The sequence below is a fragment of the Bombina bombina genome, chromosome 8 (assembly GCF_027579735.1).
Source record: "Bombina bombina isolate aBomBom1 chromosome 8, aBomBom1.pri, whole genome shotgun sequence".
Classification (NCBI taxonomy): domain Eukaryota; kingdom Metazoa; phylum Chordata; class Amphibia; order Anura; family Bombinatoridae; genus Bombina; species Bombina bombina.
In genome coordinates, this window is record NC_069506.1 from 210,172,764 (window position 1) to 210,244,852 (window position 72,089).

Sequence of the window (72,089 nt, forward strand, 5' to 3'; positions counted from 1 at the left end):
AAGTTAGCCCTATCCCTATGAGTATGAAAGTAGTGCCTAACCTGCGCCTCTCTAAACCAAGACGAGAAAAGAACACTATCCCATTCAATTAGTTCCGACTGGGTTTTCAATTTGTCATGCTGTAGGACATTAAGCATTGCTGCGTCCATAAGGCTATAGCCTTTATTTGGGAAGTATGGTCCCGTCTCAATTCCCACATCAGGGTTCTCCTTTATGGGAGTGATTGGAGAATTAGAGGTAGATAGGCTGGGGTCTTTGGTAATTAGTCTATCCCACCCTGAGAACACTTCCTCAAGTAGTGGGTATTGTTTAAGTGCTGTTGGCCTGTTACCAGCAGATATCCACGCCAAGGCGCCCACATGACCCCTCCTTAAGATTGCGCTGTCAACCTGGACCCATGCTTTATGGGACGAGTTATGACACCACTCCACTATTCTTTGGAGAAATATTGCCATTTGATAAATCTGCATATCAGGGATTCTATTCCTCCCAAATCTCTGGGCATATATATAGTTTTTTTGCTTATCCTGGGTTTGCGTCCGTTCCATATATACTGTGTGATATTTTTTTAACTGTAGATAACAGTCCCTTTTTAGGCTACACATGTACATTCATATACAATTCTGCAATGGGAGTTATGTGTACCCCAGGGCTAGTGAGCAGGGCTGCATGGAAATATGGAAGCATATTATCTTTTAAAAGCATTTTGTGTTAGTGTTAATTTAGATAAGCTGTGCCTGTGCTGTTTTTTCCCCCCTAAGTTATTTCTTTCTTGGTTTCTAGGAGGAATTAGCTAATAACAGGCTTCCTGAAGCATTTGTATTAAAGGAACATGAAACCCATCATTTTACTTTCATGGTTCAGATAGAGCACATAATTTTAAACAACTTTCCAATTTACTTTTATTATCTAATTTGCTTAGTTCTCTTGGTATCCTTTGCTGAAAAAGATACCTAGATAAGCTTAGGATCTGGGAGCTAGCTGTTTATTGGTGGCTGCACATATATATATCTAATAGATATGACAATATATGACAATAGATATTATCTATTGTCATTGGCTTAACAATGTGTTCAGCTAGCTCCTGTTAGCTCCTGTTAGTACATTGCTGCTCCTTCAATATTGGCTGTTCCGATCAGCCAATAGAATGCGAGCTCAATCTGATTGGCTGATTCAATATCAGCCAATCGGAATTCGAGGGACGCCATCTTGGATGACGTCATTTAAAGGAACCTTCATTCAGCGAGTAGGCGTCGGGGAAGAAGGATGGATCCGCGTCGGCTGGAAGAAGATGGTTCCACTCCGCTCCGGATGGATGAAGATACAAGATGCCGCTTGGATGAAGATGTCTGCCGGTCCGGATGTCCTCTTCTGCCCGGATAGGATGAAGACTTCTGCCGCTCTGGATGTCCTCTTTTGATCCATCGGTGCCCGGCTGGGTGAACACGACTCAAGGTAGGGAGATCTTCAGGGGGGTAGTGTTAGGTTTATTTAAGGGGGGTTTGGGTTAGAGTAGGGGTATGTGGGTGGTGGGTTGTAATGTTGGGGGTGGTATTGTGTTTTTTTTACAGGCAAAAGAGCTGATTTCTTTGGGGCATTCCCCCGCAAAAAGCCCTTTTAAGGGCTGGTAATAGAGCTGTTAACTTTTTTAATTTAGATTAGGGTAGGGGATTTTTTTATTTTGGGGGGCTTTGTTATTTTATTAGGGGGCTTAGAGTAGGTGTAATTAGCTTAAAATTCTTGTAATCTTTTTTTATTTTTTGTAATTTAGTGTTTGCTTTTTTTTGTAATTTAGTTTAGTTTATTTAATTGTAGGTACTTGTAGTTAATTTATTTAATTTATTTATTGATAGTGTAGTGTTAGGTTTAATTGTAACTTAGGTTAGGATTTATTTTACAGGTAATTTGGTAATTATTTTAACTAGGTAGCTATTAAATAGCAAATAAATATTTAATAGCTATTGTACCTAGTTAAAATAAATACAAAGTTGCCTGTAAAATAAATATAAACCCTAAAATAGATACAATATAATTATTTGTTATATTGTAGCTATATTAGGGTTTATTTTACAGGTAAGTATTTAGCTTTAAATAGGAATACTTTAGTTAATAAGATTTAATTTATTTCGTTAGATTAAAATTATATTTAATTTAGGGGGGTGTTAGGGTTAGATTTAGCTTTAGGGGTTAATACATTTATTATAGTAGCGGCGAGGTCCGGTTGGCAGATTAGGGTTAATACTTGAAGTTAGGAGGCGGCGATGTTGGGGGGGGGGGCAGATTAGGGGTTAATAATATTTATTATAGTGTTTGTGAGGCGGGAGTGCGGCGGTATAGGGGTTAATACATTTATTAGAGTAGCGGCGAGGTCCGGTCGGCAGATTAGGGGTTAATAAGAGTAGGTAAGGTAGCTGCGACGTTGGGGGGGCAGATTAGGAGTTAATAAATATTATGTAGGTGTCTGCGATGTTAGGGACAGCAGATTAGGGGTACATAGGGATAATGTAGGTTGCGGCGGTGTACGGAGCGGCAGATTAGGGGTTAATTGTGTAATGCAGGTGTCAGCGATAGCGGGGTGGCAGATAAGGGGTTAATAAGTGTAAGGTTAGGGGTGTTTAGACTCGGGGTTCATGTTAGCGTGTTAAGTGTTTCCCCATAGGAAACAATGGGGCTGCGTTAGGAGCTGAACGCTGCTTTTTTGCAGGTGTTAGGTTTTTTCCAGCCCAAACTGTCCCATTGTTTCCTATGGGGGAATCGTGCACGAGCACGTTTTTCCAGCTAGCCGCTACCGTAAGCAACGCTGGTATTGAGGGTTGAAGTGGCGGTAAATTTGGCTCAACGCTCCCTTTTTGGAGCCTAACGCAGCCCTTCAGAGAACTCTCAATACCAGCATTGTTTAGAAGCAGCGCTAGAAAGAAAAGACGCGTAGCTAACGCACCCCTTTGGCCGCAAAACTCTAAATCTAGGTGTTTGAAATTGCAATACAACATTTTAAATAAAGTCTAGTAAAACGCCCTTGCAATAAACTTTCATTATTTTGCACCCTTTTCTGCAATTAGACTTTGAAAAAAAACGCCTAGATTTAGAGTTTTGTCGGTAAAGACCCGCGGTGCTAACACTGCTTTTTTTTCCAGCGCACCCTTAAGACAACGCTGGTATTTAATGTTGTCTGAGTGGTTGCGTTAGCCTCAGAAAAGGGAGCGTTGAGAATAATTTAGCTCCACTTCAACCCTCGATACCAGCGTTGCCTACGGTAGCGGTAAGCTGGAAAAACGTGCTCGTGCACGATATCCCCATAGGAAACAATGGAGCTGAGCTGGCTGAAAAAAACAAAAAAGCAGCGTTCAGCTCCTAACGCAACCCCATTGTTTCCTATGGGGAAACACTCTCTACGTCTACACCTAACACCCTAACATGAACCCCGAGTCTAAACATCCCTAATCTTACACTTATTAACCCCTAATCTGCCACCTCCACTATCGCTGACACCTATATTATAAATAATATTAACCCCTAATCTGCCGCTCCGGACACCGCCGCAACCTACATTATAGCTATGAACCCCTAATCTACTGCCCCTAACATCGCCAACACCTATACTATATTTATTACCCCCTAATCTGCCCCCCCAAAGTCACCGCCACCTACCTACACTTATTAACCCCTAATCTGCCGACCGGACCTCGCTGCCACTATAATAAATGTATTAACCCCTAAACCGCTGCACTGCCGCCTCGCAAACACTATAATAAATTGTATTAACCCCTAATCTGCCCTCCCTAACATCGCCGCCACCTACCTACAATTATTAACCCCTAATCTCCTGCCCGCAACGTTGCCGCTACTATAATAAAGTTATTAACCCCTAAACCTAAGTCTAACCCTAACCCTAACACCCCCCTAAGTTTAATATAATTTTAATTAAACAAAATAAATTTACTATTATTAAATAAATTATTCCTATTTAAAACTATATACTTACCTAGAAAATAAACCCTAATATAGCTACAATATAACTAATAGTTACATTGTAGCTATTTTAGGATTTATATTTATTTTACAGGCAACTTTGTATTTATATTAACTAGGTACAATGGCTATTAAATAGTTAATAACTATTTAATAGCTACCTAGTTAAAATAAGTACAAATTACCTGTGAAATAAATCCTAACCAAAGTTACAAATACACCTAACACTACACTATCATTAAATTAATTAAATAAATTACCTACAATTAGCTAAACTAAAATACAATTAAATAAACTAATCTATAATACAAAAGCAAACAAACACTAAATCACAGAAAATAAAAAAATATTACAAGAGGTTAAACTAATTACACCTAATCTAAGCCCCCTAATAAAATAAAAAAGCCCCCCAAAATAATAAAATGCCGTACCCTATTCTAAATTACAAAAGTAATCAGATCTTTTACCAGCCCTTAAAAGGGCTTTTTGCGGGGCATTGCCCCAAAGTAATCAGCTCTTTTACTTGTAAAAAAAATACAACCCCCCAACATTAAAACCCACCACCCACATACCCCTACTCTAACCCACCCAAACCCCCCCTTAAAAAAACCTAACGCTAATCCCCTGAAGATCTCCCTACCTTGAGTCGTCTTCACCCAACCGGGCTGAAATCTTCTTCCAAGGTGCGCAGAGGAGGTCCTTCATCTGGTAGAAGTCTTCATCCAGGCGGTGTCTTCAATCTTCATCCATCCGGAGCAGAACGGAGCCATCTTCCAAGGAGCCGACGCGGAGCCATCCTCTTCATCCGGAGTCTTCTAACACAATGACGGTACCTTTAAGTGACGTCATCCAAGATGGCGTCCCTTCAATTCCGATTGGCTGATAGGATTCTATCAGCCAATCGGAATTAAGGTAGGAAAAATCTGATTGGCTGATTCAATCAGCCAATCAGATTGAAGTTCAATCTGATTGGCTGATCCATTCAGCCAATCGTATTGAGCTTGCATTCTATTGGCTGATTGGAACAGCCAATAGAATGCAAGCTCAATACGATTGGCTGATTGAATCAGACAATCAGATTTTTCATACCTTAATTCCGATTGGCTGATAGAATCCTATCAGCCAATCGGAATTGAAGGGACGCCATCTTGGATGATGTCACTTAAAGGTACTGTCATTGTGTTAGAAGACTCCGGATGAAGAGGATGGCTCCGCGTCGGCTCCTTAGAAGATGGCTCCACTCCGGATGGATGAAGATTGAAGACGCCGCCTGGAAGAAGACTTCTACCAGATGAAGGACCTCCTCTGCGCACCTTGGATGAAGATTTCGGCCCGGTTGGGTGAAGACGACTCAAGGTAGGGAGATCGTCAGGGGGTTAGCTTTAGGTTTTTTTAAGGGGGGTTTGGGTGGGTTAGAGTAGGGGTATGTGGGTGGTGGGTTTTAATGTTGGGGGGGGGTTGTATTTTTTTTTTACAGGTAAAAGAGCTGATTACTTTGGGGCAATGTCCCACAAGAAGCCCTTTTAAGGGCTGGTAAAAGAGCTGATTACTTTTGTAATTTAGAATAGGGTAGGGCATTTTATTATTTTGGGGGGCTTTTTTATTTTATTAGGGGGCTTAGATTAGGTGTAATTAGTTTAAACTTATTGTAATATTTTTTTATTTTCTCTAATTTAGTGTTTTTTTTGTATTATAGATTAGTTTATTTAATTGTATTTTAGTTTAGCTAATTGTAGGTAATTTATTTAATTAATTTAATGATAGTGTAGTGTTAGGTGTATTTGTAACTTATGAATAAATATGAATCCTAAAATAGCTACAATGTAACTATTAGTTATATTGTAGCTATATTAGGGTTTATTTTCTAGGTAAGTATTTAGTTTTAAATAGGAATAATTTATTTAATAATAGTAAAAGTATTTAGTTTAATAAAAATTATATTTAACTTAGGGGGGTGTTAGGGTTAGACTTAGGTTTAGGGGTTAATAACTTTATTACAGTAGCGGCGACGTTGCGGGCAGGAGATTAGGGGTTAATAATTGTAGGTAGGTGGCGGCGATGTTAGGGAGGGCAGATTAGGGGTTAATACAATTTATTATAGTGTTTGCGAGGAGGAAGTGTGGCGGTTTAGGGGTTAATACATTTATTATAGTGGCAGCGAGGTCCGGTCGGCAGATTAGGGGGTAATAAGTGTAGGTAGGTGGCGGCGGCATTGGGGGGGGGGGCAGATTAGGGGGTAATAAATATAATATAGGTGTCTGCGATGTTAGGGGCAGCAGATTAGGGGTTCATAGCTATAATGTAGGTGGCGGCGGTGTCCGGTCGGCAGAGTAGGGGTTACATTTTTTTATTAGAGGCTTTGCGATGTGGGGGGGCCTCGGTTTAGGGGTACATAGGTAGCTTATGGGTGTTAGTGTACTTTGTAGCACAGTAGTTAAGAGCTTTATGTTCCTTGTCGGTAGAGGGTCTACCGCTCACTTCTCCCAAGACTCCAAATACCAGCATTAGGCAAATCCCATTGAAAAGATAGGATACGCAATTGACGTAAGGGGATGTGTGGTAGCCTGGAGTCGCGGAAAGAAAGTGAGCGGTAGACCGTTTCCTGGCTGACTTTAAATACCAGCAGGCGGTAAAAAGCAGCTTTAGGACCCCTTAACGCTGCTTTTGACGGCTAACGCCAAACTCTAAATCTAGGCCATAGTTTTTTTCTAATTCCAAGATTTGAAAATGAACCTGCACTATCTGTTCCCAGTTGGCTTCAGTAAAGGTTATTCCTGCTGGCTATGGGTCCTGCAGTGGGTCATGCTGTGGCCTGTGGTGGGTCCTTTTGGCTGTGGGTCCTGCTGGCTGTGGCCTACGGTTTGTTCTGCTGGCTGTGGGTCTTGTGGCTGTGAGCTGATTTGTTGGTGCAATGGGCCACTGGACTGGATTTGCCCCCTAAGGCTGCCAGCCCTGCTCACTCTTCCTCAGTCAGCAGGGGGCGGTGTTGCACCAGAAGCTCTTGTGAGCTGCTGGTGCAATGTTAAATGCGGAGAGCGTATTGCTCTCCGCATTTAGCGAGGTCTTGCGGACCTGATCCGCACTGTCGGATCAGGTCCGCAAGACCTTTGATAAATAGAGGCCCATGTATCTGTATGAACAACTATTTATATTTTTTTTTCAGAATTTCAAATTTCTTTTACACATTTAATTATGACAGATCTTGGTTGATTCCAATCTTTTATATTTTTTATTTCGACATAATAAACCAAAACAGACTTTATACCAAAGTGATCACAATCTTACCAAGTAAAAAAAAGTTGAGTTTGATAACTGCCACAAGATTTGATCTCCATTTCCCCACAACGTCTCCCCGTTTACCTTAAAGGGACAGTAAAAACAAAATTAAACTTTCATTATGCAGATAGAGCATGGAGTTTTGCACAACTTTCTAATTTGTTTCTATAGTCTAATTTGTTTTGTTCTTTTGATATCATTTGTTGAAAGGTTTGAAAAGGATAACTAGGCAGGCTCAGGAGCAGAATGCACTACTAGGAACTAGCTGTTGATTGGTGTCTGCCCTTTGTTATTGCACTGCTGCTCCCTTAACAAAGGATACCAAGAGAATGAAACATTTGAAAAATGAAGTAAATTAGAATGTTGTTAAAAAATGCATACTTTATCTGAATCATGAAAGAACATTTTTGGGGTCATGTCCTTTTAAAACACATCCTTATTGCCCACACAGTCAATCATTAAAGGAATACGAAACCCACATTTTTTTCTTTCATGATTCAGATGGAGCATGCAATTTGAAGCACCTTTTATCAATTTTTCTTTGTTCTCTTGATATCTTTATTAGAAAAGCATGAATGTAAATTTTAGGAGCTAGTCCATTTTAGGTTCAGCATCTGGGTAGCACTTGCTGATTGGTGGATAAATGTAGCTACCAATCAGCAAGCGCTACCCAGGGTGCTTAACAAAGAAAATAGGCCAGCTGCTAAGCTTATATTCTGCTTTTTCAAATAAAGATACCAAGAGAACAAAGAAAAATTGACAATAGGAGTAAATTAGAAATTTTCTTAAAATTGTATGCTCTATTCGAATCATGAAATATAAAATTTGGGTTTCATATCACTTTAACCCCTTAACGACCAACGACGTATGGGGTACGTCCTGCAAAAAAATGCAGTTAACAACCAAGGACCTACCCCGTACGTCGTTGGTCTTTGAAAGCAGTGGAAGCGATCCTGATCACTTTCAGCAGCTTTCATGTTATTGCAGTGATGCCTCGATATTGAGGCATCCTGCAATAACTGTTTTTAGCCATCCGATGCAGAGAGAGCCACTCTGTGGCCCTCTCTGCATCGGCTATCGATGGCCGTTATCGTTGGTGGGTGGGAGCTCATCCAGGGAGGCGGGTGGCAGTCATTGGTGGAGGAGGGGGGAGGGATCTTGTGCGGGTGCGTGCGTGCGTGTGCATGGGGCTTTGAAAACAGCATCAATATTCTGTAGATCTGAGGGTGGGAGAGAGGACTGGGGAGGGTGGGATTTTAAAATGAAGGCATCTGGGAGAGGGTGGGGGGTTGGATGTTGAGGGGGGGGGCAGCTACACTACAGAAATAAAGAAAATATTTAATAAAATAAAAAAATTAAAATTAAAATACATTATTATTTTTCAATCTGGGCTGCCAGTACCCATTATGGCGCACAATAAAGGCAGAGGGGGGTGGGGGGTTAAAGAGCTGTTTGGGGGGGGGGGGGGGGAATCAGGGAGGTTGGGGGCTAAGGGGGGTCCTACACAGCAGAAGAATTATTATTTTTTTTTAAAAAAAAACAACCTAAAAAACCCCAAAAAACTTTTATTTTAGTACTGGCAGACTTTCTGCCAGTACTTAAGATGGCAGGGACAATTGTGGGGTGGGGGAGAAAAGGGAGCTGTTTGGGAGGGATCAGTGGGTGGCTGATCTCTACACTAAAGCTAAAATTAACTCTGCAAGCTCCCTACAAGCTCCCTAATTAACTCCTTCACTGCTAGACATAATATACGTGTGATGCGCAGCGGCATTTATCGACCTTCTAACTACCAAAAAGCAACACCAAAGCCATATATGTCTGCTATTTCTGAACAAAGGGGATCCCAGATAAGTATTTACAACAATTTGTGCCATAATTGCACAAACTGTTTGTAAATAATTTCAGTGAGAAACCTAAAATTGTGAAATATTTTAAGTTTTTTTTAATTTGATCGCATTTGGCGGTGAAATGGTGGCATGAAATATACCAAAATGGGCCTAGATCAATACTTGGGGTTGTTTACTACACTACACTAAAGCTAAAATTAACCCTACAAGCTCCCTACATGCTCCCTAATTAACCCCTTCACTGCTGCGCATAATGCACGTGTGGTGCGCAGTGGCATTTAGCGGCCTTCTAATTACCAAAAAGCGACGTCAAAGCCATATATGTCTGCTATTTCTGAACAAAGGGGATCCCAGAAAAGCATTTAAAACCATTTGTGCAATAATTGCAAAAGCGGTTTGTAAATAATTTCAGTGAGAAACCTAAAGTTTGTGAAAAAAATATGTGAAAAAGTGAACAATTTTTTTTATTTGATCGCATTTGGTGGTGAAATGGTGGCATGAAATATACCAAAATGGGCCTAGATGAATACTTTGGGATGTCTTCTAAATATAAATGTCAAGGGATATTCAGGGATTCCTGACAGATATCAGTGTCCCAATGTAACTAGCGCTAATTTTGAAAAAAAGTGGTTTGGAAATAACAAAGTGCTACTTGTATTTATTGTCATATAACTTGCAAAAAAAGCAAACAACATGTAAACATTGGGTATTTCTAAACTCAGGACAAAATTTAGAAACTATTTAGCATGGGTGTTTTTTGGTGGTTGTAGATGTACAACAGATTTTGGGGGTCAAAGTTTGAAAAAATTGTTTTTTTTCCATTTTTTCCTCATATTTTATATTTTTTTTAATAGTAAATTATAAGATATGATGAAAATAATAGTATCTTTAGAAAGTCAATTTAATGGCGAGAAAAACTGTATTTAATATGTGTGGGTACAGTAAATGAGTAAGAGGAAAATTACAGCTAAACACAAACACCGCAGAAATGTAAAAATATCCTTGGTCCCAAACGGTAAACAAATGGAAAATTGCTCTGGTCACTAAGGGGTTAACCCCATTAACGACGCATGTCGTACAGGGTACGTTGCACACAACCTGGTCTTTAAAGACCAGCGACGTACCCTGTACGACATTAGGGGTTTAAAGCGTCTGGAAGCGATCCTGATCGCTTCCAGCCGCTTTCCGGTTATTGCAGTGATGCCTCGATATCGAGCATCCTGCAATAACACCCCTTGGCCATCCAATGCAGAGAGAGACACTCTGTGGCCCTCTCTGTACCGGACATCGATGGCCGGTATCATTGGTGGGTGGGAGCTTATGTGGGAGGCGAGTGGGCGGCCATCGATGGGCCCTAATGACGTAGAGGGGGCGGGATCATCGGGGGCGCGCACGGAGGCACGCACCTGCATGGGGGCGGGGCAGGGGCGGGCGCGTGCACAGGTGGAAGCGGGTGGGAATGGCTACACTACAGAAAATGTTAAAAAAAAGTAAGAGAGTGGGGCAATATTTTATTTAAAAAAAAAGCATCTAAGGGATCTGGGAGGGAGTGGGGGCTTGATCTTTGGGGGGAGGGGGAAGCTACACTACAGAAAAAATAAATACAATTAAAAAAAAAGCTTTTTTTTAGTAAACTGGGTAGTACCCAAAATGGCTACCAATAAGGTAGAGGGGGAAGGTTAGAGAGTTGATTGGGGGGGGATCAGGGAGGTTTTTTTTTTTAAATACCTTTTATTTTAGTACTGGCAGACTTTCTGCCAGTACTTAAGATGGCGGGACAATTGTGGGGTGGGGGAGGGAAGAGCGCTGTTTGGGAGGGATCAGGGGGTCTGATGTGTCAGGTGGGAGGCTGATCTCTACACTAAAGCTAAAATCAACCCTGCAAGCTCCCTACAAGCTCCCTAATTAACCCCTTCACTGCTGGGCATAATACATGTGTGGTGCGCAGCTGCATTTAGCGGCCTTCTAATTACCAAGAAGCAACGCCAAAGCCATATACGTCTGCTATTTCTGAACAAAGGGGATCACAGAGAAGCTTTTACAACCATTTGTGCCATAATTGCACAAGCTGTTTGTAAATGATTTCAGTGAGAAACCTAAAATTGTGAAAAATTTAAAAAAATTTGGCGGTGAAATGGTGGCATGAAATATACCAAGATGGGCCTAGATCAATACTTGGGGTTGTCTACTACACTACACTAAAGCTAAATTAACCCTAGAAGCTCCCTACATGCTCCCTAATTAACCCCTTCACTGCTGGGCATAATACATGTGTGGTGCACAGCGGTATTTAGCGGCCTTCTAATTACCAAAAAGCAACGCCAGAGCCATATATGTCTGCTATTTCTGAACAAAGGGGATCCCAGAGAAGTGTTTACAACCATTTATGCCATAATTGCACAAGTTGTTTGCAAATAATTTCAGTGAGAAACCTAAAGTTTGTGAAACAATTTGTGAAAAAGTAAACTTTTTTTTATTTGATCTCATTTGGCTGTGAAATGGTGGCATGAAATATACCAAAATGGGCCTAGATCAATACTTTGGGATGTCTTCTAAAAATATATATATATATACATGTCAAGGGATATTCAGGGATTCCTGAAAGATATCAGTGTCCCAATGTAACTAACGCTAATTTTGAAAAAAAAGTGGTTTGGAAATAGCAAAGTGCTACTTGTACTTATTGCCCTATAACTTGCAAAAAAAGCAAAGAACATGTAAACATTGGGTATTTCTAAACTCAGGACAAAATGTAGAAACTATTTAGCATGGGTGTTTTTTGGTGGTTGTAGATTTGTAACTGATTTTGGGGGTCAAATTTAGAAAATTTTTTTTATAGTAAATTATAAGATATGATGAAAATAATGGTATCTTTAGAAAGCCCATTTAATGGCGAGAAAAACGGTATATAATATGTGTGGGTACAGTAAATGAGTAAGAGGAAAATTACAGCTAAACACAAACACCGCAGAAATATAAAAATAGCCTTGTTCTTTAAGGGAAAGAAATTGAAAAATGGCCTTGTCCTTAAGGGGTTAACATAGCCAACATGCAACACTGCACTCATCAGTGAGTGCTTCCTTTTCTACCAGGTAAATGTTGTTGTTTTTTTAATTAAAGGGACACTGAACCCAAATTTTTTCTTTCGTGATTCAGATAGAGCATGCAATTTTTAGCAACTTTCTAATTTACTCCTATTATCACATTTTCTTCATTCTCTTTGTATCTTTATTTGAAATGCAAGAATGTAAGTTTAGATGCAAGCCCATTTTTGGTGAACAACCTGGGTTGTTCTTGCTGATTGGTGGATAAATTCATCCACCAATGAACAAGTTTTTTTCTAGGGTTCTGAACCAAACAAATCGCTTTGATGCCTTCTTTTTCAAATACAGATAGCAAGAGAAAGAAGAAAATTTGATAATAGGAGTAAATTAGAAAAGTGCTTAAAATTGCATGCTCTATTTGAATCACGAAAGAAAAAAATTGGGTTCCGTGTCCCTTTAAGTAGATTTGCATGTGTTTTTGCAATTGGATAGAGTAATATTATTATTTTCTTTAATTCAAATATGTTTTTAATCTAATTTACTAATAGGTACTAATATTGATATCTATATTGTTTTTTGCAACTTGCAAAATCTTGTAGATATGTTTTATTCATGTTTTACACTTACATAGTGATGATGATAAGGATGTATCTAGTATAATTTATTATTTGGCGTAAATCATCTTTGTTGGCATGGGTTGTGTCATTTTGTTTTTCTGATCTGAGCACATTGTTGGCCCATATGTGTTATCTGCCAATCTGTGTTTTTTTAAGTATTTATCAAGTGCCTTTGGCTGTTACACTTAATGGCCTCTAGTTATCAAGCCGTCAACCTCAAATACGCTGGAATTCCGCAGCTTATTTGTGGCGTATTTGTGGTGATTCGCCTAAGTTATCAAGCCCTACACACCGGCAAAAGTAGAATATAGTGACATGTTACAGAAGCATTAGTTATTTTGTTGTGAAGAGCTTATTTCCCAGCAGCAATGCCTGAACCAGCAAGCCAGCGCCTAAGAAGGGCTCCAAGAAAACCGTAACAAGTTTCATTTCATAAAGAGTTAACTCTTTTTTTTCAGCTTTTAGAAACTATTGTCTAATCACCTCTGGAGCCAGACTGCTAATTGATAAGATGAACTTGTAAACTTGTTATCTTAAGTACTGTAATCCTATTGTGGCCTGTCAAAGGACAGTGCTCTCTATCTAAATGTTTGATGGGGGATTTTGTGCTTCCCCCCCTCTCCCCCTGGGAGTGCCCTGTGTGCATGTAACCTTAATAAAAAGCAGGCTGGGCATCCCAGTCCTGAGTTCTTGTTTTGACCCTCAATCGCAGCGGTGACTCGTTTTTGTGGGCAGAAGGGTATCCTAGCTGTACTGCAGCTAAGGGAGATTATTCTATATTTGCGAGACTCATATAGAATACTATGGAAAGCAGCTTCTCCCCTCTTTAGCAATAGGGATCCAGGCTACTAAGCGGTCCATCTCTCAGCGAGACTAAGGGTAACCGTAACATGACGTAAGCTTCGATCCGCCGGACTCAGTCTGACACAGATCAATTCTTACGTCACTCCAGATGTTCCGAACGCAAGTTCGGAACAATCTGACTACTTTTGGGAGTTATCAAAAAACTAGCAGGTACGCTCGGCACTTTTACGGCCCAGCGTACCTGGTTTTCAATCCGCCGCCCTGGAGGTGGCGGATCCCATAGGAATCAGTGGGAGTCTGACCATAGCATAGTTCATGTTCGCTGCTGCCCGACATCCCATTGATTCCTATGGAAAGTGTGTACACCTAACACCCTAACATGTACCCCGAGTCTAAACACCCCTAATCTGCCCCCTACACCGCCGACACCTATATTAAACATGCTAACCCCTAAACCGCCGCTCCCGGACCCCGCCGCAACTATAATAAATATATTAACCCCTAGACCGCCGCTCCCGGACCCCGCCGCAACTATAATAAATATGTTAACCCCTAAACTGCCGCTCCCGGACCCCGCCGCCACCTACATAATACCTATTAACCCCTATCCTGCCCCCCCATACCGCCGCCACCTATAATAAATTTATTAACCCCTATCCTGCGGATCCCGGACCCCGCCGCAACTAAATAAATTGTTTAACCCCTAAACCGCCGCTCCTGGACCCCGCCGCCACTTATATTAAACTTATTAACCCCTAATCTGCCCCCGCTACACCGTCGCCACCTATAATAAATGTATCAACCCCTATCCTGCCCCCCCTACACCGCCGCAACCTATAATAAAATTATTAACCCCTAAACCTAAGTCTAACACTAACCCTAACACCCCCCTATCTTAAATATTAATTAAATAAATCTAAATAAATATTACTCTTATTATAATTAATTATTCCTATTTAAAACTAAATACCTATAAAATAAACCCTAATATAGCTACAATATTACTAATAATTATATTGTAGCTATTTTAGGATTTATTTTTATTTTACAGGCAAATTTAAATTTATTTTAACTAGGTACACTAGCTATTAAATAGTTATTAACTATTTAATAGCTACCTAGATAAAATAAAGTCAAATTTACCTGTAAAATAAAAACTAACCTAAGTTTCAATTACACCTAACACTACACTATCATTAACTAAATTATTCCTATTTAAAACTAAATACTTACCTGTAAAATAAACCCTAAGATAGCTACAATGTAATTAATAATTACATTGTGTCTATCTTAGGATTTATATTTATTTTACAGGTAACTTTGTATTTATTTTAACTAGCTACAATAGTTATTAAAAAGTTATTAACTATTTAATAACGACCTAGCTAAAAGAAATACAAAATTACCTGTAAAATAAATCCTAACCTAAGTTACAATTAAACCTAACACTACACTATCATTAAATTAATTAAATTAATTAACTACAAATACCTACAATTAAATACAATTAAATTAACTAAAGTACAAAAAATAAAAAAAACTAAGTTACAAAAAACCTCAAAAAACAGTTACAAAAAATAAAAAAATATTACAAGATTTTTAAGCTAATTACACCTAATCTAAGCCCCCTAATAAAATAACAAAGCCCCCCAAAATAAAAAAATGCCCTACCCTATTCTAAATTACAAAAGTTAACAGCTCTATAACCAGCCCTTAAAAGGGCCTTTTGCGGGTCATGCCCCAAAGTATTCAGCTCTTTTGCATGTAAAAAAAATACAACCCCCCCAACATTAAAACCCACCACCCACATACCCCTACTCTAACCCACCCAAACCCCCCTTAAAAAAACCTAACACTAACCCCCTGAAGATCTCCCTACCTTGAGTCGTCTTCAGCCAGCCGACCACCGATGGAACAGAAGAGGACATCCGCAGCGGCCGAAGTCATCATCCAAGGGGCGCTGAAGAGGTCTTCCATCCGATAGAAGTCTTCATCCATGTGGCTTCTTCAATCTTCATCCATCCAGAACTGAGCGGAGCCTTCTTCAAACGAGCCGACGCGGAGCCATCCTCTTCCAACGACGCCTACCCGACGAATGGATATTCCTTTAAGTGACGTCATCCAAGATGGTGTCCCTCGAATTCTGATTGGCTGATAGGATTCTATCAGCCAATCGGAATTAAGGTAGGAAAAATCTGATTGGCTGATGCAATCAGCCAATCAGATTCAAGTTCAATCCGATTGGCTGATCCAATCAGCCAATCAGATTGAACTTGCATTCTATTGGCTGTTCCGATTGGCTGATAGAATCCTATCAGCCAATCGGAATTCGAGGGACGCCGTCTTGGATGACGTCACTTAAAGGGACAGTATACACTCATTTTCATATAACTGCATGTAATAGACACTACTATAAAGAATAAGATGCACAGATACTGATATAAAAATCCAGTATAAAACTGTTTAAAAACTTACAAGCTGTCAGTTTAGATCTGTTGAAAAGGTAGCTGGAAAGCCCACTGCAAGTGGGAAATAAGACACTCCCACCTCCCCCTTCGTTTGCATATGAAAAGACCCTTTACACAAACAGGAGCAAACTGGAGAAGGTAGCTGACAGTATTCTCATAAAATTTTGGGGCTTGGTTAGGAGTTTGAAAATCAGAGCAATGTTATTTAAAAATAAGCAAAACTATACATTTTTTTAAAACAAAAACGTTATGGGCTATATTAATAGATCATCTACAAAACATTTATGCAAAGAAAAAATAAGTGTATAATGTCCCTTTAAAGGAATATCCATTCGTCGGGTAGGTGTCGTTGGAAGAGGATGGCTCCGCGTCGGCTCGTTTGAAGAAGGCTCCGCTCCGGATGGATGAAGATTGAAGATGCCGCATGGATGAAGACTTCTATCGGATGGAAGACCTCTTCAGCGCCCCTTGGATGATGACTTTGGCCGCTGCAGATGTCCTCTTCTGCTCCATCGATGGTCGGCTGGCTGAATATGACTCAAGGTAGGGAGATCTTCAGGGGGTTAGTGTTAGAATTTTTTAAGGGGGGTTTGGGTGGGTTAGAGTAGGGGTATGTGGGTGGTGGGTTTTAATGTTGGGGGGGGTTGTATTTTTTTTTACATGCAAAAGAGCTGAATACTTTGGGGCATGCCCCGCAAAAGGCCCTTTTAAGGGCTGGTAATAGAGCTGTTAACTTTTGTAATTTAGAATAGGTTAGGGCATTTTTTTATTTTGGGGGGCTTTGTTATTTTATTAGGGGGCTTAGATTAGGTGTAATTAGCTTAAAAATCTTGTAATATTTTTTTATTTTTTGTAACTTAGTTTTTTTAATTTTTTTTGTACTTTATTTAGTTTATTTAATTGTATTTAATTGTAGCTACTTGTAGTTAATTAATTTAATTTATTTAATGATAGTGTAGTGTTAGGTTTAATTGTAACTTAGGTTAGGATTTATTTTACAGGTAATTTTGTACTTATTTTAACTAGGTAGCTATTAAATAGTTAATAACTATTTAATAGCTATTGTACCTAGTTAAAATAAATACAAAGTTACCTGTAAAATAAATATAAATCCTAAAATAGCTACAATGTAATTATTAATTACATTGTAGCTATATTAGGGTGGTTTATTTTACAGGTATTTAGTTTTAAATAGGAATAATTTATTTAATGATAGTGTAGTGTTAGGTGTAATTGAAACTTAGGTTAGTTTTTATTTAACAGGCAAATTTGACTTTATTTTATCTAGGTAGCTATTAAATAGTTAATAATTATATAATAGCTATTGTACCTAGTTAAAATAAATTTAAATTTGCCTGTAAAATAAAAATAAATCCTAAAATAGCTACAATATAATTATTAGTAATATTGTAGCTATATTAGGGTTTATTTTATAGGTAAGTATTTAATTTTAAATAGGAATAATTAATTTAATAAGAGTAATATTTATTTAGATTTATTTAATTAATATTTAAGATAGGGGGATGTTAGTGTTAGACTTAGGTTTAGGGGTTAATAATTTTATTATAGGTTGCGGCGGTGTAGGGGGGGCAGGATAGGGGTTGATAAATGTATTATAGGTGGCGACGGTGTAGCGGGGGCAGATTAGGGGTTAATAAGTTTAATATAGGTGGCGGCGGGGTCCGGGAGCGGCGGTTTAGGGGTTAAACAATTTATTTTGTTGCGGTGGGGTCCGGGATCCGCAGGATAGGGGTTAATAAATTTATTATAGGTGGCGGCGGTATAGGGGGGGCAGGATAGGGGTTAAAAGGTATTATGTAGGTGGCGGCGGGGTCCGGGAGCGGCGGTTTAGGGGTTAATACATTTATTATAGTTGTGGCGGGGTCTAGGAGCGGCGGTTTAGGGGTTAATAACTTTATTTAGTTGCGGGGGGGGTCCGGGGGCGCCGGTATAGGGGGTATAACAGTGTAGTTTAGTGTGGGTGCTTAGTGACAGCTTATCAATAAAGCTGGGAAAAAGCCGAAGAGCAGCGAGATTGGATGAGTGATAACTATCACAGTCCGCTGCTCATCGCCCCGTACTTGGTGCGCGGCTTTTTGACAGCTTTTTTGATAACTTTGGCGAACGTATTCAGGTCCGCGGCGGCGATGCGAGGCGAGCTTAGGTGGCGTATTGGGGCCGGCAAAGGCAGGTAAATAGACGGCTTGATAACTAGAGGCCATTGTTTACATTTTACGGTCAATGTTTATTCAGTAAATTATGGTCAGATGGATTGGGATTGCTGATGTCTATATTGTCCATGCACGTTTTTACGTGGCAGGGGGGAAATTTTTATTTGTAATTTAGGATTCAATTGATACTGATTCAACTGATACTGAATACTGAGAAGCCAGACACACACTTTTTAGAACACATGAAGGGACGCTTGTATATAGATGATGCTGAATAATTTTAGGAGATGTTACTCCTTGGCTCCCAGGATGTGTAAGGCTCTGTAATGTAAACATCTGATATCATGATCTTGATAAGGTTTGTGTGTGCACTCACTCTGCAGTAAAAAACATAGATAATGTGATTTAAAGGGACAGTCAACACCAGATTTTTTGTTGTTTTAAAAGATAGATAATCCCTTAATTACCAATTCCCCAGTTTTGCATAACCAACACAGTTATAATTATACAGGTTTTACCTCTGTAATTACCTTGTATCTAAGCTTCAGCAGACTGCCCCCTTATTTCAGTTCTTTTGACAGACTTGCAGTTTAGCCAATCAGAACAGTCTCCATGGTAAATTAACGTACATGAGCTCAATGTTATCTATATGAAACACGTGAACTAATGCCCTCTAGTGGTGAAAAACTATAAAAATGCATTTAGATTAGAGGCGGCATTCAAGGTCTAGGAAATTAGCATATGAACCTCCTAGGTTTAGTTTTCAACTAAGAATACCAAGAGAACAAAGCAAAATTGGTGATAAAAGTAAATTGGAAAGTTGTTTAAAATTACATGCCCTATTTGAAACATGAAAGTTTTTTTTGGACTTGACTGTCCCTTTTTAAAGTAAAGTTATGGTCACAAGGCATCTGGGTGTCATTTTCTTTTACTATTATACGTATACCATGTAAATGTGAACCAAGTAACAAAGGCAAAGTGTATGAGGGCGCAGTAATTATGAAAGCAAAACTGGTCACGTTGCACTTTGGGATGAAATTGGTAAGGTTGAATCTGCAGCAAATACATTATCTTGTACAGGTCAGCATTCTGCAGAGAAACTGGCCTTCTCACCATAAATTGATAGTCATACAAACACCAACATAGATAGACTGCACATACTATTGGTGTTTACAATATTTGGGCTTATCCTACCGCAAGATGTTTTGCAAACACCTTTAATTACAATAACTATTTTCCTTTGTGTGTACACTTGTATATCCCTTGCAAACCTCATTCCAGCATACATGACTCATCCCTCCTTGATGAGCACATTTTTTTATTTGGTGAAGCATTGAACTTTTTTTATACCACTTTAAAATAACTAAACTAGACACACATGGATGCATTTTGTTTAATGTCAAGATCCAGGGTGTCCATACTTTGTTTTTAACTCACATGGTGCATAGCCAGCTTAGCTTCAGATCCTAACACCCTGCTTCCTCCCTTCTCCTTCCTTTCCAGGGCGAGCTAAGACCTCTGTGTCTGACAGCAACTCCAGATTCCTCCTCTGTCACAGAGTCTCACCCACTTAAGGGGCAATAGTCCTATTTCTGTGGAGTGGAGAGGAATAACCCCAGAGCAAGCCACACAGAAATGCAAGCACCATGTGTTCCACACAGTGCAGGGTGATCACACAGCAGGACCACTGACAGACTTTCATTTAGTGTATTGTAGGAAATGTTACTGCCATTACTAGAGGATCTCACTATCCCTCTAACCAGGCTATGCTTCAGCTTCTCCCACCAGTGGCAGCAGTGTTTATTGAAGCGTTTCTGTTCTCTGTCCAGGGGAAACTTAGTTCCACCTGCAAAAATAGTGCCCATGCATTCTTGATGGACTTGACCCCTGGATGTATATGTATGTATCTTAATGTTAAATCCATTAGCATGCCTTTTATTTTCTAACACCTGAGACCTCATATCTTTGAGCCCTTATAACTTTTGTGTGTAATCTTGATGAGTGTAGGAAGGGTTAAAGTTTCCCTTTATAAAGGCTCAATGCACACCTGTTGATTTTATGCATGATTAAGGGAACTGTTCCCGAAACGTTGCATTTGTTTGTACTTACCAGAATAAATTTCTAAGGTTTGTTTATAATATTTGGTGCTGTGGATTATTACAACATTTGAATACTGGAGAGGAAAGCAGTCTCCTCTGTTCCACTGGCAACAAAAAACAGAAAACAAAGGGAAAAAGGTGCTGTTTGTGTATCGTTTGGTGCCGTTTATAACTTTTGTGTGCAATATTTTTTTCTAATAATTTTTAATAGATAGTGTTATTATGAGTGTAACTATACTTTGAAATTTATGTTTGATGTGTTTTGTGCTACTTTTTATTTTCGCAAAACAGTTAAAGGGACACTGAACCCAATTTTTTTCTTTTATGATTCAGCATGACATTTTAAGCAACTTTCTAATTTACTCCTGTTATCAATTTTTCTTCGTTCTCTTGCTATCTTTATTTTAAAAGCAGTAATGTAAATCTTAGCAGCCAGCCCATTTTAGGTTCAGCACCATGGATAGCGATTGCTTAATGGAGGCTGAAATTTACCCACCATTAAGCAAGCATAACCCAGGTTCTCAACCAAAAATGGTCCGGCTCCTATGCATCACATTCCTGCTTTTTAAATAAAGATAGCAAGAGAGCGAAGAAAAAATGATAATAGGAGTAAATTAGAAAGTTGTAAATGTAACAATCTAGATTAATTTATTTTTGCTATAAATTATGTTGTTGCTATGCCGCTGCCTCTTTCCACGTAACTAGTCCATTTTACATATATTCTAAATTTGTTTATAATCACCAATTAGAATGTGATATAGCTTTAAGTAAGCGTAATTTAAATGCGAATGGATGATGTAAAAACATAATTTATGCTTACCTGATAAATTCCTTTCTCCTGTAGTGTGATCAGTCCACGGGTCATCATTACTTCTGGGATATTAACTCCTCCCCAACAGGAAGTGCAAGAGGATCACCCAAGCAGAGCTGCTATATAGCTCCTCCCCTCTACGTCACACCCAGTCATTCGACCAAGAACCAACGAGAAAGGAGAAGCTAAAGGGTGCAGTGGTGACTGGAGTATAATTTAAAAATTTAGACCTGCCATAAAAAACAGGGCGGGCCGTGGACTGATCACACTACAGGAGAAAGGAATTTATCAGGTAAGCATAAATTATGTTTTCTCCTGTTAAGTGTGATCAGTCCACGGGTCATCATTACTTCTGGGATACCAATACCAAAGCAAAAGTACACGGATGACGGGAGGGATAGGCAGGATCTTTATACAGAAGGAACCACTGCCTGAAGAACCTTTCTCCCAAAAATAGCCTCCGAAGAAGCAAAAGTGTCAAATTTGTAAAATTTGGAAAAAGTATGAAGCGAAGACCAAGTTGCAGCCTTGCAAATCTGTTCAACAGAGGCCTCATTCTTAAAGGCCCAAGTGGAAGCCACAGCTCTAGTGGAATGAGCTGTAATTCTTTCAGGAGGCTGCTGTCCAGCAGTCTCATAGGCTAAACGTATTATGCTACGAAGCCAAAAAGAGAGAGAGGTAGCCGAAGCTTTTTGACCTCTCCTCTGACCAGAGTAAACGACAAACAGGGAAGATGTTTGTCGAAAATCTTTAGTTGCCTGTAAATAAAATTTTAGGGCACAAACTACATCTAGATTGTGCAGAAGTCGTTCCTTCTTTGAGGAAGGATTAGGACACAAGGATGGAACAACAATCTCCTGATTGATATTCCTGTTAGTGACTACCTTAGGTAAGAACCCAGGTTTAGTACGCAGAACTACCTTATCCGAGTGAAAAATCAGATAAGGAGAATCACAATGTAAGGCTGATAACTCAGAGACTCTTCGAGCCGAGGAAATAGCCATTAAAAATAGAACTTTCCAAGATAACAATTTTATATCAACGGAATGAAGGGGTTCAAACGGAACGCCCTGTAAAACGTTAAGAACAAGGTTTAAACTCCATGGCGGAGCAACAGTTTTAAACACAGGCTTAATCCTGGCCAAAGCCTGACAAAAAGCCTGAACGTCTGGAACTTCTGACAGACGTTTGTGTAACAAAATGGACAGAGCTGAGATCTGTCCCTTTAAAGAACTAGCGGATAAACCCTTTTCTAAACCCTCTTGTAGAAAAGACAATATTCTAGGAATCCTAACCTTACTCCAAGAGTAACCTTTGGATTCGCACCAATACAGGTATTTACGCCATATTTTATGATAAATCTTTCTGGTAACAGGTTTCCTAGCCTGTATCAGGGTATCAATTACTGACTCAGAGAATCCACGCTTTGATAAAATCAAGCGTTCAATCTCCAGGCAGTCAGCTTCAGAGAAATTAGATTTTGATGTTTGAAAGGACCCTGAATCAGAAGGTCCTGTCTCAGAGGCAGAGACCAAGGTGGACAGGATGACATGTCCACTAGATCTGCATACCAGGTCCTGCGAGGCCACGCAGGCGCTATTAGAATTACTGATGCTCTCTCCTGTTTGATTCTGGCGATCAATCGAGGAAGCATCGGAAAGGGTGGAAACACATAAGCTCTCCCGAAGGTCCAAGGTGCTGTCAAAGCATCTACTAGGGCCGCTCCCGGATCCCTGGATCTGGACCCGTAACGAGGAAGCTTGGCGTTCTGTCGAGACGCCATGAGATCTATCTCTGGTTTGACCCAACGTCGAAGTATTTGGGCAAAGACCTCCGGATGAAGTTCCCACTCCCCCGGATGAAAAGTCTGACGACTTAGGAAATCCGCCTCCCAGTTCTCCACTCCCGGAATGTGGATTGCTGAGAGATGGCAAGAGTGAGACTCTGCCCAACGAATTATCTTTGATACTTCCATAATCGCTAGGGAGCTTCTTGTTCCTCCTTGATGGTTGATGTAAGCTACAGTCGTGATGTTGTCCGACTGAAATCTGATGAACCCCCGAGTTGTTAACTGGGGCCAAGCCAGAAGGGCATTGAGAACTGCTCTCAATTCCAGAATGTTTATTGGCAGGAGACTCTCCTCCTGAGTCCATGATCCCTGAGCCTTCAGGGAATTCCAGACAGCGCCCCAACCTAACAGGCTGTTTTCCAATTTGGCCTGCTGAATGGCATCCCCTTGGACAGATGTGGCCGAGAAAGCCACCACAGAAGAGAATTTCTGGTCTCTTGATCCAGATTCAGAGTGGGGGACAAGTCTGAGTAATCCCCATTCCACTGACTTAGCATGCACAATTGCAGCGGTCTGAGGTGTAGGCGTGCAAAGGGGACTATGTCCATTGCCGCTACCATTAAGCCGATCACCTCCATACATTGAGCCACTGACGGGTGTTGAATGGAATGAAGGACACGGCAGGCGTTTTGAAGTTTTGTTAACCTGTCTTCTGTCAGGTAAATCTTCATTTCTACAGAATCTATAAGAGTCCCCAAGAAGGGAACTGTTGTGAGTGGAACGAGAGGACTCTTCTTTTCGTTTACCTTCCACCCATGCGATCTTAGAAATGCCAGTACAAACTCTGTATGAGACTTGGCAGTTTGAAAGCTTGAAGCTTGAATCAGAATGTCGTCTAGGTATGGAGCTACCGAGATTCCTCGCGGTCTTAGTACCGCCAGAAGAGCCCCCAGAACCTTTGTGAAGATTCTTGGAGCCATAGCCAACCCGAATAGAAGAGCTACAAACTGGTAATGCCTGTCTAGGAAGGCAAACCTTAGATACCGGAAATGATCTCTGTGAATCGGTATGTGAAGGTAAGCATCCTTTAAATCCACTGTGGTCATGTACTGACCCTTTTGGATCATGGGTAGGATTGTCCGAATAGTTTCCATTTTGAACGATGGAACTCTTAGGAATTTGTTTAGGATCTTTAAATCCAAGATTGGTCTGAAGGTTCCTTCTTTCTTGGGAACCACAAACAGATTTGAGTAAAACCCCTGTCCGTGTTCCGACCGCGGAACCGGATGGATCACACCCATTAATAAAAGATCTTGTACACAGCGTAGAAATGCCTCTTTCTTTATTTGGTTTGTTGACAACCTTGACAGATGGAATCTCCCTTTTGGGGGAGAGGATTTGAAGTCCAGAAGATATCCCTGAGATATGATCTCTAACGCCCAGGGATCCTGGACATCTCTTGCCCAAGCCTGGGCGAAGAGAGAAAGTCTGCCCCCCACTAGATCCGGTCCCGGATCGGGGGCCCTCAATTCATGCTGTCTTAGGGGCAGCAGCAGGTTTTCTGGCCTGCTTGCCCTTGTTCCAGGACTGGTTAGGTCTCCAGCCTTGTCTGTAGCGAGCAACAGCTCCTTCCTGTTTTGGTGCAGAGGAAGTTGATGCTGCTCCTGTCTTGAAATTACGAAAGGAACGAAAATTAGACTGTCTAGCCTTCGGCTTGGCTCTGTCTTGAGGCAGGGCGTGGCCTTTACCTCCTGTAATGTCAGCGATAATTTCCTTCAAACCGGGCCCGAATAAGGTCTGCCCTTTGAAAGGTATGTTGAGTAACTTAGATTTAGAAGTAACATCAGCTGACCAGGATTTTAGCCACAGTGCTCTGCGTGCCTGAATGGCGAATCCGGAATTCTTAGCCGTAAGTTTAGTTAAATGTACAACGGCATCTGAAACAAATGAATTAGCTAGCTTAATTGTTTTAAGCTTGTTTGAAATTTCCTCTATAGTTATTGAGTCAAGAGTCTCTTCCAGGGACTCGGACCAAAAGGCTGATGCGGCCGTGACAGACGCAATACATGCAAGAGGTTGTAATATAAAACCTTGTTGAACAAGGGCACACCGGGCCTATCCCACTCCTTAGTAATTATCTCTGTAAGCCTCTTAGGTATAGGAAATACGTCAGTACTCGCCGGTACCGCATAGTATCTATCCAGCCTACATAATTTCTCTGGAATTGCAACGGTGTTACAATCATTCAGAGCCGCTAATACCTCCCCTAACAGTACGCGGAGGTTTTCAAGCTTAAACTTAAAATTAGAAATGTCTGAATCCACTCTAATGGGATCAGAACCGTCACCTGCAGATTGAAGCTCTCCGTCCTCATGTTCCGCATACTGTGACCCAGTATCTGACATGGCCCTAGTATTATCAGCGCACTCTGTTCTCACCCCAGAGTGGTCCCGCTTCCCTCTAAGTTCTGGCAATTTTGACAAAACCTCAGTCATAACATTAGCCATGTCCTGCAATGTGATTTGTAATGGCCGCCCTGAAGTACCCGGCGTTACAATATCACGCACCCCCCGAGTGGGAGATGCAGGTACTGACACGTGAGGGGAGTTAGACGGCATAACTTTCCTCTCGTTGTCTGGTGAAAGCTGTTCAATTTGTACAGATTGACTTTTATTTAAAGTAGCATCAATACAATTAGTACATAAATTTCTATTGGGCTCCACTTTGGCTTTAGCACATATAGCACAGAGATATTCCTCTGAGTCAGACATGTTTAACACACTAGCAAATGACCAGCAAACTTGGGAATACTTTTCAATTCACTTTTATAAATAGTATGCAAAAACGCACTGTGCCTTTAAGAAGCACAGAAGGATATGACAGTTGAGTACAATAAAACAGATAATTTTATGAAAAAACAAACTCTTTTCTCAGTAAAAATACAATTTTAGCAAAGGATTGCTCCCATTAGTAATAGATAACTAGCCCTTTAATAGCAGAAAAAAAGTACAGAATGTAAAGTTTTTTATCACAGTCAAGCACAATCTCACAGGTCTGCTGTGAGTGATTACCTCCCTCAAAATAACTTTTGAAGACCCCTGAGCTCTGTTAGAGACGAACCGGATCATGCAGGGAAGAAGAACAGACTTGTGACTGAATTTCTGATGCGTAGTAAAAGCGCCAAACTGTAAACTGTCATAAATCAAACAAAATGCCCGCCAAGTGGATAAAACTAATGCCCAAATAAGTTTTCACCCAGTACCTCAGAAATATAAACGATTTCACATGCCAGCAAAAAACGTTTAACATCAATAAATGTATTTGTCATAAAAAGCCTGCTGCAAGCCGTTTTAACTGCAAAATAGGCTAAAGTTTTATGTAAACAGTATTATTTCAGTGAAATGCCATTCCCCAGAATACTGAAGTGAAAATATACATACATGACAGCCTGATACCAGTTGCTACTACTGCATTTAAGGCTGAACTTACTTTATATAGGTATTTGCAGTATTTTCTAGTCAATTCCATTCTCAGAAAATAATATGCTGCTACATACCTCTTTGCAGGTGAACCTGCCCGCTGTCCCCTGATCTGAAGTTTACCTCACTCCTCAGATGGCCGAGAACAGCAACATGATCTTAACTACTCCGGTTAAAATCATACAGAAAAAACTCAGGTAGATTCTTCTTCAAATTCTCCCTGAGAAGGAACAACACACTCCGGTGCTGTTTTAAAATAACAAACTTTTGATTGAAGTTATAAAAACTAAGTAAAATCACCACAGTCCTCTCACACATCCTATCTATTAGTTGGGTGCAAGAGAATGACTGGGTGTGACGTAGAGGGGAGGAGCTATATAGCAGCTCTGCTTGGGTGATCCTCTTGCACTTCCTGTTGGGGAGGAGTTAATATCCCAGAAGTAATGATGACCCGTGGACTGATCACACTTAACAGGAGAAAGAGCCGTTTAGGCTCTCTGACAGCTATCTGACGAAGCCCTGGCCAAACCCCAAGTGGGAGGGGCGCCTCATCTGGCATTACACACATGGGGGCATATGTATCAAGATCCGAATGGAGCTTGATGCCCCGTGTTTCTGGCAAGCCTGCAGGCTCTCCAGAAACAGCAGTTATGAAGCAGCGGTCACAAAGACCGCTGCTTCATAACCTGTCCGCCTGCTCTGAGTTTTTGCCACATCCACATATGTAAGTACGGGCCACTGTGTAAATTCTTTACTCCTGAACATGAATAGTGTCCCAGTTACATGTGCACATTTACTGCCACTCACTTGTTCTACGTGTAAACCATTTACATAGCATTTACTATTGTATGTGACAGTCATTGCAAGCTGAAGAAAAGGACAATGGAAAGGGGGATCACACCAAAACTCTTAAAAAAGAATGAAATTGTGATAAACATGTAAAAAAAAGAAAAAGGAATATAGTATCCCTTTAAGAGTTTAAACTTAAAGGGCCTGATGATCAAAGGATAGATATGTCCAATGAGAAACGTTTATTTCCGTCTCACCAGTCTAACAATGTTCTGACAGGTGAAATGTTCTAAAAAAAGTGGGCTTTTCCTTACCGCGTTAGATAAGTATGCAAGGGAGCATACAATAGGGTGCGCTAAATTGGTTATTTGTCAACCCAAATAAAGAAAATTAATACAAAAGTGTTTGGGGACAAACTAGTCCAGTTGGTATTAACGTGCTAGGCAAGTGTGTGCACTATGACAGGTGTAGTAGTGTTGGATAAATAATAAAATACAAAAAAAAATACAAAAAAAGAGGAGATAAAACCTAAAAGTACATATAATAATGTAAGTATGGTAATGTAAAAGTGCACTAGTACTTATTGGTGCTAAATAAAGACAAAATATCTAATAACCGTAGAATATTGTGACCATGAAGTGCTAACTGAACTGTATCCAACCAGTACAGAGGAGTATATAGTACGTTCTCTCTCTAGACAACAACATTTCTAATGCTATGATATTAATACCATGTGTAAATGTGAAAAAACAATACAGTTAGATAAATCCAAGAAAAAATAAGAAAAAACAATTGAATAAAAAGTCTGAAGTCAGAGTGAAACAGGAAAAAGGTTCTGTAAAACTACTGCCAATTAGGTCAATCTTGGAAAGAGTATTAAAAGTTAGTGTAGTCACTGAACCATTCTGCAGGGTTAAGGCTGCTCCTCTCCAAAACCGGTGGTGAGTCGGATGATCTAAAGTATGCAAACAGGAGAGAGAGAGTGCCTAATAGTGTGATATCGTACTGGAAAATCAGGAGCAGAGAAATAGCGGCAACATAAGAAAGGTACTCACAAACGAGTTGGCACTCACAAGTAGTGCATACGAGCAGGCTGACCTTTAACAGTAGTCAGTACGCTGGGGGATCTGTCCTGTATGTTGTACACGTAGGACGGGTGTTCAGGTGTTCGTGAATGCTGCAAATAGAGGGGATTCCTCTGCACACAGCGTGTGTGCGTTGATTAGACGTCTGCAGTCCAATTGTTCAGCTTCGCAAGCAGAGAGACTCTTCAAACACACAGCGTGTGTGAGTCGTTTCCGTGTTTATAACAAACAGTTCGTGTAGCTTCAGAATACTGCCAAAATAATGAACGTAATAGTTTAAAACAGTGACAGCAGGATAAGATGTATTGGGATTAAAAATTAACATTTATTAGGAGCAATACAACGCGTTTCTCGGCCGTTATGCTCTGTGGCCGTTTCATCAGACAATCTGCGATTTGGCTTCTTTAGGAAAGCATAGGCCCCTCGCTAGCTTAGAACTTGTTGAAAACCTTGCTAATGAATGTGAATGTCAACAGCATGCATAATTTGCATAATTGTTTGATTTTCACCCCTGGAACTACTAATGTCTCAAAACTATATTCTCTTTCACAGTACAGGATAGAGGGGCCGAATTATCAAGCTCCGAATGGAGCTTGATGCCCCTGTTTCCGCACGAGCCTTCAGGCTCGCCGGAAACAGCAGTTATGAAGCAGCGGTCTAAAGACTGCTGCTCCATAACTTGTCCGCCTGCTCTGAGGCTGCGAACATCAATCCGCCCGATCCTATACGATCGGGCTGATTGACACCCCCTGCTAGCGGCCAATTGGCTGCAAATCTGCAGGGGGCGGCATTGCACAAGCAGTTCACAAGAACTACATGTGCAATGATAATAATGATTTATCAATGTGAGGCGGACATGATATGTTACATCGTATCATGTCCGCTCGCACTTTCATAAATCGGCCCCTTAGAGTTTACTTCCTGTTCTTTACAGTGAGAACTTACATGTTTGCAACATTGAAGCCGCTCAATAGTTTTTATTACTGGCAAATACACAAATACATGATTTACATTGTGAGGAATTGTTAAAGCCCACTATTGTACAAGTGGAAAGTTGTAGTTACTTTTTATTCAAAATATCAATATTCTCCGTTGTTAATCTTCATTCTCGGGGGAAAATTAAAATGTATACTGTATTTTGGCTAGAAGGGTGGCAAACATTAGAAATAAAATAGTCATTTTATGCATCCCATTAATGAAAACTAGTTAACAAGACCTTGTGGAGATCCAAGTTATTACCTGTGCAAACTGTGCAAAGCAAGGAATCATTTTAGAGAGAGCTACATTTTTTCAGCTGAAAATGGAAACATTTATAAAATATACACGAAGAAGTGAAGGCGTTATCTATTTGGCAAAATGTAGTTGTCCCCCATTTTATTGACAGTAAACTTACATGTGCAGTGAGAGAGGACCATCTATACCTTTCCTCTAACAACTTGCAAGGGGTAAGTTTTTAAAAGGGAAAGGAAATAGTACAATGTGTGTTGAAAAAAATGTTAGCAGGGATAGTAGGAGCTAATTGGCTGAAAGACATTCATTTGATTGGTTATTTTTAGCCATTTAATAGTCAAGTTACTGACCAATCATGAACTGCTGCAGTGGACAGTCTGCTATTGGGCGGCTTACCATCAGGCTGCTAATTGGTTACAATTTATTAATTCTATTTTTTTGGGCCGCAAATTGTACAGTGTCTAAGAAAGGTGAGTTTTTATTGTTCTATCGCACCTTGTGTGAGATAAGAAGCATAATTTATACCTTTGCTGTTCCCTCAATAAAACAGGCTTCCTGGGATACAAGTTTCGGCTGTGTCACTGAGATGAATGGGCTCTTATCGTTTTGTCTGCCTGAGCTAACATCACTGCAGGCTGTGACCCACAGGTCTTCACTAAAGATCCTGTCCACTAGAGTGGTGCAGAAGTCTCCCTGCCAGGAAGGCCACACTGACTGCAGGACTGACTGCTCCACCCTCTAGCAGCCTTTTGCAACACCCTCCCCGTGACATTGGTGATTTGCATTTCTCACATCAGGTGGATTGCGTATTGTAGCTTACAGTTATATACAGTGTATGCCAGTTATGCTAACCCTTGCTGCACATGGCAAGACTGCATTATGGGTCATTCCACAAATAGAAGGGAACCCTCACATCACACAGAAAAGTCTACTAATAAGCCACATATACTTACAAATTATTAAACATAGTTTTACAACATGACTATATTATTACAAGTTTTAGATAATCTGACCCAAAGAAAAGTAATCTTTTCCCTCCTGGGCCTAATTCTGTGTGATGCCCTCATTTGGTGAAGGTTACTATTCCATATACAGAGTAGCAGCCAAGGGCAGTTATAGATACCCTCCACCTTGACAATTTGCCTTGGACTCTGACACAATTAATTACTTAGCTTGAAATGTTGTCTCATTTATTTGTATTTTGACCCATTTTACTTATTATGTGGTTGGAACTATTGCACTTATTGAAATCTGTGAATTAGTGATCCTTCTGTGCCTGTGCTTGGAAATAAGTTCTGTTTCAAAAGTATCTATTGTGAACTTGGTTCTTGCAGCCTGTAATCTAACTTTGGCTGGTTGCTTGGTCTTGCTGCCTTCTCTATCTCTGACCTTGTCTTGCTTGCGTGAGCTTCTAACCTGCAGGAACAGGTGTCTAGAAAAACATCTGTCTGCTGCCTCCTGCTCGTGCTTGCAGCTCCAGTACAAGATATTGTTACATTAACTGGAATATATCTGCTCACCATTACCCTGATAGGACACTTCACAGTTTTGCCATGTGCACCCATAACATAACCCAGTTGCATTTTATGTCAGTAGTAGTCCTATGGGGCTGCTGGGACCATCAGCAATTTTTTTAGCACCCCTACTTCTTAAAGGTGCCAAAAGACTTAGAGGCCCATTTATCAAGCTCCGTATTGAGCTTGTGGGCCCGTGTTTCTGGCGAGTCTTCAGACTTGCCAGAAACAGCAGTTATGGCTGCTCCATAACCCTGTCCGCCTGCTCTAAGCAGGCGGACAGGAATTGCCACAATTCAACCCGATCGAGTATGATCGGGTTGATTGACACCTCCCTGCTGGCGGCCGATTGGCCGCGAGTCTGCAGAGGGCATCGTTGCACCAGCAGCTCTTGTGAGCTGCTGGTGCAATGCTGAATACGTAGAGCGTATTGCTCTCCGCATTCAGCGAGGTCTTGCGGACCTGATCCGCACTGTCGGATCAGGTCTGCAAGACCTTTGATACATAGGCCCCATAGACTTAAAAGGCACTTCCTTTCCTATATGTTTTTTAATCTAGAAGGAGGAGACAGGTAAATGGGAATATAAATAAGAAAAACAGAAATAGGTAGTAGAAAATGAGCTCCCTCTCTCTGTGTGGTTTTAGGCTTCATAATCACTGTGCCCAGGTATAACATTGCACTGTGTACCCATGTATATGAGGGCAATTCTGTGTATTGTATTGCCCATATAAACTATACAATGAGGCACTTATGGCCTTATGCATGTGCGTAGATGAATAGAAGATTTTTTTAAGGTTAAACCAATCACTTTAAATAACTTTTATTTTAATACATTTGTATTTACATATTTACATATACAGTGCATAATGTTATATTTGTAGGACAGCTAAAAAGGTCCAGGAGTCTTCTGATACAAAAGGCCCCTCTCATTGTTGAGCCTGTCCCATTGAAATGTGGTGGAAATGTCAAGTTTAGTAATACAGTTCTCGATCTATCCAAGCTGTAGAAGGAAAAAAAAAAGAGTATTTAGAATTTCTGATAAATAAAAATGTAAATAGATCAGAAGTTGCCATAGTTATCTCTAATCTTTTCTTTGTTCTGCACTGACACTTATCTGTCTATGGTACAAATCACTGTAGGCAGTTCTCTAATCATTTAGTATACAGATTGTGCAGTGTAATGCTGGGTTTCTTTAGAACTGATTTAAAGGGACATGGAAGTTAAAATACAACTTTCATTATTCAGAGAGTGTACACTCCTATGTACTTCTTTATTATTGTACCCTTTGTTGAAATTTCACTCATTTCCAGGAGAGAATATCTACATAGGTTTAGGACTGTGACCATATGGCCACTGTGTTTTCAACAATGTTATACCAATAATTTTCAAGACTAACTAATGCACGCTCCTGAGCCTACCTAGTTATGATCTCATAGAATGGAGCTATGTTTAAACAAAGGATACCAAGTGAAAGAGGTAAATTTGATAACAGTAAATTGGAATAATTATTTTTTTAAATTGTATGCCAAAATTAAAGGGATAGTCTAGTCAAAATTAAACTTCCACAATTCAGATACAGCATACAGTTTAAAGCAACTTTTTAATTTACTCCTATTATCATTTTTTCTTCGTTTTCTTGCTATCGTTAATTTTAAAAGCAGGAATGTAAGCTTAGGAGCTGGCTAAATTTAGCCACCAATCAGAAAGCGCTACCCAGGTGCTGAACCAAAAATAGGCCGACTCCTAAGCTTACATTCTTGCTTTTTCAAATAAAGATACCAAGAGAACGAAGAAAAATTTATAATAGGAGTAAATTAGAAAGTTGCTAAAAATTGCATGCTCTATCTGAATCATGAAAGTTTAATTTTGAGTAGACTATCTCTTTATTCTTAAACGTTTCATTTTGATTCCCATCCCTTTAAATAGCAGACAATCAAATAAAAGTAGTTCTAATACATTTCCTCTTTTGCTAGGCTATTATTGTTTTTAATTATATTTTAGGGTGTTAGAGAGGACCATATTTAAAATGTTTAGTTATGCGCAGTAAAACAACCTTGCAATATACTTTCATTATTTATTTTAACTCCTTTTCACGTAATTTAGGTCCGAAAAGTGTGGATTTTCTAATTCTCAGAGCTGAAAAAACACCCTGCAGCAAACAAGATATTAATTTGTTTTAAAATGTTTAGACTTGGCTGGTATGTTATACTATAGCAAGCCAACTCAAATGTCTTGTAATTACAAGGAGTTTACTGTCCCTTTTAAGCATCAAGAATGATGCAATCCTGTATATTATATTTGCATACATATTGTCATACTAATTATATTGTGTGGTTTCTCCAGTGCAATCTTGATAACATCATGCCTAGTCACTCCCACTGCCATCTGCACACAGGGCAATACTTGTTATTGGCTATATAAGCATTTATGGGAACATATATATGTTTGCAATTGAGGATAAAGGAAGTTTTGTGCTGGATTTAAGATCACATTGGAGAAATTGTGCAAGCGCTGATGTTTCACTGAAATAGAATGTGGTACATTGGAGAGTTTGATAATTATCATGAAGATTACAGTACAGGAAAACAAATCTGAATTCTCTGCCTCTAACCATTCCTTTCCCACCTGGTTGCTAAGATTTATTTATTTTTAACAATTATTTTTTTAACAGACTTACACTGTTGGAAAGGTTAGGTGATTACTTTTCAAATGGTGGGTCTTGGGGGTCTGTAGCTGCTTAGATGCCTGAGCTACAGGCTTCTAAGCAGCATGCCCCCTGCTCTTATACTTAACATTGTTAAGTATAAATAAAGTTGTGCGGCAACGTCATCACGCAAAACGGGAAGCCCCGGCGATGCCTGTCACTCTACAGGCACGATCGCCGGGGTAGGAGCGGGTGGGAGCCCCCAGATCTCCCTCAAAGTGGGAGAGTGCTAGTGACGGCTATGAGCCGTCGTTAGCACTAGGAACATGAAACCCAATTTTGTTGTCTTATAATTCAGATAGAGCATGCAATTTTAAACAACTTTCTTATTTAATTCTATTATCACATTTTCTTTGTTCTCTTGGTATCTTTTTTTTAAAACAGGGATGTAAGCTCAGGACCGTGCATGTGTCTGGATTACTATATGACAGCAGTTTTGGCAAGAATGTTATCCGTTTGCAGGAAATAGTACTGCCATCTAGCATTCTTGCAAAGCAGTGCTCCAGAAACCTACCTAGGTATCTCCTCAACAAATTGTAAACTTTAAAAATTGTTATGCGCTGTCTAAATCACAAAAGAAAAAAATTGAGTTTGATATCCCTTTAATATTTCTCAATTTGAATGTTAGTTATTTTATTGCTCTGAGACAAAAAATGACTCGTATATATAATTGGCTTTATGAAATAATCTTATTTCTGACTATGATCTGTTTTTATGGTTCTGGTTTATGATTAAGAGGTTGTGTTGTGTTTGGACAAATGATGTTGCTATGTCTGTGGATGAGAAATTAAGCATAGTACTAACAGATAAAAATATAAATACATTTTTTTTCTTTTACTATAGGACAATCTCAAAACTTACAGCCAGGAAAAGTTCTGATCAGAAGTTTTCTAAGTTCATCATAAACAAGGACAAAACCAGCATATCCTATGCACACAAACCAGTACTGAACTCTGTGAGGGAAAGAGAACATGTATTATTATATGTAAATGTTTTCCCGCATTTACTATGCATGTGAAGTCATAGTCATGTGTTTATAACTAAGCGTCTGAAACCATGCAAAGTCTTTTTTTCTTTAAGATATTATGGGCACCATTTATCAAGGTGTCAACTTGTGATCCACATGTATTTTTTCATTAAAGTCCGCTTATAGAATTTATTAACATACCAACTTTATTAAAATTAATGAAGTTTGCACCAGCGAACAAGCCTTCAATCACCATTCAAGTCAAATTGATCACAATTAATTCTCATGCAGATTTACCATCATGCGTTATTTATCACAACACTTTTCCAAGTTGCTAATGAATCAATCAATACTTTCATGACTATATTAGCATCAACTTCTGCAATTAATTTTCACCAGCATTTAGGTGGTGAATACAATGAGAATACGCCACCTAAATGCTGGTGAAAATTAATTTTGAAAGTTGACGTAAATATAGTTTGTTTTTTATAGTTAAAGAATCCATGAGTATGTTGTTTTGGTCATGATAGAATTGGACGGTTCTTCCAGATTTTGTTTTCCCATACTGGGTTACATCACTTCCAGAAACCATCTTAACTACCATGACAATTAAGCCGCTACTAACAAATTAATCAATAACATTTTCATACAACTATATCACTTTAAATGCGTTAAATTTGCAGTGACTGTGATGTTTATGACACTTAATGCATCACGCAAGCATTTAGGTACGCTTCTCATTTGGTTCTCAGATTGTTAAATTCAAATATTCATGCGCCAAAGTTATCATTAGTTTGCTTGTTTTTGCGTCGAATATGACGCAATATGGTTTGATTGTTTTAAAAATAAGTATGGTTGCCAGTTCAACTTCTGCATCTAGCGAGTAAAAGCGGATATATTCACTAATAGAGAAGTGAACAGGTTTATAAATGGGGCCCTATATTGTAAAGTGGTTGTCTCTCCTCCCCATCCAGAACCCTAAATAGAGAAATAAACATCTCTCAAGCAAAGATCTGTATTCCTAAAATTATTTGCAGTACTAATGAGACTTCTTAGATAGTTTCGCCAGATCAGAGAGCATTACATCATCAGACTCTAAGGAGCTGATTTAGGAAGCAGCGTATGCTGCTGTTTCCGCATGAGCCTTCAGGCTCACCGGAAACTTAAGAAGCAGCAGTCTTAAAGGGACATTCTAGTATTATTTAAACTTTCATTATTCAGATAGGACTTTTAATTTTAATCAACTTTCCAATTTACTTTTATCATCAAATTTGCTTTTTTCTCTTGGTATTCTTAGTTTAAACTAAACATAGGTAGGCTCATATGCTAATTTCTAAGCCATTGAGGGCTGCCTCTTATCACATGCTTTTTAAATCTCTTTTCAACACAAAGAGACAGAAAGTACACGTGGGCCATATAGATAACACTGTGTTCAGGCACAGGGGGTTATTTAAGATTTAGCACAAAACAATGCTAAATTTAAGACAATAGATAATAAACAGTCACAGTCATGTGATCAGGGGGCTGGAAGAAGGTTGATAGATACAAGGTAATCACAGAAATAAAAAGTGTATTAATATAACTGTGTTGGTTATGCAAAACTGGGGAATGGGTAATAAAGGGATTATCTATCTTTTAAAACAATAATAATTCTATGGTAGACTGTCCCTTTAAGACCGCTGCTCCTTAACTCGTCCGCCCCCTCTGAGGCGGCAGACAAAAATCATCCCGATTGGATATGATCGGGATGATTGACACCCCCTTCTAGCGGCCGATTGGCTGCAAATGTGCAGGGGTCGGCATTGCACAAACAATTCACATGAAATGCTTGTGCACTGTTGGCATTTATCGATGTGGGGCAGACATTAATAAATCGGCCCCTAAGACTCAATAGTTGGTGAGTAAATATGAAATTAAATAATGTGAAATTAATGGAATAAAATGGAATTACAGGGAGAAGTGAAACGGGAGAAAATTACCAGAAATACGAGAAGAAAAGACAGAAAATTAGTAGCAGGAGACCCACATTTTCCCTTCTGTCCTAAGTACTCACCGAAGTGGCATGAAGTGCAAAGCTTCCTCCATACCGGGGCAATAAAAAAAGAAAACTGCAATAGCCACCTGCGATAGTATTCCAATGAAGATAATTTTGTTCCTAAATGGGAGAAATTCAGATTGTATATCACGTCTATGGTTCTAATCACTGATAAAAACATAGCCACATTAGCAATCACACAGAAGTACACTAAGATAAGCAGTTATATAGTCACAAAACCACTATGTACAGACTCTAGTAATACGAGTACATTTTTCTATTATTTTTTGGTTACTTTTAATCAACATTTTAATAATGTCTGATAATCATATTTTATGTTTGAACATAGTTTACAAGTGTAATTTATTCACTACGTTAACGTTTTAATGAAACCAGAAAAAAAAAAGCTTTGTGAAGAGCCACGTTATGCCATTCAATAGGTAAGACTAGGGGGTATATTTATGAAGCAGCGTATGTTGCTGTTTCCACGCAAGCCTTTTGGGTCGCCGGAAACAAAAGTTAAGAAGCAGTGGTCATGTCCACCTGACATTTGATAAATCTACCCATGTGTTTTTAAGGTGTAAAAGGCTTAAATGAGATATTTAAAAAATATTGTAAGAAAACTGGTGGACATATGTTTTCCAATAAATTAAAATACCTCAGATGAGGGTTCTCATTGCAAATGATCTGACAGTTTTACACAACACCAAATCACTTGAAAACCATTAGAAAACTGAGTTTGTTAATAGATTGAAGTGTTTTTGAATAAAACTGTTAAAAGTGCTCTTCTAACAGATTGAACTGGGGCCATAGTAACAAATACCCAATTACACACAGTGATGTTGTACTTCTTAAAACAAGCAATTGTCAATACAAAGTGAAAATTGCCCTTCAATAATTGGTTTATGCAGTTATACTGACTCCAACTGTTACCTGAAGAAATTGCGGGTGAAGATGCTATTCCTCCTAGTTTTACGAATGAGTGTGTTCACCATCTGACAGATCACAATTCCCATAAAGAACGCAGTGTAACAATACCATTCCTGATAGAGCCTCTGTGAGTATGTCTGTGGGTATAGAAATATTAGCATTATATTCTCACTTAAGCATTTATCTTTTCTTGTACTGAAATTGTTCTTTCTTGGGGCTGGGGTTTTTATTTTTTAAGTTTGTAACCTCTCTCTCTGTAGGAGAGCAGATATATTTGCGCACTTGTACATTGTTTATGTGCGGGAGACCTCTACATATGTATCTGTACTTTTAGGAGACCCCACTCTGTATTTTAGATCTCCCAAACATCCTGCATTTTGCAGGATACTTCCAGTTTGAGAGCTCTATTACTCTCTCCATCCTGTCATTCTACCTTCCAAATATGTCCCAGTTTCATAATGGGAGCTCTTGGACCACCTAAATCGAACTAAAACACCAAGCTATTCTCCTAGGTATGCCCATATATTCCCCCAGACAGTCTCAACTCAGCCTATGACACTTGAAACTTTTGAAGACCCATCCTGATTCCACATTTGGACATTGAGACTCTACTCTGGCCTCTTAGATTTGGATACTGTTAGGAAAAGGTTTGGAGGTTCTTTTAGGAAAAATTGTATTTATGCAAAGAATGCTAGTTTCTTACCCACTCTTGTCCATAACTATCCTCCACTTCTTGTTTAGTCTTATCCTCCCAGTCAGCTCGAAGTCCAATAAGAGTTCCTGGGAGAAATCCTTGATCTGCCATCACAGTGAAGTAGTTCAGAAATCCGGAGAATGATTCAATGGCCGCTGAGGGGAGAACAGATGGTGAAATATATTTCTTGTTTTGTTTGTTGGGCCTATGATACAAGGTAAAGGTTTACAGTGGATGTTTTTTTAATGGTTTTTATAGATAATGTATGATTTTGAAAGTTTGATATAGTTAGTAATAGAATGCATTTTCTGATAAAAAGAAATCTTACCTATGTTAAAATAAGAGTAACACAACAAAGGCTGGTTCACCAGGTGGTCTTTTCGAGGGTTGCGAGGCTTTCGTGTCATTATGTCATTTTCTGCTTTTTCATATGCTAAAGCAATGGAGGGGATCTAAAAATATAATGGTAAAGTGAATGAACAGTAAACCATGATGAATATAATTAATAATGTAGATAAGCAAACAGAAATAGAAAAAAAAACCCAAGGAGATAGTCAGTATAGGAACATTCTAAAAAATGTAAAGTTTTCTGTCTAAAATCTATTCTAGTAATGTTGTGAGAAACTGGTGTAACCAGCACAGTCCTGAGTACAGTTTTAGTGAACTAAGTCCTCTATGGCCTGTACAGTTTTTGTGCCCAGTGTAATGAGACAGTCTCATTTGCTTACTTCATTATATGAAGTCTAGATCTCATGAGATTGTGGCGGTAGAGGAGGCACAGGTCCCAGGGTTCCGTTATGTTTAATCAAACTGCTCCAGATCTCAGCTTTATCTTCAGATTTGGAATGGCCTCTGTTTGGCACTGGAAATAGAAGTTCACATGTATGTGCAAGCCGAACTCTGTGTGCAAAAATGCAAAATACTCACTGGGAGTCGTTTCCAAAATCAGGCAATTTTTTTTTTGACCAGATGATCTTTCCAAATAAAATGATACAACTTTTTATTGTTGTTCTGTTGCTCAACGCGTTTTAGCGAACAGTCATTTTTCTCAAGAGCTTTTAAAATCAGTAAGAAAGGTGTTTACTCCCAGTGAGTATTTTGCATTTTTCAACAGAGTTCAGCTTGCACTTACATGTGAACTTCTATTTCCTATGCCAAACAAAGGCCATTCCGAATCTAAAGATAAAACTGAGATCTGGAGCAGTTTGATTGAAAATAACAGAACCCCTGGACCTGTGCCTCCTCTACCGACACAAATATTTAAAAACATTTTTTTGGGGGGAGAGACTGTGGGACAGCAGTGGTTCATCAATAGAAGGGAGTATTGTTCTTACCTATTTTTCACAATTTTTTGTAATAACATCTATACCGCATATTTGTGTATATTTTGGCCTTAATAGATCGTATGAGAACCTCACATAGAAGTGTTGTTTGTGTTCTCCTCCATACTATGAATCTCACGTTATTCAATGTTTTACATAATATTATGAATTCTCATAAATAAAGTTTTACTCATTATACTGATTGCAAAACAACGTGTCCCTTACATTTCATGTGGACCATGTAATTTGTCCATTGTTTCCTGTTTCTTATTATGCTTGTCATTTTTAGCCCATATCTCCTGTTGCATCTTGTGTGCATGTGTGTGTATTGTTAAATGCTTTATGTGTCTATTGTGGATACTTACAATGTCTGTGCCCAGCTCAATGAAAAGGATTGTTATGGTTCCCAGGGGTAATGGGCAACTTATGATCACATAGACCATGAATGGAATCATTTCTGGGATGTTCTTGGTGACTGTGTATGCAATTGACTTCTTAAGATTATCAAATATTAGACGGCCTGCAAGAAAATGTTAATGTTAGTGAATCATAGCAATAGAGAAATGTGGGTACATAAAGGAGACTAAATGTATTTAGGGGACTTGAGGGGCATAAAGAAGGGACATCAAGTTGTTAGGGGTAGATAGGCAAAGAACATTAGATAAGCTATTAACATATATAAAACATGGTAATTAGGTTTTATATTGAAATATTTTTAATTGATTATTCATTACATTGGTATTGACTGTGCCCCTCTAAGTATCTAATGCAGTGTTTCTTTCAGGAAAGCACATTTGATAAGGGATTAGTGTTGATAAGGGAATGTGTTATATGGATTTGCAAAGTATAGTTTTAACCTTTACCGGGTAATTATCTCTTTTTAGATGAATATTGCATTCTCTTAGCTTTCTTACCTTCCTCAACTCCAGTTACAATTGAAGCAAAGTTGTCATCAAGAAGAATCATGTCAGCTGCATGTTTGGCAGCATCTGATCCTGCAATTCCCATTGCAACCCCAATATCAGCTTTCTTTAGAGCTGGGGAATCATTGACTCCATCTCCAGTAACAGCTACAATGAAACCCTATAGGTGAAATGGACATAATGAAATGGAATCAGACTTAAAACACTTCATACTTTACTACCCTGTTATTTTACACTATTTCTGCCTTCTTTTTCTTTGTCTTTCACCAATTACATTTTTTTTCTATTTAATTTCCATATAAATTATTGCCACACCCTCTTTTGTTTCTTTTTGTTTTCTCTCTCCTTATCTCACTCACCAGTCTCTGGCATCCCTCTACGATGAGTAGTTTCTGCTGAGGAGAAGTCCTTGCAAACACAATTTCCTGATAATGTTTTAAAATATTGTCCAATTGCTCGGAGCTCATGTCGTTTATTTCAGTCCCGTTTACCACAATAGCACGAGCCTCTCTGGTTTGGACAGACATTACAATTACATCTCCAAAACTGGCAGTTCCAGAATTACTGTTGATTAATATATATATATAAATAGAATATGACATAGAAATAAGGATATCTAGAGGAATGCTGACCTTGGGTTTACTCTCTCAATGGCAACTCCTCGTTTCTCTGCAATATCTTCCACAGTATCATTTCCACTTGAGATGATCCCTACACTGTGAGCGATAGCCTTTGCTGTAATTGGGTGGTCCCCAGTTACCATGATAACCTGCCGGTGAACCACATATCATTAAAATCTTAGAAACAATTTAAACTTTAATTATTAAGCTACCTAAGACTTGCAAGTAAAACAAATACAACAACAATCCTGAATTTAAGTGCCATATTATTTTTGAACAATTGAAAATATTCTGTATAATGACTCACAGACGGTTAGTTACCAAATGCATTTTGAGACAAGTCCTAATGCTTTGCCAACACTTACTTTAATGCCGGAGCTGCGACATTTCATGACTGCATCTGGAACACTGGAACGAGGAGGGTCAATCATAGAGATCAGTCCCACAAAGCACAAATCAGAGAGTGGAAAATTCACATTATCTGTGTCAAATGGATATCCAGGTGGATAAAGAGACGAAGGGAGTGCAATCTGACAGAACCCTGTATGGAGGAATATAAATTTAAAAACATTGAGGAGATAAATATAAATAGCTTATCTAAATATTTTTTGTGTGATAGAAAGACAGTTTTAAAGTGAAATTGAAATTTAAATTATTTATACATAAGTAGTGAAAATATGGTAATAGAGGCACTAAACTATATCCTCTTACCTAAGACCCTCTCACCAAGACTTCCTAGTGCCATGTATGCCTTCTGGAATTCATCTTTCATCTTTTCATCCAATGGCCATTCTTGACCACCTATCATGATCGTTTTACATTTCTCCAAGATCCGTTCTGGGGCTCCTTTCATCACCAGAATGTAACCATCCTCTGCAGGGTCCTCAGACAGATGAATAGACACCTAATTATGAAAAGCAGGGAGTTAGGTAGACTTGTGGAAGGAAATAGGAGGCATTTGGAGGAAAGTATAAAGGAATTTAGTGAGTACTGGATTATTTTAAAACATGTTCTGGGTGTTGTTTCTAACCTGATACTTGTTGCTTGAGTTGAAAGGGATTTCACACACTTTGTGATTTCTCATCCTAAACGCCATTACTTCTCCAACAACATTTTCTGTGAATTTCAGAATAGCTGCTTCAGATGCATCCCCATTAACCTTTTTCTGTGTAAAGAAAATGTCTAACAATTAGATCCCATTCCCAAATAAAGCTTGCAGTAAAGTTGAAACTAGAAAAACCAATAGATATACCTTGTTAATTGGTTCTTCCTCTTGTCCAGCGCTGAACTCAGCACGGTTACACAGGATGGCAATTCTGGCCAGGGCCTGCCAGGTGGGTGAGCTCTGATCAAACATTTCCCCTGTTGAGAGTCAGTGAACTGGTTACTTGATACTTGTACACCAGCAATGAGAAGCCAGTAAACTATGTGGCCTAGAGACTTTAAAAGGATGTTGGACTCGCAGTAAAACATTTTAGTCCACTGTTAGTCGTTTTTTTTTAATATAGAATATATTGAATATAGAGGTAAAAATTGTACACTCTTTTCTGCTCTGATGGAGAGGATGTAAGCAACAATGAAAGCATGAGTGCTGCATTTTTTCTATGTCCCAGATGCTGGTACTCATTAATTATTGAATTATATCTTGTGCTTAGTAACTTTGAAAAAAGCAAAGGGACAAAGTTATTTACAATGCTTGATATCTTTTGCAGCACCATCTTGTTAAAACTAGAATATTTACATAACGATTACAAATATTAGCTGCTATGAGATGGCAGAGGTGGTGGTACTCAGTAATGGTGAGTAATCCCACAAAAAAGTCCTGTCCCTGTGTATAATGTTATATACTGTTAAAATAAATATTCACATTTGTGCTCAAGTTTTATAGAGAAGGTGAGATTACAAATAATTTCATGTATATGGTGTATAAGTGTTGAAGACTGAATTTAGAGCCTATACAGCAGTCTTCAAGAAGCTGCAAAATCTAACCTTGCTGATTTTCTGATGTGTCTGCATTATGGATCTGCTGGTCAAACCACATGTGTGCCACGGTCATTCGGTTCTGTGTCAGAGTCCCTGTCTTATCAGAGCAAATGACAGAAGTAGATCCAAGAGTCTCCACAGCCTCCAAGTTCTTCACCAGGCAGTTTTTCTTGGCCATACGTTTGGCAGTAAGTGACAGACAGACCTAAGAAATATATATCACATACAACATATGATTGCTTAATGTGGATAAAACAAAAGCTTTTGATTGCTCATGACACATTAGTACTTACGGTGACAGTGGCAAGTAGACCCTCTGGCACATATGCCACAACAATGCCAATGCAGAATATAATGGCATTGAGGGCACTGTAGCCCATGGAGATGGATATGATAAAGAAGACACCCCCGACAAACACAGCAAGGCCGCTAATCATATGGACAAAGTGCTCAATCTCCAGAGCGATTGGCGTCTTCTGATCTCCAACCTGAGAGGCTAATGATGCAATGCGTCCAATCACTGTGCGGTCACCAGTGTTGATCACAATGCCACATGCTGTCCCTGAAAATAAAGTTCAAGTTGTTTTACTTGATCTACATTTTAGAGTGCGTATTTAAGATATCAAATGTGTTAAAATGATGGGGGGTTGTAAGACAGTATTCAGTCAAGTGGATAGTGCCTGCAATTTCATGGCAGTGGTATGTCAGTTTATTACCAGATATTTGTAGCTATAACTGTTAGGTGTGGAGGATAAGAACTTACCTTCAAGACATGTGGTGGAATAAAATGCTAGATTCTTAGTCTCCAGTGGGTTCTCATCTGTGAGATCAACACATCTAGGCTGGGGCTCTGACTCGCCTGTTAGAGAGGAATTATCAACCTAAATGAAGACAATGTTATGTGATGAGATATGATGATAATGTGGTTACAATGGTTGTTATGGCATCTCTCCTATATTTGAAATGATGATTTATCATCTAGTATTATTTGTTTCAAGATACATATATTAAACATAGTAGAGAGAATCTCAATTCAAGCACCATGAAATGATTTCACTTATCCTCACCTTAAAGCCTTGACATTCTAATATACGTATATCAGCAGGAATCTTGTCTCCACCTTTTATAGAAACAATATCTCCAACCACCAGTTCCTCTGCATTTATTTCTATGCGCTTTCCTTCACGAAGGACCATAGCTTGCTGTGAACATTTAGAGTTTAATGAGCATCAAATTACACAAGTTTAATAGCAAACATCTGCCCTTCAAGCCCATTACAACACAGATGCTTACCTGTGGCACCATGTTTTTAAAGCCAGCCATGATGTTTGTACTTTTGGCTTCCTGATAATAGGCAAAAAGTGCTGTCATGACCACAACTGCAATTAGGATGATTGCCAACCATAGCTAGGGAAACAAAAATGTTGTAAGTCAAATAAGCACAAGTAAAAGGTATGGAATTTAATAAAGAGTCATAGTCACAGTAATGAAAACGTGGAATATGGTGATAGTAGTAGCATGGAGGAGAAAGACGTGTACGTGAGGACACAGTCACACCATGAAAGTGATTTCAGTTGTAAATATCTAAATTGACTGACTTAAAGTCAAATGCTTATGTGTGCCTTAATATACCACTGTACATGTATTCCAAATTATTTGGGTAGGATATATGGAGATTCTGGTGAGTGAAATATACAAACATCATACTATAATAAGTTTAGGGAATATATAAATGATAGAGGGTACAATTTAGTCTACTAACATTGTCCTTGGACACAGTAGGATCCTGTGCTACTTGAAGACCATAAGCAATAAAACACAATATGGATCCAATCCAGAAGACAATAGAGAAGCCACCAGCCATCAGCTTCAAAAACTTAATAATTTCTGGAGTTCCCTTTGGAGGAGTCAGCTTGTTGAGTCCATCCCGTGACAGACATTCCTTTGCACTCTCTGAGCACATACCCTATAATAAAAAATAAAAAAATGTTCAAATCACAAGCATTACTCATGTACTTAGGCTGCTATTTTAATGGATGTAGGGTTAAGAAATATATCAATAGGAATTACTATAACATATATAATATCTAGAAGGAGTTTGATGAGTTCTTATTTACTGTGATTACCTTATTAGTGTAAACTGAATATTTTTTTTCCAGCTCTTCAATGGTTAGTTTGTGGGCATCCTGTAAAAGATGCATAGTTAGCGAACATTCATAGTCATTCTAATAATGCTTAATATAATAGTGAGTGATGGCTAAAAAGTCTACTGGTGGAACTTAGCAGATAACTGTATGAACTTAATTTAAAAGCAACAGTGTAAATATTGGCTTCACAACAATATTCTGCATCATAATTTTTATGCCTAATGAAACCGCTGTGTTAACTTAGATACGTGTTGCAATAAACTGGGGCTCTGGATGAATGTTTCAACCCTATATGTTTTTATATACTATTTTAAAAGGTTATTTTTATTAAACTTTCGATGGTGATCACTGTGAGTCTCCAGAACGCGCCCAAAAGCACAATAGAGTGCTGCCACATATTGTGAGTACCTTGTGTTCTTTCTACACCTGACTGATATTACATTATTGATATGCACATGAAACGCTCTCTGTTTTGTACAAATAGCACAAACTCTATTTGCACATGTGCAGACTGGAATAGACTGCCCTCTTGTGTTCCCTTAAAGACGTTTAGCACTGATTCATCTTAGTTACTATTGCAAAGAATGATTTTCCTATAGCGATTGTTGTATTTTACAGCAAAATGCTGCAAAATAAATAATGAATCTATAATGCAATAAAGTTTCACTTATAATAATTAAACATTTTTTGCATTGTAGCAATGTCAAGTTTACTGGTCCATTAATTTTGCCTTTTTCTAAGCCCCTGTGGGTCGCCTCTTACCTCAGTGCTTTTTAATAGCTTTTTAAATCTTGCACAACAGCTAGACAATGCTAGTTCATGTGTGCCATATAGAAAACAATGTGCTCACTCCTGTGGAGAATGATAATGGTTATAAAAGAACCAGCCTTAAATGCAAGTTTGTTAAAAGCGCAGGGGCAGTCTGCAGGGGCTTAGATACAGATAATCATAGCGTTAAAAAGTACAATATATTAATATAACATTGAAGGTTATGCAAAACTGCATAATAAAGGGATTATTTATATTTTTTAACCAATAACAATTTTCATGTAGGTTGTACCTTTAACATTAATATTATGTTCTAGAAATGGTCTCAATAAAAAAAAAACCATACAAATTGAAAGTAATGGCCTAGATTACAAGTGGAGCGAATCGATAGCTGAAAATAATGCACAATTTGATATTAGAAGGGAACGGTTTAACTAAAACATCCTAACATGCACAAAATCTTTTTAGTGCACTCTGTAATTCACTGCTGCAAGGAGCGCTATTAGACCACTCATTATGCTTGTATTACAAATGACGAGTTAAGTGTGGGGCTCAAGTGCAATCCAAAGTACAACTGTAAAAAGTAGTTCTGTTTAAGTAAACAAATCGTATAAATAGTTTAGCAAACAACTACATGAAGAACTCTCCTACTTGGGCACCACCTCTTAGCAAATAGCTGTGCAGGAAATCCAGCACCTCACTGCGCCAAGCTGAATTTCCCGCACGGCTATTGGCTAAGAGGTGAAAACGTCACCTCTCAAGCAAAACATTGTTCTGCCGTGGGCTGCCTGAGCTGCTCAGTGCGGCAAACGCTTGAAACAAATAAAGGAGCTTTCAACATGAAGTATTTTATACTTCATGAATGAAAGTCCCCTTTATTTGTTCCAATGGTCAATCCTAGCATTTCACAAATGCTAGGATTGACAATCACTTTAAATTGAAGCGCTATTAATTGCACTTGAGCGAAGCTAATATTTATTTGCGCAATTTCTTATCTAGGCCAATATATGCTATTCAACCAAGCCTAATATTAATGTCTCTGCACTATGTATACATAATATTTTCTATATAGATAGCCATGATAAACAGTGACATGCAACATATCAGTTCTGTACAGCACCATTATACCAGGTTTTAATTCTCACTGATACTTTTTATTATTTTACACTGCATTGTATTTCTCTTTCTAGGTATTGATATGTATATTTATACAGTAGCTTGCTCTCATTTTCACAACTTACAATCTCCAGCTCCTTTTTCAGGTTTTCAACTTTTTTCTCATTCTTATTTCCTTTTTTCTTAAACAGTGTTCTTTTGTTCTTGGTTTTGACTTCTTCTTCCACAGGAACTGTATAAACCTCTGGGGGTTCCTGCAGGTCAGACTACAAATATAATAAATACCGTATATACTGTAGGTCAGTCACATAAAAAGCACAACATACCAGATGTACAAGTTGGTACAAATGTTTTGTAGCAATACATTTGTAAAATGTTATGTACCCAAAATGAATATATGGTCCTTAATTGACAGTTTACTCCAAAACTTTTATTGTTTAAAAAGATAGATAATCCCTTTTTAACCCATTCCCCAGTTTTGCACAGCCAACATTGTTATATTAATATCATTTTACCTCTGTGATTACCTTGTATCTAAGCCTCTTTTGACAGCCCCCTGATCATATGGCTATTTATTATCTATTGACTTGCATGTTAGCCAATTACTCGTAAATAACTCCACGGGCATGAGCACAATGTTATATATGTTGTGAAAAACAAATAAAAAAGCATGTGATAAGAGGCTGTCTGTAGTGGCTTAGAAACAGGCAGAAATTTAGAGGGTTAAATGTTATAATGTATATTAATATAACAATGTTGGTTGTGCAAAACTGGGGAATGGGTAGTAAAGGCGTTATTTATCTTTTTAAACCATGACAATTCTGGTATATACTGTCCCTTTAAGAAAACTCTGAAATTGCATTGATGAAAATAACAGGTATTAGATTGATTATATGGAAGCAGAGAAGATGTTGGTGCTACACCAATAAAAGTGTCACAAAAAAAGTTTGAAACAAAAACTCACAATCAGGACAAATAAAAAAAGCAAATGGTAAGCAGATATTGCTATATTGGTCTGCCGGTAAAATATGATCTTAGTAGATTGTAATACATTATAGCAGGGGTTAGCCTCTTTGGGCCCCCAGATGTTTTGAAACTACATTTCCCATGATGTTCAGACAGCCTAAAGAGTCTCTCAGCATCATAGGAAATGTAGTTCCAAAACATCTGGGGGCCCAGATTGGTCCTCAATGTGGCTGACCCCTGCATTATAGTACATTCTTTTAGTAAGATACTTGAATACAAAAGCTTTCAGAAACTCACTGACTGCAATCTAATTGTAAATACTTCAATCAGAACAGAGCTCTTATGCACACAGTTATTATTCTTGCTGTTCAATGGATGGAGAGTAAAAATTATAATGTAACACTTAGAGATTTTGCAGACAAAAGAGAGCAAAACTGCACTGAAATAGCAGATACATAACACATGTGAAGAAGAGACCTGTAAGGTCGCAGAAGCTAATGACATGCAGCATCTTAACACATGAATACTATTGTCCTTTATAAGCTACAACACTATGCTAAAACAATAAGCACATCACAGTAACATTGAAGGAACACCCATAATTAATAAATGCAAACTTTAGTATTATAACATAGATGCAAACATGTGTGCAATTATATCTAAATGCTATAATTCATGTGATTATTTCCTTATTGCACTATTTATGTTCATTTAACTATCAAATAGAAAACATAGAAAATATAATGTTATTCCTTACCTGGGGTTCCATATTCAAGCAAAATTCTCAGCAAGCTTTTGATGTGAAGAAAGAAATGGTGTATGTCAGTTACAGATAAACAAAGAGAATGTGAGGGTATGAGGGAGCTGAGCTGGAGAAGGTAAGTCCCAAACTCAAATGATGCCTATATATATATATGTATGGACCAACTCATTAGCCTCCGCCTCTAACATAGGTTAGAAGTACTGATTATTAAAGATCTGGATTTATCAAGTTTCCACAAGATAGACCAGTAATCTACTTTTAACTGCATTCAATCACCTGCTATTAACAGAACTCCTCAGTACACACCTGACATTTTCCTTAGGGCAATACGTAGAGCACAAAGCTTAGATAGGAGCTGAGGGGGTTATGGGTCCTAAGTTTCACCAAGAACTCTATGGGAGCAGGAACAACCAGATCCCTTTTTACATAAACCATTATTGTCTTTTGTGCTAGAAATAACAGTTACACAAAGCAGCATATCCATTATATTGTGAAATTTAGCATCATCTCATACCTTCATAAAGCAATCAACCTGGTACTAATCTTTCCTTATCTCCCAGTGATATTATTCAAGTGACCTTATATATTTAACCAAAATTCTGTCATCTCAAGGCAAATGCTTTTTAAAAACTTAATGATGCTCAGACTCCAAAAACTGCCTGTAAAATATATTTGCTTAATACATAAAATCATCTTTATATAAAACTAACAACCATCTTAATATAATTCCAACTATGTTTCCTGACCCTACAATCCTATATAAATGTAAGTACTCTCAATATTTATGTAACAGATATTTTCTAAAATTTTATCTTACATACAGGACATCATTTTCACCTTTAGTGATATAATATTTTTTTTTATTAATTAAATATCAAAACCTCTTTGTAAATCTTATCTCTAAGAATACTTTTCAATACAAAAAAGTTAAATTATGTATTCTAAATATGATTATATAAATAGACATAAAATGCTGATTCATTATTAAACCTGTTTCTTTGCAGGCAGCAGAGTGCATAGCACAAGTAGTACAGTCTGACACATGTGTAGCTGGTAAACTCCAGTTTTTAGAAATTCATGGACATCAGTCATTAATGATACCGAGAAGAAACTGCTCTTGTGCAAATCACAACATTCTTTGTTTAAAATCTATTTATCTGAAGACAGCGAGGCATCCAAATTCCTGTAATGGCCAGTTAAGTACATTGGGAAAAACTGCTTATCATATACAATCTGCAACACTATAGAGCACTCAAACCCCATCGCTGGACACACCTGAAGACAATAGAAAATAATTAAACAAAATAACAAATAAAAACAGCTTGATTGTGGTGGTAGAAAAGAAGGGGAGATGGAAACACAGAGAAAGACAACAGTAACATTAAATACTTTTTTTTAAAAAATTATTACAATTTGTTGAATATATTTTATTCTCTAGCTTTTCAGTTATTAAATATCGGCTACAGTTTTAATGTATCTTTGTCCCATTTTTTCTAGAAAAAAAAAGACTAATAGATCTAGAGAGATATATTTTTTCAAAGTTTCTCAACCAGAAAAAAACAGCTGAAGATAAATTTTGGAGCATATACAGATGTCATTTTTAATCCCAGATTGACATACTTTTTATACCAATTTTAGAAGTTAGTTTCACATCTCACATATAAATTACCAAAACATACAAATAGACATTTAACACATACATTGTGTTTCTGTGCCTGCGTGAAGACAAAGGGACAGTCCTTTTAAGAACTAGAGAAATGAATGGCAATTTTAGCTTAAACTCTGCAATTGGGTAAGAGTTCAGTAATTTTTTAGTTGCTCTTTTATGTAGCATATTGGGGGGGGGGTGGTATATTTTCAATTTCTATTGAGATAGAGCTGAAACCAGAATTGTCCCTGCTTTTTCATATTTGATTGACAACTTAATCCATAACATGAACATATATATTTTTCCATTTAATATTAAGTGGACAGATTTTTGGTACATCTCAATTAAGGGACATTTAAGTCATTTTGTATATCAACATTAAAAGGTAATCACTGCATTGTAACATATCTGAGTGCAAAATAAATGTTTGAAAACATTTCAAATGCTAATTTTGTTAGTAACGTTTATGTTAAATAGTCCAGGGACATACTCCTTGGAAAGCCTCCTGAATATGTTTAATGCTAATAAGAGACATATATAAATGATCCTTGTCACATAATGCAGAAAGGACATGCTTTAGAATTTCAGATTTAAATTATAGTAAAAGCATTTTATTTTTAATACAATAGCCATTTAATATGACATCTATTAAGTGAATATAATTGCCCAGTATCCATCTAGAAAGACTGTGTGTCCAGGATGTAAAACTAACTATGTATTATTATGTTTACTTAAAATAATGATAGTACCAATCTGATTATGGCCAAATACAGCATGTTCTTATTAATATAAGAGATCTTTTTTTTAATTAAATATAGAAAGAGCAATTTACCTACAAGAACTTGTTAATATAACTAGGTTGTAATTCACACAAAACAATTTTATTATTTTTTAGCTAATATATTTTTTGTAATTTATTCAAACTAATTTTTATAGTATAACATTTGAAGCATATATATTCTTATTCTAACAAGAAACAACATTTAAATGCATTATCCTTTAACAACTATATAATTCTGAATCAATAAATTATAAAAGTGTTTTTATAACTTTTAGATTTGTTAAAGTGTCTAATGTAGAAAATCACGTTGCTAATATACAACAGAATTATTTTATCTTTTATTTATATGTTTTTACTTATTTTAAATATACTCAATAATTTAAAATTGTGTTGTGTTAATAAAAACACATTGTTACATTTTTTTAAAGTAAAATTTGTATGTAAAAAAAAAATAAAAAAAAATAGATGTGTGTGTTTATATATATATTTATATATATATACACACACACACAGAGGGAGAGAGAGAGAAAGTTGTGACTCAGTTGACTATTATATCTTTTGCAGCCTTGTCTTTATTTTTGTCTCTATTTCGTTTTTATATAATTGTATATGTTTTTGCAAACACATAATAATATTAAATAAATCCCACAATATCCTTCCTCTGATTCCACTATGGAATAAAATAATATAAAAATATTTTTTATATATTTTTTGCTTTGTTTCTACAGCATCTGTTGTATGTTAAATATGAGAACTACTAAACATAATTTATTGAGCCACTAGTGAAAAACATGGCTCTAAAGAGGCAGTTAGCCCAGACTACAAGTGGTGCACTATTTTTTTTTTAAGTTTGAGTGCTACCTGCTCTCAAGTAAAAAAAATTGACGTGGACAGATTTGCATCAATATTCAGGCGCAGTAACTTCAGGATTTAGGATATTGTGACCACGCTAACCCCTTCTCCCCATTGACTTCTGTGGGACGCACGGAAGAAAGCTTTTTTTGTCACTGCTTGTGCGTTATCCTGACACTGCGCTAGATCAACTGCGCTAAAGCCGAAGGTGTATTAGGAATACTTCACATTCCTAACTTCTTCACTTAGAAGAAAATATTCTTTTTTTAAAAAATATATATATATTTATATATCTGTATATTTTTTGTAAAATATATTTATATATATTTCTGAATATATACATATATATATATAAATATGTATTATATCTATCTATCTATCTATCTATCTATCTATCTATCTCTCTCTCTCTCTCTATATATATATATATATATATATTTATATAAAAATAAATATTTGTAAAAAAATAAAGTGAACACCATAAGAATGTGAAGTATTTTTTATTAAAAACACATTAAAACATAATATAATTGTTTAAAAATGATATTGAATGTTTCACGGTATTTGACTGGGAAGGGCTCAAAAGTGAATATAAATGTTGATATATGTGTTTATATGTATGTATTTGTTAATTTTTAAAATATCTCCCAAAATAAATTGTTTATTTTGTTTTTTGTTTAAAAAAATGATTGCATCTTTAAAATATATATTATAATATATATATAATATATTATATAATATAATATATATTTTGGTTTAGCACTTTTTGAGTTATTAAGATTTTAATATCTGAAATGTTCTCTCTGAAATATTTGACAAATAAATAACATGAAATAAAATAAGGAATAAACAAAGATCTCATGTAGTGGTGTTTTTCCCATTTTTTGATGGGAAAAAAAGACTAATAGATCTAGAGATATATATTTTTCAAAGTTTCACAGCCACAAAAAAAAAGAAACAGCTGAAGATTAATTTTGGTGCATGTACAGATGTAATTTTTAATCCCAGACTGACATACTTTTTATACTAATTTTAGAAGTGAGTTTCACATCTCATATACAAATTACCAAAACATACAAATAGATATTTAACACATACATTGTGTTTCTGTGCCTGCATGAAGATAAAGGGACAGTCCTTTTAAGAACTATAGAAATGAATGGCAATTTTAGCTTAAACTCTGCAATCGGGTAAAAGTTCAGTAATATTTTAGTTGCTCTTTTATGTAGCATATGGGGGGGGTGTAGAATTTATATTTTCAATTTCTATTGAGATAGAGCTGAAACCAGAATTGTCCCTGCTTTTTCATGTTTGATTGACAACTTAATCCATAACATGAACATATATATTTTTCCATTTAATAGTAAGTGTACAGATTTTTGGTACACCTCAATTAAGGGACAATAAAGTCATTTTGTATATCAGCATTAAAAGGTAATCACTGCATTGTAACATATTTGAGTGCAAAATAAATGTTTGAAAAAATCTCAAATGGTAATTTTGTTAGTAACGTTTATGTTATACAGTCCAGGGACATACTCCTTGAAAAGCCTCCTGAATATGTTTAATGATAATAAGAGACATATATAAATGTCCCCTATCACAGAATGCAGAAAGGACATGCCTTTGAATTTCAGATTTAAATTATTGTAAAAGCATTTTATTTTTAATACAATAGCCATTTAATATGACATCTATTAAGTGAATATAATTGCCCATTATCCATCTAGAAAGACTGAGTATCCAGGATGTAAAACTGACTATGTATTATTATGTTTACTTGTGTGAAGACCACACACCACCATAAAATAATGATAGTGCCAATCTGATTATGGCCAAATACAGCATGCTCTTATTAATATAAGAGATCTATTTTTATATTAAATATAGAAAGAGCAATTTATCTACAAGAACCTGTTAATATAACTAGGCTGTAATTCACACAAAACAATTTTGTTATTTTTTAGCTAATATATATTTTGTAATTTATTCAAACTAATTTTTATAGTATAACATTTGAAGCATATATATTCTTATACTATGGTTGCTATTTCTAACAAGAAACAACATTTATATGCATTATCCTTTAAACATCTATATAATTCTGAATCAATAAATTATAAAAGTGTTTTTATAACTTTTAGATTTTTTAAAGTGTCTAATGTAGAAAATCACGTTACTAATATACAACCAGAATTATTTTATCTTTTATTTATAAGTTTTTAATTATTTTAAATATACTCAATAATTTAAAATTGTGTTGTGTCAATAACAACACATTGTTAAATTTTTTTAAAGTAAAATTTGTAAAGGCATTGATTTATATTATCTGTATAACAAAACTATGTTTACTCTAATAAAAAATAATAATAGAAAAAAATAAAAATAAAATAAATATATATATATATATATATATATATATATATATACACACACAGAGGGAGAGAGAGAAAGTTGTGACTCAGTTGATTATTATATCTTTTGCAGCCTTGTCTTTATTTTTGTCTGTATTTCGTTTTTATATATTTGTATATGTTTTTGCAAACAAACACATAATAATATTAGAAAAATCCAACAGTATCCTTCCTCTGATTCCAGTATGGAATAAAATAATATACAAATATTTTTTATTTATTTTTTGCTTTGTTTCTACGGCATCTGTTGTATTTGGTACAGTATTTTTGGTACAGTATTTTTAAATGTGAGAACTATTAAACAACATTTATTGAGCCACTAGTTAAAAACATGGTGCACAATTTATTTTTGCATTTGAGTGCTACCAGCGCTCAAGTTAAAAAATTTGGCGTGGCCAGATTTGCATCAATATTGTGAACTGAAAGCAAAAAGTTAGCACGTTAGCAAAAGACTCAGGCGCACTAACTTCAGGATTTATGATATCATGGCCGCGCTAACTCCTTCTCCCCATTGACTTCTATGGGACACACAGAAGAAAGCCTTTTCTGTCACTGCTTGTGCGCTATCCCGACACTGCGCTAAAGCTGAAGGTGTATTAGGAATACTTCACATTCCTAAGTTCTTCACTTAGAAGAAAATATTATTTTTATTTTTTAAAATATATTTCTATATATATATGTATATTTTTTGTAAAATATATTTCTATATCTTTCTGAATATATACATACATATATATATATATATATATATATATATGTATGAATGAAAAAATACAAAAGGAAAAAAGAGCGCAAAACGGAACTCTAAGTGTAGTATTATTTATTACAAATGACTTCCACATAAAAAGTGTCCCAATCCCTTTTGTTGAACTACTCACAAAAGGTGCCCTCAAACATATGAGGTATGTAAAAGCGTTCAATGGTCCAAAACACCATGCCTGAAGCGGAAGTGACTCCGCTTCATCAGAGGCTATGATAGCCTCTGATGAAGTGGAGTCACTTCCGTGAAATGCATCAGGCACGCCCCTCTTTACGTCATTGACGCTGCTACGTGGTTACGGAAACCCAGACTGTTTGTTTGTCTGGAACCAACTTACCGGTGAGAATCGTGAGAGACGAAAAATTGTGTGAGGACGGAGGTGAATAACCCTTAGAAGCTTACAGTCGATTGAGCCAAGTGGGAACCTCTGCACGGACTCTCATTCCAGCTCAGCTGGTAGGGGGCAGATTAAGGTTTTTTTCAAGAATGTTTTGGATTAATTCGGTCCAAAATCAATGGTTTCAGAATATTGTCTCTCAGGGGTTTCGAATAGGATTCTGAGCAAATCCTCCTGTGAGAAGATTTTTTTCTCTAACGCATCCCAGCAAATCCAGTTAAAGCTCAGGCTTTCCTGAAGTGTGTTTCAGACCTGGAGTTTCAGGGGTAGTCATGCCAGTTCCTTTCAGGGACAAGGTCTGGGGTTTTATTCAAATCTATTCATTGTCCCAAAGAAGGAAATTTCATTCAGACCAATTCTGGATCTGAAAATTTTGAATCGTTATGTAAGAGTACCAATTTTCAAATGGTGACTTTAAGGACTGTTCTGCCTTTTATTCAGCAAGGACATTTTAGGTCCACAATGGATTGCAGGATGTATACCTCCATATTCTGATTCATTCAGATCATTATCAGTTCCTGAGATTCTCTTTTCTAGACGAGCATTACCAATTCGTTGCTTTTCCATTTGGACTAGCAACCGCTCAAAGAATCTTTTTTAAAGGTTCTTGGTGCCCTGCTTTATGGAAACCAGAGAGCAGGGTATTGCGGTGTTTCCTTATTTGGACGATATCCTGGTACTAGCTCAGTCTTTCCGTTCTGCAGAATCTCACACGAATCAACTAGTGCTGTTTCTTCGGAAACATGGTTGGAGGATCAATTTTCCAAAAAGTTTCTTGATTCCTCAGACAAGGGTCACCTTTTTAGGTTTCCAAATAGATTCAGTGTCCATGACTCTGTCTCTAACAAACAAGAGACGTTTGAAAGTGGTTGCAGCCTGTCGGCACCTTCAGTCTCAGTCATTCCCTTCAGTGGTTATGTGCATGGAAAATTTAGGTCTCATGACTGCAGCATCGGATGCGATTCCCTTTGCTCGTTCTCACATGAGACCTCTCCAGCTTTGTTTGCTGAATCCATGGTGCAGGGATAATACAAAGATATAACAATTAATATCCTTAAATCCCAATGTTTGACACTCTCTGACGTGGTGGTAAATCACCAGCGTTTAGTTCAAGGGGCTTGTTGTTCGGCTAACCTGGACTATGATCTCTACAGATACAAGTCTTTCAGGTTGGGGAGCTGTTTGGGGATCTCTGACAGCACAAGGGGTTTGGAAATCTCAAGAGGCGAGATTACCAATCAATATTTTAGAACTCCGTGCAATTCTCAGAGCTCTTCAGTTTTGGCCTCTGTTAAAGAGAGAACTGTTCATTTATTTTCAAACAGACAATATCACATTCAGTGGCATTTGTCAATCAGCAGGGTGGGACTCACAGTCCACAAGCTATGAAAGAAGTATCTTGGATACTTGCTTGGGCGGAACCCAGCTCCTGTCTAATTTCTGCGGTGCATATCCCAGGTATAGACATTGGGAGGCGGATTATCTCAGCCGTCAGACTTTACATCCTGGGGAGTGGTCCCTCCATCCAGATGTGTTTTCTCAGATTGTTCAGATATGGGGTCTTCTACAGATAGATCTGATGGCCTCTCATCTAAACAAGAGACTTCCCAGATGCCTGTCCAGGTTCAGGGATTTTCAGGCGGATACAGTGGGTGCACTGACACTTCCTTGGTGTTTTCAACCTGCTTATATTTTCCTGCCTCTAGTTCTTCTTCCAAGACTGATCTCCAGAATCATCATGGAACAATTGTTTGTGTTGCTGGTGGCTCCAGCATGGCCTCACGGGTTTTGGTATGCGGGTCTTGTTCGGATGTCCAGCTGCCAACCTTGGCCACTTCTGTTAAGGCCGGACCTACTGTTTCAAGGTCCGTTTTTCCATCAGATTTTCAAATCACTAAATTTGAAGGTATGGAAATTGATCGCTTAGTGCTAAGTCATAGAGGTTTCTCTGACTTAGTGATTAATACTATGTTACAAGCTTGTAAATCTGTCTCTTGAAAGATTTATTATCAAGTTTGGAAGACTTACATTTCATGGTGTTCTCATAAATTCTCTTGGTATTCTTTTAGAGTTGAAAGAATTTTACAGTTTCTTCAGGATGGTTTGGATAAGGTTTTGTCTGCAAGTTCCTTGAAGGGACAAATCTCTGCTCTTTCTGTTTTATTCACAGAAATATTGCTAAACTTCCTGATATTCACTGTTTTATACAAGTTTTAGTTTGTATTAAGCATGTCATTAAATCAATCTCTCCTCCTTGGAGTCTTAATTGGGTTTGGAGGGCTTTACAAGCTCCTCCATATTGAGCCTATGCATTCTTTGGACATTTAACTACTTTCTTGGAAAGTATTGTTCCTTTTGGCCATCTCTTCTGCTAGAAGAGTTTCTGAGCTATCTGCTCTTTCTTGTGAATCTCCTTTTCTGATTTTTCATCAGGATAAGGCGGTTTTGTGGACTTCATTTAAATTTTTTCCTAAGGTTGTGAATTCTAACAACATTAGTAGAGAAATTGTTGTCTCTTCCTTGTGTCCTAATCCTAAGAATTCTTTGGAAAGATCCGTACATTCTTTGGATGTGGTGAGAGCTTTTAAATATTTTATTGAAGCTACTAAAGATTTCAGGAAGACTTCTAGTCTATTTGTTATATTTTCTGGTCCTAGGAAAGGTCAGAAAGCTTCTGCTATTTCCTTGATTTCTTGGTTAAGCTTTTGATTCTTCAAGCTTATTGGAGTCGGGTCAGGCCCCGCCTCAGAGAATTACAGCTCATTCTACTAGATCAGTTTCCACTTTGTGGGTTCTTAAGAATGAAGCTTCAGTTGATCAGATTTGCAAAGCGGTGACTTGGTCCTCTTTGCATACATTTACTAAATTGTACCGTTTTGATGTATTTGCTTCTTCAGAAGCAGTTTTTGGTAGAAAAGTTCTTCAGGCAGCTGTTTCAGTTTGATTCTTCTGCTTATGTTTTAAGTTTTTCTTTTAATTAAAGAATAAACTTATAATTTGGGTTGTGGATTATTTTTTCAGCAGAAAATGGCTGTTCTTTATTTTTATCCCTCCCTCTCTAGTAACTCTTGCGTGGAGTTCCACATCTTGGGTATTAATATCCCATATGTCACTAGCTCATGGACTCTTGCCAATTACATGAAAGAAAACATAATTTATGTAAGAACTTACCTGATAAATTCATTTCTTTCATATTGACAAGAGTCCATGAGGCCCACCCTTTTTGTGGTGGTTATGATTTTTTTTGTATAAAGCACAATTATTTCAAAATTCCTTTGTTGATGCTTTTTACTCCTTTCTTTATCACCCCACTACTTGGCTATTCGTTAAACTGAATTGTGGGTGTAGTGAGGGGTGTATTTATAGGCATTTGAGGTTTGTGAAACTTTGCCCCTCCTGGTAGGATTGTATATCCCATACGTCACTAGCTCATGGACTCTTGCCAATATGAAAGAAATGAATTTATCAGGTAAGTTCTTACATAAATTATGTTATATATATATATATATATATATATATATATATATACATACATACATACATACATATATATATATATATATATATATATATATATATATATATATATATATATATATCATCAAAACAAGCAGCACTCCTAAGGTCTTATATCCATATGTCACCTTTATTAAGTGAACGTTTTCGGGCTACAAACAGCCCGTCCTCAGACTTACAAGGTTATGCAAACTTACCACCACGCTGTGTTATATCCACCACCAAACAAAAAAACTACGCTCTCCACGTTAGATGCGCCTCCCCTGCGAGTGACGTCATCAGCCGTGGCAACGTATCAGGGACTATAATAAAATAAGCAAATAAACACATTAGACAAATAATCAAAAACTAGCATAGGCAATACGCATCCTGATATAATATAGGACTATGAGAATAATGGCATCTGTAAATGTTATGTAGTTCCTAGTGCCGTACCACACATGTCCCAACGGTTGCCATAGCAACCTTTATCAACAATGCAACACATTCATTGCGGCATATGCGGAGGGCAGCATAAGAACTACAAACCTATCAATTATAACATGCAGCAACCCAAAGGCATAAATACAATAAACAATATATATATGCAAGGACAATCATAAATATCACAACATAAAAATAAAAAAGGCCAAATTTGATAATAGGCACTACTAGGTATATTGTTTATTGTATTTATGCCTTTGGGTTGCTGCATGTTATAATTGATAGGTTTGTAGTTCTTATGCTGCCCTCCGCATATGCCGCAATGAATGTGTTGCATTGTTGATAAAGGTTGCTCTGGCAACCGTTGGGACATGTGTGGTACGGCACTAGGAACTACATAACATTTACAGATGCCATTATTCTCATAGTCCTATATTATATCAGGATGCGTATTGCCTATGCTAGTTTTTGATTATTTGTCTAATGTGTTTATTTGCTTATTTTATTATAGTTCCTGATACGTTGCCACGGCTGATGACGTCACTCGCAGGGGAGGCGCATCTAACGTGGAGAGCGTAGTTTTTTTGTTTGGTGGTGGATATAACACAGCGTGGTGGTAAGTTTGCATAACCTTGTAAGTCTGAGGACGGGCTGTTTGTAGCCCGAAAACGTTCACTTAATAAAGGTGACATATGGATATAAGACCTTAGGAGTGCTGCTTGTTTTGATGATATTGCTATTGTGGCTTTAAGCACCCAAGGCTGATACACATAGGATCTGGAGTGCACTTTGCTGGATATTTTTATATATATATATATATATATATATATATATATATATATATATATATATATATATATATATAATCTATGTAGAAATAAATATTAAAAAAAAAAGATTTTTTTTTTCTAAGTGAAAAACATAGGAATGTGAAGTATTTCTATTCAAAACACATTAAAACATAATATAATTGTTTAAAAGTGATATTGCATGTTTCACGGTATTTGACTGGGAAGGGCTCAAAAGTGAATATAAATGTTGATATATGTGTTAAAATGTATGTATGTGTTAATTTTTAAAATATCACCCAAAATAAATAGTTTTTTTCGTTTTTTGTTTAAAAAAATTATAGCATCTTTTAAAAAAAAAAAAAAAAAAATTTATGGGGTTAAAGTGTGCAGGTGTGGAGTGTAAAAATAAAAACGGCACTGTGTTCCCTGTAAATATGTATATGCTTATATACATATATATTTATGTGTTAATATGTGTATATACACATATTAACACATAAATATATTTGTATATATTTTATATACATATATATTTACACTTTGCTGCCCATCAATGCGTCCCCTTCGCTGCAATAGGTTCTCAGCTGTGTTTGACGGCATGAGAACGAGGCTCCCATTGGAACCTATGGAAGCGCACTCTCGTGAGAGCAAAGCTTCCCTGCAAAACTTTCCTGCCAATGGATTGCGTCTAACTTGTAATACCAGTGCATTTGCATACACTGGTATTACTGAGTGGAGTGCAAATATTGCTTAAGCGCAATTTTTGTGCTCCACTTGTAATGTAGCCCTGACGTTTCGGGGACTAAACCCCCTTCCTTGTATGAGTGTGGTCAGATTAATTAACCATTGCATTTCTGTGACCTGCACTCTGGTGGGTGTACAGTTTAGATAGTGAGAGGTTTATCTAATATCTTTGTTTATATATATATATATATATATATATATATATATATATATATATATATATATATATACAGGGAGTGCAGAATTATTAGGCAAATGAGTATTTTGACCACATCATCCTCTTTATGCATGTTGTCTTACTCCAAGCTGTATAGGCTCGAAAGCCTACTACCAATTAAGCATATTAGATGATGTGCATCTCTGTAATGAGAAGGGGTGTGGTCTAATGACATCAACACCTTATATCAGGTGTGCATAATTATTAGGCAACTTCCTTTCCTTTGGCAAAATGGGTCAAAAGAAGGACTTGACAGGCTCAGAAAAGTCAAAAATAGTGAGATATCTTGCAGAGGGATGCAGCACTCTTAAAATTGCAAAGCTTCTGAAGCGTGATCATCGAACAATCAAGCGTTTCATTCAAAATAGTCAACAGGGTCGCAAGAAGCGTGTGGAAAAACCAAGGCGCAAAATAACTGCCCATGAACTGAGAAAAGTCAAGCGTGCAGCTGCCAAGATGCCACTTGCCACCAGTTTGGCCATATTTCAGAGCTGCAACATCACTGGAGTGCCCAAAAGCACAAGGTGTGCAATACTCAGAGACATGGCCAAGGTAAGAAAGGCTGAAAGATGACCACCACTGAACAAGACACACAAGCTGAAACGTCAAGACTGGGCCAAGAAATATCTCAAGACTGATTTTTCTAAGGTTTTATGGACTGATGAAATGAGAGTGAGTCTTGATGGGCCAGATGGATGGGCCCGTGGCTGGATTGGTAAAGGGCAGAGAGCTCCAGTCCGACTCAGACGCCAGCAAGGTGGAGGTGGAGTACTGGTTTGGGCTGGTATCATCAAAGATGAGCTTGTGGGGAATTTTCGGGTTGAGGATGGAGTCAAGCTCAACTCCCAGTCCTACTGCCAGTTTCTGGAAGACACCTTCTTCAAGCAGTGGTACAGGAAGAAGTCTGCATCCTTCAAGAAAAACATGATTTTCATGCAGGACAATGCTCCATCACACGCGTCCAAGTACTCCACAGCGTGGCTGGCAAGAAAGGGTATAAAAGAAGAAAATCTAATGACATGGCCTCCTTGTTCACCTGATCTGAACCCCATTGAGAACCTGTGGTCCATCATCAAATGTGAGATTTACAAGGAGGGAAAACAGTACACCTCTCTGAACAGTGTCTGGGAGGCTGTGGTTGCTGCTGCACGCAATGTTGATGGTGAACAGATCAAAACACTGACAGAATCCATGGATGGCAGGCTTTTGAGTGTCCTTGCAAAGAAAGGTGGCTATATTGGTCACTGATTTGTTTTTGTTTTGTTTTTGAATGTCAGAAATGTATATTTGTGAATGTTGAGATGTTATATTGGTTTCACTGGTAAAAATAAATAATTGAAATGGGTATATATTTGTTTTTTGTTAAGTTGCCTAATAATTATGCACAGTAATAGTCACCTGCACACGCAGATATCCCCCTAAAATAGCTAAAACTAAAAACAAACTAAAAACTACTTCCAAAAATATTCAGCTTTGATATTAATGAGTTTTTTGGGTTCATTGAGAACATGGTTGTTGTTCAATAATAAAATTAATCCTCAAAAATACAACTTGCCTAATAATTCTGCACTCCCTGTATGTATACATGTTTATCTATCTATCTATCTATCTATATCTCTCTCTCTCTCTCTCTCTCTCTCTCTCTATATATATATATATATATATATATATATATATATATATATATATATAAACGCCTTTATAAAAGTTGCAATTATTATTGAGGTATTTTCTAACAGCAAATAAGAATTCATAAGTACTCATACCCATCCTTAAAGGGACAGTCAAGTCAAAATGAAACTTTCATGATTCAGCTAGGGCATGCAATTTTAAATAACATTCCAATTTACTTCTGTAATCAAATTTGCTTTGTTCTTTTGGTATTCTTTTTTAAAAGCTAAACCTAGGTAACCTCATAATCTGATTTCTTAGCTATTGAAGACTGTCTCTTATCTCAGAGCATTTTGACTGTTTTTCACAGTTAGACACTGCTAGTGCATGTGTGTCATATAGGTAATAATGTGCTCACTCCCGTGGAGTTATTTATGAGTCAGCACTGACTGGTTAAATGTCTGTCAAAAGAACTGAGATAAGGGGGCAGTCTGCAGAGACTTACATACAGGTAATCACAGAGGTAAAACGTATTAATATAACAGTGTTGATTATGCAAAATTGGAGAATGGGTAATACAGTGATTATATATCTTTCTAAACAATAACAATTTACAAGGAGAGTGTCCTTTTAAGAGTATTGTAAATTATTAATTTGTCAAACTTATTGGCAATGAAAATGTTAACATGAAATCTATAATGCAAGATCATTTTAACTTTATTTATCATGCTATTAACTTCAGGTAAGCATTTACAGTATATAAAAATAAGATTAGGGGTCAGATTCTGTAATGCTCTCAGTTTAGACTCTCTTAAAGATCCGTCAGTACTAGGAGGTTGTTTACTGTATTCTCTAAAGTGAAAACTTACTTTGATTGATGTGTATCTTGCTAAGGGATGTACTATACACTTTTATATATGAAGGTGAGACGTATACATTATATTATTATACTTTAGCAGTTAAAAAAATGTATTGGAAGTATGAAATACAATCATAAAAAGTGTACACATTAAAAATTCAAACTTGTATTAAAAGTATGCGCAAAATGCAAACTTAAAGGAGCTTAACCCCTTAATGACCAGACCATTTTTCAATTTTCTTACCCTTAATGACAAAGGCTATTTTTACATTTCTGCTGTGTTTGTGTTTAGCTGTAATTTTCCTCTTACACATTTACTGTACCCACACATATTATATACTGTTTTTCTCGCCATTAAATGGACTTTCTAAAGATACCATTATTTTCATCATATCTTATAATTTCCTATAAAAAAAATATAAAATATGAGGAAAAATTTGAAAAAAACACACTTTTTCTAACTTTGACCCCCAAAATCTGTTACACATCTACAATCACCAAAAAACACCTATGCTAAATAGTTTCTAAATTTTGTCCTGAGTTTAGAAATACCCAATGTTTACATGTTCTTTGCTTTTTTTGCAATTTATAGGGCCATAAATACAAGTAGCACTTTGCTATTTCCAAACCCCTTTTTTTCAAAATTAGCGCTAGTTACATTGGAACCCTGATATCTGTCAGGAAAACCTGAATATCCCTTGACATGTATATATTTTTTTTTAGAAGACAACCCAAAGTATTGATCTAGGCCCATTTTGGTATATTTCATGCCACCATTTCACCGCCAAATGTCATCAAATAAAAAAAAAAGTTCACTTTTTCACAAATTTTGTCACAAACTTTAGGTTTCCCACTGAAATTATTTACAAACAGCTTCTGCAATTAAGGCACAAATGGTTGTAAATGCTTCTTTGGGATCCCCTTTGTTCAGAAATAGCAGACTTATATGGCTTTGGGGTTGCTTTTTGGTAATTAGAATTCCGCTAAATGCTGCTGCGCACCACACGTAAATTATGCCCAGCAGTGAAGGGGTTAATTAGGTAGGTTGTAGGGAGCTTGCATGGTTAATTTTAGCTTTAGGGTAGTGTAGTAGACAACCCCAAGTATTGATCTAGGCCCATTTTGATATATTTTATGCCACTATTTCACTGCCAAATGCGAGCAAACAATTAAAAAAAAATTCATTTTTCCCAATTTTAGGTTTCTCACTGAAAGTATTTACAAACAGCTTGTGCTATTATGGCACAAATTGTTGTAAAAGCTTCTTTGGGATCCCCTTTGTTCAGAAATAGCAGACATATATGGCTTTGGCATTGCTTTTTGGTAATTAGAAGGCCGCTAAATGCTGCTGCGCACCACACGTAAATTATGCCCAGCAGTGAAGGGGTTAATTAGGTAGGTTGTAGGGAGCTTGCAGGGTTAATTTTAGCTTTAGGGTAGAGATCAGCCTCCCACCTGACACATCCCACCCCCTGATCCCTCCCAAACAGCTCTCTTCCCTCCCCCACCCCACAATTGTCCCCGCCATCTTAAGTACTGGCAGAAAGTCTGCCAGTACTAAATAAAAGGAGTTTTTCTTTTTTTTTAATAAAAAAAAATAAAATGTTTTAGCTGTGATGGACCCCTGCCTTAGCCCCAACCTCCATGATCCCCCCCCCCAGCTCTCTAATACTCTCCCCTACCTATTTGCCGCCATCTTGGGTACTGGCAGCTGATTGCGATCGCTTCCAGCACTCTCTTAGACAACTGACGTACCAGGTACGTCTATTGTCATTAACTGGTTGTTAATGCATGACGTACCTGGTACGTCAGTTGTCATTAAGGGGTTAAAGGGACACTGAACCCAAATTTTTTCTTTCGCAATTCAGATAAAGCATGCAATTTTAAGCAACTTTCTAATTTACTCCTATTATCAATTTTTCTTCGTTGCTATCTGTATTTGAAAAAGAAGGCATCTAAACTTTTTTTTATTGGTTTAGCACTCTGGACAGCACTTTTTTATTGGTGGATGAATTTATCCACCAATCAACAAAAACAACCCAGGTTGTTCACCAAAAATGGGCCGGCATCTAAACTTACATTCTTGCATTTCAACTAAAGATACCAAGGGAATGAAGAAAATTTGATAATAGAAGTAAATTGGAAAGTTGCTTAAAATTGCATGATCTATCTGAATCACAAAATAAAAAATTTGGGTTCAGTGTCCCTTTAAGTTCCAACTAGAAAACGTAAGAAAATGAAAGTAAACTATATGAATAATACTAATATGGTGAAACATGTTTGACTATAAACATGCAATGATTTTGCCTAGTTAAGTAGCAATTTTGGGAAGGTTTGCAGGAAGATGTCACAACAGGCTGATAGTTTTAGAAAAAGGATGTACGGCAATTGAGCTCTGAGATTTGTTTCCACACAGACCAGTAATCCAATCGATTTCAATGTCGGTGAGTGTAACACATATATATTTATTTGCAACATTGCTAGTCTTTGAAATGAGCCTTGTGCATTGTTTTTTAAGGTTTATAGAAGTAAATTTAACAAAATGTAAATAGTAGAATTGTTCAGCCTGTTCAAATTCAACTCAAGAGTTTCAACTCTTTACTGTATATTGAGTTACAATTTTTTTAACTGTCCTGGAACTTTCTGTTTTTTTAATATTAGCTGCTGATATGGTTTTACTTTTTTACTTTTTATTTTTTTAAGTTGATATTATTTAAATATTTAGAAAATCTAATATTTAAGCTAATATAATAAAATATTTATTATTTAAAAATGTACTTAAATCAATTTATTTAAATCTAATATAATAAAATATTTATTTGTTTAAAATTTACCAAATCTGCATAAATCATGTAATGAAATATTGTTTTACTAAATGCATTGGAATATTGCAGCTATTAACATGCTTATGTATGTACATTACAATGGCACACACTCATTTTAAATGTAGCAGTTCTTTAAGAGATAAAAAGCCTTCTATTATTAACTAACAAGATATAGAAAATACCTTTAAAGAATAATATTGCAGCCAAGTAAAGCATGGACCTGCGCCTTTGGAGGGAAGTTGAAAGAGCCATAGGAACCAGTGCTTTGGTGCTTTCAAACTAAGCAACAATTGACATTTGTTATTATTCTTTGTTTGCTAAATCCAAGTTCTACACTCTTTATTTAGCATGAATTGCATTTTTCTTGCAGAATATATAATGCTTGGAAGTATCCCAAACAGCATTTTCCTTCTGTATTTATATGGTATTGAGCTGTTACGTTTTTTCAGCATGATAATACAGCTCTGATCAGTCATGAGACCTATTTGCAAAGGAAAAAAAGGGGTTTTAGGGATCCTGGTTACCAATAACACTTTTTTTAATTCTACAATTGCTTTCATGGCATTTCTATTAGTTAAACAATATTGACATCCAACTTTTTTTTTTAAATGGGGGCCCAGTTGCATTTTTTAGAATCACATGGCTAGTGAACACATTTTATAAAGAATATCAATCTAAATGAATCTACTCCATGGGGTATATTTATTAATGTGCGAGCGGACATGATACGATTTAGCGTATCATGTCCGCCGCACATCGATAAATGCCAACAGCATATGATGTCGGCATTTATCATTGCACCAGCAGTTCTTGTGAACTGCTAGTGCAATGCCGCCCCCTGCAGATTCGTGGCCAATCGGTCGCTAGCAGGGGGTGTCAATCAACTCAATAGTATTCGATCAGGTTGAATTCCGTCCGTGGCCTCAGAGCAGACAGACAAGTTATGGAGCAGCAGTCTTTAGGCCACTGCTTCATAACTTCTGTTTCTGGCGAGCCTGAAGGCTCGTCGGAAACAAGGGGCATCAAGCTCCATACGGAACTTAAAGGGACAGTCAACAACAGAATTTTTGTTGTTTTAAAAGATAGATAATCCCTTAATTACCAATTCCCCAGTTTTGCATAACCAACACAGTTATAATTATACACGTTTTACCTCTGTAATTACCTTGTATCTAAGCCTCAGCAGACTGCCCCCTTATTTCAGTTCTTTTGACAGACTTGCAGTTTAGCCAATCAAAGCTGTCTCCATGGTACATTCACGTGCATGAGCTCAATATTATTTATATGAAACACGTGAACTAATGCCCTCTAGTGGTGAAAAACTATCAACATGCATTTAGATTAGAGGCGGCCTTCAAGGTCTAAGAAATTAGCATATGAACCTCCTAGGTTTAGCTTTCAACTAAGAATACCAAAAGAACAAAGCAAAATTGGTGATAAAAGTAAATTGGAAAGTTGTTTAAAATTACATGCCCTATTTGAAACATGAAAGTTTTTTTTGGACTTGACTGTCCCTTTAGTAAATCGGCCCCCATATATGCAGATTTTACTACATTATTTCTGAACCCAATCTTGTTAACCTAAAAAAATTAATTTGATATATGTATATATATATATATATATAATATATATATATATATATATATATATATATATATATATATATATATATATATATATATATATATATATATATACATACAGTATATTTATATTTGTGTGTTACAGATGGTGGGTGTAGAACATTGCAACATCACAACCTACATGCTACCCTATATATAACTTGTATAATGCATAATGAGCTTTGACTCTATGTAACTCATTATATTGCTTAATATTGCTTAATATAATGATTATTTCTTAATATGACTCTATCCAATATAATGATGTAACACTCTAGAAGGCAGCTTCTTATAACAAGTGTGCAAGTGTAGATTCATTTTCTAAGAGACATTAGTTTCTTTACCATATTATATCTAATTGTCCCCAACACTGTCCCAGTGAAATTGCTGCAAAATAACTAAGTTGTTCATGCACAAATATACAGTATAAATCTGTACAATTTGGGGAAGTGGGGACATATAAAAAATAATGGCCACTGAGTTGACCTTAGGTTGGTCAGATATGAGAAGACAGTGGACACAAATGAAAAGAGACCTGTATTGTAAGGCTGGGCATCTGTACTGCTGGGTTTATTACACAAAGCACCACGTGTATATACACCTGACTCATAATAACCAACAATAAAATTAAACAAGAACAGAAAAAAGGAGAAAGTGTTTTAATTAAAGGATGATGAAAATTGGAAATATAACTTAAGAAACACTTAAAGTGTTTTAGTTATCATTTTTAAATAATCTGCAGTTCAGTATAAACATTATCTACTCATATTTTGGAGTGAAGAATATACATGAGAAATAGAAAGAAAGGATGAAATATGTCGTGAGCGTTAGCTACACAGTTATCATAGGAAGTTATACAGAGCACCTATGCTACTGTTTCTCAGTACATATACCAGAATGCACTTTTCATAAAGGATAGATGAGTCGTTTAACAAGAATATTCAGATTGACAAAGCTATTGAGGGAGGATCCTTAACCAGAATATCCAGGTCTCTATGCTGCTTAAATCCAGCTCTTTAGTATGTAAATTATTTCTACCCAAAAAACTGCTTCTTGCTGGTATACCTGGCTTTTCTAAAAACTGCATTTCTGGTTTGTCACTTGGGATGATGTGGCACCATTTCCTTGAAATATAACAATGAGAGGCAGACAACTATTTTTAGAGGCTGATGGGAGATATGTTTGTTTAGTGATGGGTCTCTTTTGTTATGTCTGGTTGGCTCAAAACAATGTATATTATCATTAATTACAGTAGTAGTAACTATTAATGATTTTTTAAAATCCTTTAAAAACTTTATCTGTAAAATAATTCTCACAGTTTTGTTTACTGTGTTTTATTGAAAACCTTTATAGCATCTAGAACTCTATGTAACTTATTATATTGCTGAATATAATGATTATTACTTTATATGACTCTATCCTATATAATGATGTATGATATTAACACTCTAGAAGGCAGATCCTTATAACAAGTGTGCAAGTGTAGATTAATTTTCTAAGAGACATCAGTTTCTTTATCATCTCATATCTAGTTGTCCCCAACTGGCTGCAGGAGATAGCAGGCTCTTAAAAAAATATTAAACAGTTTGAAATTGTAACATAAAATGTTTCAATATGTGTAGTAAAAGCAATATACAGTATTTCAATGTCTGTTTTGTCCCCTTTTCCTAAGTTTCATTGATCTTTTATAAAATAATGAGCACCGACAGGTTTCTACTTAACTATCTCTTCTGCTGAGGACAATTACGGACAGATATAAAACAGTCAATGAGTATGTAAACAAGGCTGTGTCAAGAACCTGTTAAAAAGTTACTTAAACAAGCGTATATTCTGCATAGCTTTGTTGGCCCTCTCTCTTGTATTGCTTGTTAAGCCTAGGGCCTCTATTTAACAAAGTCTGGCGGACCTGATCCGACATTGCGGATCAGGTCTGCCAGACCTCGCTGAATGCGGAGAGCAATACGCTCTCCGTATTCAGCATTGCACCAGCAGCTCACAAGAGCTGCTGGTGCAACGCCGCCCCCTACAGACTCGCGGCCAATGGGCCGCCAGCAGGGAGGTGTCAATCAACCCGATTGTACTCGATCGGGTGGATTTCCGGCGATGTCTGTCCGCCTGCTCAGAGCAGGCGGACAGGTTATGGAGCAGCGGTCTTTGTGACCGCTGCTTCATAACTGCTGTTTCTGGCGAGTCTGAAGACTCGCCAGAAACACGGGCCGCCAAGCTCCTTTCGGAGCTTGATAGATAGACCCCTAGGTTCTAACGTGATAGCACCTATTACTTTATAGAATCTTAAGTGCTTTATAGAAATTAAACCTTTACACTTACACTAAAAATAAATGTAAGTATTAATCTCAGGCTATTTTTTGCTTTTAATACATTATATCTATCATTTATCTACTGTTTAAGGTCCCTTTTTAAACAGGGGGGTAGGGGTCTAGGTTACAATATGGCAGCACTCTATACAGTCGGCAACTTTACACTTAAAGGGACCTAAAACCCAATTTATTTATTTCATTATTTAGAAAGAGCATGCAATTTTAAACAACTTTTTAATTTACTTCTATTATCTAATTTGCTTTATTCACTTGATATCCTTTGCTAAAAAGCATATCTAGATAGGCTCAGTAGCTGCTGATTGGTGGCTCACCCATGCACATTGCTATTTCTTCAACAAAGGATATCTAAAACAACAGAGCAAATTAGATAATAGAAGTACATTTGAATCTTGTTTAAAATTGTATTCTCTATCTGAATCATGAAAGAAAAATTTGGGGTTTAGTGTCCCTTTAATTTCCCAACATTTAAACAATTAATATAATTTTGAAAAATACTTCTGCATATTATTCTCATGCTAATCTTTGCATTGGATACGTCATTATGTCATATAATTTATTTAGTGTTGTGCTGTTAAAGTTCTTACGGCTAGATTTGGAGTTTTGTCGGTAACGACCCGAAAAACTAACGCCCGCGTTTTACTGGCCGCACCATAAAAATAACTCTGGTATCGAGAGTCCACATAAAGGCTGTGTTAGGCTCCAAAAAAGGAGCGTAGAGCATTTTTAACGCAGCTTCAACTCTCGATACCAGAGTTGCTTACGGACGCGGCCAGCCTCAAAAACGTGCTCGTGCACGATTCTCCCATAGGAAACAATGGGGCTGTTTGAGCTGAAAAAAAAACCTAACACCTGCAAAAAAGCCGCGTTCAGCTCCTAACGCAGCCCCATTGTTTGCTATGCGGTAACCCTTCCGACGTCTGCACTTAACACTCTAACATGTACCCCGAGTCTAAACACCCCTAACCTTACACTTATTAACCCCTAATCTGCCGCCCCCGCTATCGCTGACCCCTGCATATTATTTTTAACCCCTAATCTGCCGCTCCGTAAACCGCCGCTACTTACATTATCCTTATTTACCCCTAATCTGCTGCCCCTAACACCGCCGACCCCTATATTATATTTATTAACCCCTAATCTGCCCCCCACAACGTCGCCTCCACCTGCCTACACTTATTAACCCCTAATCTGCCGACCGGACCGCACCGCTATTATAGTAAAGTTATTAACCCCTAATCCGCTTCACTAACCCTATCATAAATAGTATTAACCCCTAATCTGCCCTCCCTAACATCGCCGACACCTAACTTCAAACATTAACCCCTAATCTGCCGACCGAATCTCGCCGCTATTCTAATA

At 37.3% G+C, this 72,089-nt stretch overlaps 1 protein-coding gene across 1 annotated transcript; it reads right to left on the reverse strand.

The window, feature by feature from the left end:
* Positions 1–31,788: 31,788 nt before the first annotated feature.
* LOC128638732 (potassium-transporting ATPase alpha chain 2-like) lies at positions 31,789–49,020 on the reverse strand. Its single transcript, XM_053690864.1, has 23 exons — positions 48,926–49,020; positions 47,328–47,456; positions 45,298–45,357; positions 44,934–45,137; positions 44,465–44,578; positions 44,239–44,373; positions 43,935–44,052; positions 43,465–43,733; positions 43,178–43,376; positions 42,441–42,550; positions 42,219–42,353; positions 41,900–42,092; positions 41,554–41,729; positions 41,201–41,337; positions 40,928–41,078; positions 40,560–40,728; positions 40,011–40,165; positions 38,652–38,775; positions 38,333–38,478; positions 37,633–37,766; positions 36,718–36,819; positions 34,559–34,650; positions 31,789–31,993 (listed from the first exon to the last, which is right to left on the reverse strand). Exons 1-23 carry the CDS (start codon positions 48,935–48,937, stop codon positions 31,965–31,967), a joined length of 3,093 nt encoding a protein of 1,030 aa, XP_053546839.1. The 5' UTR covers positions 48,938–49,020; the 3' UTR covers positions 31,789–31,964.
* Between the last annotated feature and the right edge of the window lie 23,069 nt (positions 49,021–72,089).

Excerpts from the sequence above, each read along its gene's own strand:
- LOC128638732 (XM_053690864.1), bottom strand. Across the intron at positions 45,358-47,327 it reads TGAAAAAGGAGCTGGAGATT|GATGCCCACAAACTAACCAT; the intron begins GTAAGTTGTGAA and ends CATCTTTTACAG. Across the intron at positions 37,767-38,332 it reads ATAGTTATGGACAAGAGTGG|ACATACTCACAGAGGCTCTA; the intron begins GTAAGAAACTAG and ends CTATACCCACAG.